The sequence below is a fragment of the Tenrec ecaudatus genome, chromosome 15 (assembly GCF_050624435.1).
Source record: "Tenrec ecaudatus isolate mTenEca1 chromosome 15, mTenEca1.hap1, whole genome shotgun sequence".
Taxonomy (NCBI): Eukaryota; Metazoa; Chordata; class Mammalia; order Afrosoricida; family Tenrecidae; genus Tenrec; species Tenrec ecaudatus.
The window spans coordinates 13,461,509-13,532,906 of record NC_134544.1 but is presented as its reverse complement, the minus strand read 5'-3'; the positions used below and the strand labels follow the sequence as shown (position 1 = coordinate 13,532,906).

Genomic DNA, 71,398 nt, shown 5'->3' with positions numbered 1-71,398 from the left:
CATACTCAGTTTGATTGCTAGCAATAAAAGGAGACAATTGTTCCCTGATTAAGATCCTTCAGGAAGTACCTGTTTTCTGGAAGCTGTTTGTTTACACACACACTCCCATTATTAATACTGTTTGTATTTATTTATTTAGAACATTTTCTAGTTAATTAGGTAAATGTTTTCAGAGCAGAGAAGCAGTTTTACATTCAACAACTCATCAAGACTCTCCATTTCCTGCGTTATTGTGATCCGTTTTTTACCATCTTCCTCTTGTACGTTACCTTCCCCTTTATCTGAGTTAACAGCTATCTGCCACCTAAGTCTGTGACTTCTCTGCCTCTTCCTTTGCTCCCACCCTTGTTAGCTATCAAAGTCTGCTTCTTTTGGCTTGAACCCCTTTCCTTGATTCTTTGTAAGAGTGGTTTCATGCCATCTGTGTTCTTTGGGGCTTGGCTAATTTCCTGCAGCATGATGCTCTCCAGTCGCATCCATGTGACGAGGTGGTGCGCAGATTCACTATTCTTCTTCAGCACTGCGTAATATTCCATGAGTGTTTGCGCCAAAGTTTATTTATCCATTTTTGCTGGAAGATATTTTAACCAGGAAACCCACAAATTTACATCATAGAAATCACACTTGGCCTTGCTTATAGCAATTGTTACTTACTGATCTCATGTGAGTTACACTATCTAAAGTTAATTCGTATTAAGGATCTTGATTATTAAGTCAGTGCTTCAGTGAATCTGACTGAAAGTCATTCTGAGATAAGATTATTGCATTGTATTTTTATATCAGCATGGGACTTCTCTTTTAGTCCATGTGTCATTCAGTGATGACATTATTCTGATGCAGAGATGATGCAATTTTCTGATTTTGAACTCGTCTGCCAATGAATCACACGATGTGGGGACTTAGGGAACTACAAGGGGGACCTCATAGCGAGGGGAGCATCGAGATGCTTTGCAATATGCTGAATGTGAGCAGGTCCGTTAGCAAACTGATAGGCATCTGATATGAGCCAAACACCTGTACTAGTCATTGGGGGAAGCCATCGTGGTCCCTGATCTCACAGCGCTGACCACCCAGCAGGGGAGAGAGACTCGTCAGTCACAATTGACCTGGGGATTCAACAACAATGCCAAAGCCCACCATATGCCAATCACTTCTCTTCTCAGTCTGTTGCTCCTCTGTAAGATGATTTCCTCTTTCCATGCCTTCGCTCCCCTGCTGACTCAGAAGCAAGCAACATGCTTTGTGCTTCCCATGCCTGACCTTTCTGTGTTTTCCTGTTTCAATCCCCCACCCCCCCAGCCCCACTTAAGTACTGCAATGCTTCCCTTGAGACCCTGGCACACACTCATCCGGTCCTTCCCTTCCTTCCTGTGACACTTAGCATTGGCACCACTCAATTTGGCTGGGGGTTATAGCTTGGCTTTTATAACTTTCTCTAATTGTTTGAAGTGTGAAAACACTGCAGTCTTCTTATACCAAGTTTATAAAATTTCTCTGCTCTAGGGAGGAGGGTAAACCCCAAGCCTGGATGCCAGCAGTCACTCTGGTCTGTACTGCAGGACACACACCGTTCCGCAAATGTGCTACCTGCAAATGTGCTACCTGCTCAACAGCCTTTAGCATATTTGTTCTTCACACAAGTCTGTGCCACTTAGGAATGCTTTGGGTTGCAAACAACAGAAGGATTCATGCTATCTAGCAAGAGCTTAAACAACATTTACTTATTATTACCTCATAGAACACCACCACCAAGAATTGAAATTGGCTGTAGGTGGTTGCTGGTGTTGGCGGGGTCAGGACTCTGGCTTGGAGTCTATGACTCTCTTGGCTGAGCTCCACCAGGGAAGCACGACTGCGTCATCTCCTGGCATCAGATGGTCACACACCAAATGGCCGGAGAGGAGGACAGGAGAAAGTGTGCCCTGGAAAATGTGCTCTGGTTCATTATCAGCACCCTTAGAGAAGGAGATGACTTTCAATTGGGACTCGCAAGTTTTGAAGAAATTGGGCAGGCATGAATACGTATTGCCAAATTCCCCAGTTTCTGAGTGACATCATTCTCTCCAATAGATTTCTCAAATCCTGCCTTTACACCAGGCATGTCTATTTTTAGTGAGAGCTGAGAAAATGTTGAATCACTCAAAGGATTGGAGAGTCAAGAACAGCTCTGTGGGAGGGGCAGGGCTTTATAAAACCAGGCTTCGCCGTGGCTAACCCATGACAACTCCCCGAGGAGCGGCTCCAGCCAGACAACACCTCTGAGAAAAGCCAGGTATTCCAACAATTTCCATGGCCCTGCCTATGGGGAAAATAGATTCATTTTCTTCTCTTCTCTATACTGGGATTGTTAATACATTTAAAATCAAAGGATGGTATGGTTTACAGGGTGAGTAAAACTTTAGTGGTGTCTTTTTGCTTGGTTTGCTTGTTTTACTGAAAATATTTTAGCTCAAGGTTTCCATGATACACACAGGAAGGCTTACATTTGGATTTCAAATGTCAGCAAGTGCTGCCACATGGTTCTAATGTACCTAAACTGCACATTCCAGGTGCAATCTCCACGTTAGGAAACAAGTTAGAGTGTGCTTGTTACTGGCTACTGTTTTGACACTTAATTTGGGGACAATGTCTAGATAAATGTGAATTAAAATATTTCCATTTAGGCCATAGAAAAGAACCTATAAATTGTTTATAAACCAAAGGCAAAGATGTCCATGTTTTCATCTAAGATGAACCACAAAAACCTGGAGAAATTCAACAGCCCTTTAAGTAGGGCCGACCGAGTTCTGGAATCTGTTCAAGGAATTGAGTTCAATTCAGTGAAGCTAATTCCGTGAAAGAGACAAATCAGTTGTTGTGTTGACTTAAGTGAGGATACCATTTGAGAAAAGGTCTAATAATACATAAGCAGGCAATTGTTCAGGATGGAAGTCATGGAGTCAAAAAACTAGTTTAGTTACACATTTGTGGGAGGAACCTGGTGATTTGGGGTGAGACATTTTCATAAATGGATTGTTTCTTTGCAGTTCTCATCGTTTGTTGTGGTCAGTTTCCAAGTGTTTGCACTGCGTGGTTACAAAAAGATTTTTCATTCTTAATTACTAGATCCAACTGACAGCTAACATCCAGATCCACAGAGAAAGTGACAAGGGCCACTGGCAGGGCCCCGTTTCAGGAGCACTCCTGCTCCCTTGTGTTGTGGGAGCCAGCAAAAACCTTGGGAAGCCTAGCCCTAAGATGTGTTTTCTTCCCACCCTTCCCAAAGATAATATGAAATGTTCATGGGAACTTCATATTTGGAATTCAATGAAGTCGGGCAACTTATGACTCTGTGAAGAAATTTCCAACAGGTCCTACCTGTTGTGGGAGATGCTGGCCTATGGCATCACTCCATGGCTTCCTTTTTTTATGTTGTCTTACACAGGTTCCCATGGTGGCTACAGAATCCCCAAATGCAGCCGTTTGGTCTGAGAATCAGGACACATGACATACCTGTGACTTCATAGATTTCTAGGACTATGACTTCCTGGAACCTCAGAAGAGTTTGTAGGAAAAGCACTAGTCTTGGTATCCCAGGGCTGAGATCTAGTCTAGACTCTGAAACCTACCAGCTATGCAACTTACATTTTTATTGTTTTGTTGGTCCAACAGGAACGACTAGGCTTTCTTGGGAAAACAAGTATGCCAATGAAAAATTGTAACTGAAAAAATTGATAACTGCAGTATAAACTGTCAGATATTATTTTTTAAATGTCAAATCAAGTTGTAGCACCTTGTATTGCTATATACAATTTAAGCTTTTTTATTTTTTATGCTTGAAATGAACTTGGAAGTCATTAAATACTCCAAGTCCACCCCAGTTTTAATTTTCCTCCTTTAGTAGCCACTCAGACTGATAGATAGATCTGCAGGGTAAGGAATCTGGGTTAAGCTCTTTTCTGAAAGAACTAACTGCATCTGAGATCATTTTGCTCTGTCTGATTACTTTTGTTCTCAATAAGCCACCTGAAACCTAACTTGACTATGAGCTCTTTGAAATTATCTCTTGACACTTCCGTTTCATCTGTGGCAAAGTAAACGTTGAATTCTGCAGCTTGATGAACTCTGCTATATCTGATTTATTTTATACATGTCTACGTAGAAATACAAAAATCTCATTTGTGCTATTAATACTCTAAAGTTTCTAAGGACAGTATTGTGACAATTGATCAATAAAGACCTATGCAATCAGGCCGATTGGTTAGAAAGGAGGCTGATTGATTAGAAAGACAGTTCTTGATTAGGAAAAGAAAGAAGAAACAAATACCTGAGCTGCCCAAGTTAATTCACCTTTTATGATGAAGCAAGGGAAACACAATAGTGATTTTGGGGGGTTTGTTTACTTATTTACTTAACAAACCTTTAGGAAGATGGCAGGCTCACCACTTTCCTCTTTTGATTTCCTCTTTTGAGCATTTCTCAAGCTGATGTAACTTGCTGAAATTCTTACACTTCACTCTTACACTCTTACACTTCAGCAGGAAGTGAGGGCTTTGGAAAGGGTTGGTTTCCTTAGAGCTGGGGGTGAAGCTGTGTGATCTTGTGCGTGTGACCTAGCATCTTTGAAAATCCTGGGAAGATTATGGAGACAGGAGACACGTTTTACTCGATTGACTATTTTTCCTCGATAAAATACCAATTTGGATGAGACCTTTTGATACCCATTGCAATTACCTTCTGAAAAAGTCAGAATTTACTCACCAGGTGGTCACAGGAGACATCCTGGGATTAGGGCGTAGGTCCCAGCTGTAGATAGCCTTGTCCTGGAGACTCCCAGCACCCTCCCCAACTCTGGGAAGCCACTGTCATAAGAGATTTCCCAGGGAATGATGAGTGTCACCTTTGTTCGGTATATGTATACATTTTGATAATTATAGGGCTTGCTTCAAGCCACTATGAAAGAGTAACACACAGGCGAAAGCATGGTCATTAGTCACGCCAACAGATAACCCACCGCCCACGGGTGTATCCAACTATCCAGCTGCACCCGGAGCCGTAGGTCGCAAGCACAGCATGCCTGTCTATGTCCAGATGACTGATAAGTCGAGGGTACATGTTTCTTATCCTTAGATGGTCCTTACAGTGCTGTGTGGCAGTGACACTCCCTAAGGGGTGAGTAGCTGTGTGGAATGCAAGGCTATCCCTGAGCTCACATCAGTGAACATCAAAGCCCCCAAATTCCCAGCATAAGAAGTCATTCTATAGCAAGTGTGTGAGATCTGGGTGAGGGTACGAACCTTCCCACAATGGGCTTAAATCACTTCTAGAATTAGGGGAATTGAAAAAAGATTGTGGCCAACGAGGACCTACATGCATGTGACATACATTTGGCCATGAGGGTATTTGTCTGTGAGGAAAGGTGTGTCGTGGTACATGGTCTGTGGTGGGTGCAGCACAGAGATTGAAAATGATCCTAGAACTGACTACTTAGCATCAGTCCTTAGCTCTGCCAAGTACAGTTGAGTGACACAGGTAAATGTTCTAAACTTATCTCTAGCAGTTTCTTTCCCTGTGAAGCAGGTACAGCAGCGCCTTCCTCATAAGGTTCCGGTGAGGATTCAATGGCTCGTCCAGGCAAAATGTGTTGAACAGTGCCTCCTTATCAGGAAGAGTGCAATAATTGCTGTCCTTGTCACCATGGTTACATGGAGTGCCCTCAAGTGTCACTACACATCATATCACTTTTCCCCAGCTCCCCAGTTACATAATGTCCAGGGCCTCATGGTTAATGATTATTATTATGATAGCAGAGCATTCAACCAAGTGTGGGAACCTGGAGACCCACACTGGTCACATGACCAGAAAGCCAGCTCTGCTTTTCCTCATTCCAGGCCAGGGAGGAAGAACAGAGGGAACCCTCCTAGACAGGGTGCACCCTCGACTCTTCTGCTGACCTCACCCAAACTATTGAGTTGCCTTTGAAAGCTGAGACCCCTTCCTCATTTTTCTTCTAGATTGAAAGAATGGAGGACCTTTATGTGGCAAACACCATCTTTGCCCTCAATTTCTTCAAGCATCTGATGGAAACGACCCCCACCCAGAATCTCTTCTTCTCCCCATGGAGCATCTCATCCACCATGGCCATGGTCTACTTGGGTGCCAGGGGAAACACGGCCAACCAAATGGCTCAGGTGAGTTCGTGTTGAAGGTTGGCGTTAGGGCCAAGTGAGTCCTGAATTGGTGGGATTGCGCGTACTTTATATTCAGGACACCATGATCATAACAAGTTGGTGACCATAACGTGCAAGTAATGCAGCCACTGTGGCGACATGAAGGAGCCCTGAGGGAATCGTAAGATCAGCAGTTTGAATCCCTCATTTGCTCCATGGGAGAAAGATGAGTCTGTTTCTGTGAAGATTTAAAGTATTAGAAGCCCAAAGGGGAAGTTCTACTAGGTTCTATAGGGATGCTATGACTTGGAGTCCACTCAAGTTCATTCACATTCATAGACGTGTAGAGAAACATGAGAATCAAAGGCTTTCAAGCCCAGATCCTGATGTCCCCCAAGCACTGTGTTTTGGGACACACCAAACTGCCTCTGGTTACTTTCCATTTTCCCATGAGGTTGTACCTGGATAAAGATACCTCTTTCCAGAGACACAGCGACCCGTTTACATTAGGTCTTATTTGAGCCAAAGGCATTTCACAGAGAGGATGTTGGCCAATCATGGCATGGGAGGAGCCCCGATGGTGCCTCACTCCCGTGCTCATGGCAGTTGGCACAGAGGCTCAATTGCTCAACACTTTGCAGATCTCCTTCCCCTTTGGTTTCTCTGCTGCAGAAAGAACAGAGAGTGAATTATTGACAGCATTTTAAGAAAATGGGGCGCTGGCTTTTCCAATGTGAAGAAGACGTTTATTTCGTTCATGATCAACACAATTTTCACGTGAACATGTTGATCATTTGGAGCACAATACAGCTTTTCTGTAGACTGTGCTTGGAGCCCTGGAGCATAGTCAAGAAGTTTATTAAGGCTCCTTACGAATCTTCTTCAGTCAAAAGCTAATGTATTACCCCCCCAAAAAAAAGTGAGGAGAAGAGCTATTCACTCATGGAGGAGGCAGGGCCTGTGGGCACAGACATTTCTGTCTTACAGCCCTGGCTTTCCCACTGACCAGACTTGAACAAGAGCATGGAAACCCTGAGCCTTAGCTGCTTCATCGATAAAAGGAAATGAAAATACATCCTCTACAAGACAGTTCTGAAGAACAGAGATGATATGTAATACAATTGTGAGTCATAGTGGCAAGAGTCGCCAATACTTATGAATGTCTCTGCCAGTAGATTTGGAGCTTTTTATGAATCTGCTGTCATAATAGTCACAAAATCCTGTGAGATAGGTGATATTCCAGATCAACTTATACATGAAGGAATTAGGGCAGGAGAGACCACGCAGTTGGGACGTGGCACTGCTGGTGCAGGTGGTTGGTACTTGGGCGTGGTGGAGGTAGTAGAGTTGGTGTAAGCAGAGAAGCGTACATAGAAGGTATAGACTCTGAGATCAGTGGGTCAGTAAGAATCTTTTCCCAAGTTCCTATGCTTAGGTCAAGGCCATAGTCACGCCCTGTAGAAATGGATATGTGTTCTGCATCTTCAGCATGACTGGGACCATCTCAAATGCCCACCCGGAAGAGACATTACCCTGGCCTTTGCAGGGGTTCAGGGAAGCATCTTGGCAGTCAGGCACCCTCCTGATAAGCAGCAGCATTTCCTTAGAAAGGAGTCTTGGTGAGTCAATGGTTAAATGTTTGACTACCAATCAAAAGGTGGCTTTGAACCCACCAGCGACTCCCTGGGAGAAAATATCTAAAGGTTTTCTCCTATAAAGATTACAGCCTTGGAAAGCCTCTGGGCAGTCTCCTCTGAGTCACGATCAATTCCACAGCACACAACAACAGCCACAACACCAGAGGATAACCAGAGACGCAGTTACAGGAACTATCAACTCTACATGTGGGGGGCAGAAGGAGACACACAAAAGCTTTTATGAACCCAAACATCTCTACTGTCAAGCCTGGGGCTTCCCTGCACACTGACTGGACACCTTTGTACTTAGTGGATTAGCACAACCCCAACCATTGATCTACTTAGGAGATCAGAAATTTCTCAACGTGGACTCTATGGGGATATGCTGCGGGACTAATATGTCCCAAAGGACATTGCGGCGAGTCCAGAGAGGCAGGGTCAAGCTGCAGTACTGAGACTAACTGATTCTTGCTGGGAGAAGGGGTTGAGAATCAGCATGATAGGGTTGTCTTAGTTTTCTAGTGCTGCTGTAACAAACACCACAGCTGAGGAGCTTTAATAAACAAAATACTTCTTTCACAATTTAGGAGGCCAGACAATTGGATTTAGGGTGTTAGCTATAGAGGATTCTGTTCTCTCTGTGCTGGCTCTGGAGGAAGATCCTTGTCTCTGTGCGCCGGCTCCTGAACCATCCTATTGTGATTTGGCATCTCTCTTTCCCCATCTCTACTATGAAGCTTGGCCTAATCTCCCCTTTGCACATGTTGTAAGATATTGACTCACCTCATACCCTGCACTAATCCTGCCTCATTAACGTTGCAAAGACAAGCCAGTCCCAAATGGGATCATAACCGTAAGCACAAGGTTAGTTTACAACACCAACTCTGATTTTGTGGGGACATAATTCAATTCATAACAGGGGCCAGAGTTCTGACTGTCACAAGCTAAAGAGGCTCATATGCTCCTGTAACATCCCACCCCGTCCCCAATGGGCATTAGTTTCTCTGTGCCTGAGCACAGTGATAATGTAGGTGATTTTGCGATCCTCGTTACCACTGCCCGACCCTTTGTCAAGCTTAAAGGGACTTTGACTTGAGAGATTTTGACAGGTAGAAATGTATGCATATGTACAACTATTGAATATAAAGTTTTAAGATTTCAAGTTATCCTTATTATTGCGTTTAAAACCTTAGCATTTTATTCAAGAAATGTATGGGTTAAATGGTGATTTATGAAAGAAGTGATAAATTGTCACATCTCACTGCCATCGAGTCGATGACAACTCACAGTGACCACCCTGAGGGTTTCTGAAACTGTAATTGTTTACTGGAGTAGAAAGTCCCGCCTTTCTCCCGAGGAGCTGGTTTCTCCTACGAGGTGGTTTCCAATTGCTGACCATGTGGGTCTCCATCCAACTTGTAACCCTACACCACCAGGACTCCTAATTAGCCATTGACCAAATGGGCCAGAAGCAGATGAGTACAAAACACATGATGATATTTCCTCTTGGGGCACTTTGAGTTAGTTGGCACATGTCATAGATGTAGAGCTTATCAAAAAATCCCACCAGTATCAATTTTGTCTTGGGGTCAGTTAACAGTTTAACAATTGATTTTAAATGGAATGGTTGTGCTTACACCCCACAAATAAAGGAAAGAAATTAGACCCCCAAACAAAATGAAATAAACACAGAAGTAAATAAGCAAACACCTCCCCAAAACACAGAGGTACCTGGTGGTCACCAACCAGACTATTTAAAAGTAATCACAAATGACAACAACAAAAACAACACCTTCCTCCCTAGAAACACAAAGAGGTGCCTGATGGTCTATTTAAAAGTATTAAGTGTAACCAGTCTCTGTGATTCCAATTGTAGGTCCTGCAGTTTAGCAATGTTGGAAAGCGTGTGATTGCTCCCGTGAGCCCAAAGAATTTCACCGGCTGTGAGATCAGACAGCAGATCCAAAACACAACTTATCCTGATGCCATTTTGCAGGTATCTAACCCATACATCCATATTTCTCTGATATTTTCATTCTAAACTCTTGTTGTCTTAAGACCACAGTGTTTGGTTGGGAAGGAACCCGTGCCATGTCTCCCATTTCTAGAAAGAAACTCAATACTTGGAGTCAGGAAAATGAATTTCCTAGGGTCACAAAGCTAATTAATGGCAGAAACAGGGAAGATGCCAGACTTCCTGACCGTTCAACCAAGGCATTTTCTAAGTTTATCCCCTTCACTGGGTGTGCACTTTATTCTGAAGTCCCGGTGGAGACTTTGAGATTATACCTGTAGTAAGGCCAACTTCCAGATGGAACAAGGTAAGGTATGGCACGTAGTTGAGGACCATCTCTGCTAACTTCAGGGGGCCTACTGACCTGTTTCTCTCTAATCAGTGATGCCTGATTTCAGCACAGTTATTCAATCAGATGGCAGGAACTGGATATATCCCTGCTCCTGTTGATGACCAACTTCCAAAATCGCTGTCAAGAGTTAGGTTATTTGGTATTATTGCCCTTGATTCCTTCCTGGGAGTCCTGAGGCTCCATTTACCCCCAAGAAATTATGAGTTAGGTGAACAGAGAGGGCTCCTGCACTATGATGAACCATCCATATCTTTATGGCCCCTTGGCAGTCCAGCTGGATGGCTCCACCCTCAGCTCCACTCCCAGGTGATGCTGTGACCCCTGGTCTGGTGAGTGCTTACACACCTGAGACTGGAGATCCCTTTCCCCATTCACTTCAAAAGCTTTCTAAAACCCAGGTTTTTCACCGGACAGTCAACTCCTTAATGGTAAACTGGGACCTACAGACACTATGTCAACCTTTTAAAACCATTACCAAGGTGGAATTCTCAGAAACCCATCTTTATGGAAGATCTCCGGGGAGTCTTTTTCCCAGGGAGCATCTAGGTGGGTTTGAACCTCCATGACATTTGTTAGCAGCTGAGCACGTGATCGGAAGACTACTAGGCCTGCAGAGGCACAGCACAATGGGAAACAAATAGGGAAAATATATTAGTTTTACTGCACAATATCCTTATCAAAACTTTCTCAAAGGTTCCTCTGAAGCACCAGAAAAGAAGTGTACATTTGAAATAGCACCTAATTTTCACATTGAAAATAAAATGATTGCTTTAGAAATTTCTTGGTCAGTAGGCATGTGGTATATAAAGGGAATCATTTCTTTCTGTTTAAGGAACAAGCTGGAAATGCAATCCATTCATCTTTCCAGTCTCTCATCTCTGCATTCAATTCATCCACTGGAGATTATGTACTGGAGACCATAAACCAGCTATTTGGCGATGAGTCAACAAAATTCAAGGAAGTAAGTGAAACCTGTCATTGGAACATGTACCCACTTTAGACCAGTACAATCCACACAGGCTCCCCAGGACTGGCTGCAAAGATAGCCCACGTGCAAAGTAGAACCTTAGTGCATTAAGATTGATTGCAAGACCCCCATCCTCCAGGCACAGCAAGGGAGAAGGAGACATGGCGAGGTGGACTGGCCCAAGGGCCCTAGTGATGGGCTCATACTCTCATGAGTGTGAGGATGATTCTGGATGGGACACAATTTCTTTCTGCAGTTACAGAGGGTGGCTGGGAGTTAGCGTGGACTCCAGGGCTGTTGCCTGTCAGCTATGGACAGAGCAAGAGAACATTGGAGAGGGGCCATGCAGGCAGATAGAGCGCAGACAGCGGCGGCGTGATGAACAAGCGTCAGTCCTGTATCTGGAAGTCATTGGGTTGACTTTGTAGATGAGTTAGAAACGGTGCACGTGGTTGTATTTAACCTGACATATTACAATAAAGGGTTTGACGCTCATTGTTTCTGTTTTTAAAAGTTGAATTTGTTGCGAGTAGGGATTGGTTCAATCACTTGAAAGTGACGACACATTTATCAGGTTTTCTCCGCCTGTAAAGAGTGAGTCCCGGAAGCTCACAAGGGCAGTTCTACCCTGTTCTGTAGGCTCCCTATGAGTCAGAAATGACTTGATGGCAGCGGGCCAGGAGAAGAGGAAGATAGGTGTTGCACGTTGGTCAGAAAGTCCCAATCCTGTGTCTGCCTGCTAGCAAAGGGATCACGTCCTTCCATGAAATTCCATCTATTTCCTCTGTAATTCTGTATAACCTTGCCATTTTCTTGCTTTACAGGAATACATGAAACTATCTAAGAAATATTACTCTACACAACCTCAGGCAGTGAACTTCCTGCAATGTGCAGAGGAAGCCAGAGAAAAGATCAATGCCTGGGTCAAGACTCAAACTAAAGGTAAATCCAAGGAGCCTGGTCAGTTCCTCCCTTTCATTCCATTCTGAATTAAGTACCTGAGATACAGCTGTAAAATCCAACCATGGGAAATGAAAATATCCATTCAAAATGTGGTACCAAATCTAAGTTTTAAATCTAATACATATTTTTGCGTTTTCGTTTGGATTTTGTACCTCTGAAAAACTTGAGAAGTCTGTGCTTCAAATGAAGCTAAAAGGGTGGGGGAGGAAGCTTGCAAGTCATAGATCTCTGAGGAGTTGTGCTTGAAAGACTCAAGAACTCATAGTAGCTTCCCAGGTCTTGATTAAATAGATGTCATGGTTTCTGTAGGTAAAATCCCAAACCTGCTACCAGAAGGTTCCGTGGATGAAGAGACCAGGATGGTCCTACTGAATGCCATCTACTTCAAAGGAAAATGGAAAACTCCATTTCAGAAGAAACTAGATGGGCTTTATCCTTTCCGTGTGAATGCGGTAAGAGGAAACTTGAAGCATCTTCTTCACACACACATTCATTCCTTGAGTACCAAGATGGCTGGGTTCCCAAGACCAGGTCATTATGTGAAGTGGGTGCTAGGAGACAGTTGGGGCCATTCAGCATGCTGGGCCCTGGGGCCATCCCTGCTTCCTCATGGTCCACCTGGCACCAAGCACAGAAATGCAGCAGGTCCCCCTTCACCACCATGGGTTGGAGTGGCATTTCCTTATTATGATTCCTATCCATCATAACAATAGGTTTAAGCTTGACAACCCAGGTAAAATCAAAGCGCCCACTAGATTAATTACATACCTAATCTGTGTGTTTTAAAATCCGTTTGAAAAGAAAATCCGGAACCCACAGCTGTTTTCATGCTTCACTGTAAATCCCTTGCTCTCGGCGTTCATATTCACTTTTTAAAAACTTCAGAATGAGCGCAAACCTGTGCAGATGATGATGCTGCACGCAAAGTTGAACATCGGGTACCTGGAGGACCTCAAGACTCAGATTCTGGAGCTCCCCTATGCCGGAGGCATCAGCATGTTCCTGCTGCTTCCCGATGAAATCGCTAATGAGTCCACGGGCTTGGAGTTGGTAAGGCATTCCAAGTTGATTGTTTTCCACTTCTGGGGTGAAACCTCCCTGTTTGGGGATGAATATGTCTACAATGTAGGCAAGAGCATGCAGCTTCTCACAGAAGTTGGGATGAAATATTCCATGTCTGCAACCTCCGATCCAAGTGTCTGGTTCAGACTAAAATGTTTTTATGCATGCCCCCTGCTTGCACACGTTTTGCCATGCTGTCACATGTTTAGCTCACCTACAGTGTACGAAGGTCAATCCAAGAAAGAGTATTGCTCATAGGGTCCCAGTTCAGGCCCCCCCGGCTTTATTCCAAACCACACATGCTTCAGCCAGCCTCTGTGCTCAGGGCAGGGGTGGGGGGTGGGCTACATGGAAGTTCTCTCAGCATCACATTTGTCTTTGTCTCATTAGAATGTCTTTCCCAAAAAGTGTCTAACCAAAACGTGGCTTTGGAAGAGATCTGCTGGGCTAGTTGAAATGAAAGCAGAGAGATTAGCTCTGAAGACGATGCTGACTCTCTTTTTTATATATGTCAAAGGGATAAGTCTTGATAGATTTGCTTGAATGGCATAGGTCAGTCATAGGAGCTTATTCTTAAGAGATGGTAAGGAGACCCAACACTTCACTGGCAGAAAAAGTAGTGCAGACAGAGGAATTCTTTTCCAACCCAATTCCATACCAGCTCATTTTCCAAGATGAACAAGAGCTTCCTGCTGACAGTTCATTGGGGAAACCTCCCCTATTCCACCTAAACCTTTGATCTTGTGCCTTCAGCACTCTTTTTGTTCTCCTTACTAACAGGAAGTTTAAAAGAGACACGATGTAAGCCCCTTGAGGGTCAAAACTGCATTTTGACATGGTATAAATTAGAGCGAAGAAATCTCCAGAGAAAAGTCAGAGAGATGGAAACACTACCTTCCAGGGAATATATCTAGATGAAGGACATGCTGAGAAATAAGAACTTATTATTGAAATAATTTTCTTTAATGATGCTTTCTATCATCTTGTAGCAATACTTTTGGACTTAACCTTGAAGCAAAGCCAATGTTTTCCATATTAAAGTTAAGTAGAGTTGTTTACCCTTTTAAAACAAACCAACGAACACTCACTGGTAATTTTTGGAATTGCAGCTGGAAGAGGCGCTAACCTACGAGAACCTCAGCAAGTGGACCAGCAAAGACACAATGGGAGAAGATGACGTTGAAGTGTACATGCCCAAGTTCAAGTTGGAAGAGCGTTACAAACTCAAGTCCATTCTGAAAAGCATGGGCATGCGTGATGCCTTTAGCAAAGGCCAGGCCAATTTCTTAGGGATGACAGAGGGAAAGGACCTGTTCCTGTCTGAGGTATACCACCAAGCCACGGTGGATGTTAATGAAGAGGGTACCGAAGCGGCTGCTGGCACTGGGGGCGTTATGACTGGCAGAACTGGCCACGGAGGCCCACAGTTTGTGGCAGACCACCCTTTCCTCTTCTTAATCACTGATCCAAATACCCAAAGCATCCTCTTTCTGGGTAGATATGCCTCACCCTAAAATGGAAATGTTCTGTGTTTGCATCAGAGGTTGTGGCATGAGTTGTCCGCTTCAGGATGGTGAACTCCAGGGACAACATTTTGGAGATTTTTTTCTATGTATTTTTGTGTCTCTGAACAACCTTCTCTATTTAAAATTGACTAGTGATGTCAGTCACACTAATGACAAATATATGAGCAACCAGACACACTCTCCATTCCAAACATGGCAACCCCTTCCTCCTCTGGGTCTCTTTGGTTCCTTCTCTCGACTGCTTTACTCCGTCAGTAATACCTTTCACTGTGTTATTTATTCTTTTATATGATGCGTAATGGTGAGATTTTTAAAATAATTGTTCACTGATTATTTAATGTAACTGATAGAGCCACAGAAGCAAATGATCGATCGTGTTCGATGTATGACAATGTGTTAACTTGTTCTTTTTATAACATGTGCGTTTCCAGCTCCTTCTGTTGGAAATCCCTGGAAGAAACCTTTGAACAGAGGAGGCGAATAAATACTCTATGCAATTCCAGAAACATGTAGCCTGCAGATGTGCCTGTAACTTATGGAAACTTAACTAAACAATAAATAAATGTTTTTACCTAAAGCCCCTTTGTGTCTTGCCCTTCATTGAGTCTACAGGTCTGAAGACCTGTGGCTCAGGATTGCCAGAAGTGAAGCTCATTGATGGACACCTAGGACAGATAGGACAGAGGAGCAGAGGGCCTAATGGCCCTTCTCGAAGGGACACTCCAAGTTGGGAGTGTCTTGGCATAGATTTGCCGTTTGACAGCAGCAAATTACAGAGCAATTCAGATGAATAATGTAGGACATTGTCTTCAGAGGAAAGAAGTTGGCACTGCAGGACCTGAAGGGCAAACATCAAACCCACTGGTCGGGACATAGAATCAAGGTCATAGCCGTTCAGCTGAGAGTGCAGAGGAAAGGAGATGCTCTGGGCATGAGGGGAAACAAGGGAAGGCTCCTTGAAATGCAGTGATTTGTGCCTCCCTCAAAGAAAGGTCCAAGTCCTGACCTCTGAGCTGTCAATGGGGCCCTTGTGGGAAGTAGTGATTGCAGATGTCAATAGTTAAAATGAGGTGACCCTGGGGTGGTGTGGGCTTTAATCCAATATGGCAGGCACACTTAGATGAAGAGAAGAAAACAAGTCACAAAAGGACGTTGCATGTTGTAACAGAGGCAGAGAGTGGAAGGATACATCCACAATCCCAGGGATTTCATAAAGCGGGCAACAGCAGACGGTGGAAAGGGGCAAGCACGATCCTAGAGGCTTCAGAGAGGGCAAGAGTCCTGCTGAAAGCTCGGTGTTCCATAACCCAGCCTTCAGAACAACGGGAAAACAAATGGCTGTTGTTTTAAGCCTCCCAGTTTGTGGCACTTGGTTGTGGCAGCCCAAGGGAGCCCTGGCAGTTCCTTGTAAGGGTGTGTGTTTTGCATACCAGCGATGACACTTACGGGGTGAGGCTGAGCTCGGTGGTCAGGGGCTGGGCAGAACTTACTTTAAGCCCTGAGAACTGAAAGCTCAGAGCTTAACTGAGAACTACAGCATATTGTGCACATGAATTAGCTGCAGAGCCTGGCGTAGAGTGGGCCTGGAAACTGGAAATGTTCTCCAGGCACCCACTGCACATCTTGAAAGGGCTGGAAATATTGACCCACTATGGCATCCTGTGTAGAGATGTGACCTCAAAACAAGTATCAATTCTAACCCGCACACATGGTCCATCTAAGAACCAGGAATCTCATTTTTTTTATGCTAAGTGGGAAATAGTACTTTCCCTTTAGGACTCAGTGGCACAACGATTAAGCATCCACTTGGCTCCTAACCAAACAAGCAACAAGCAACCAGCCACTCCAGAGTGAACAGACTTGGCAGTCTGCTGCAATGAGAGTTGTGAGATGCTGTCGTGTTGTCTCTAACTCACAATTACCTACTTACAACCGGAGAAAGCTCCTCCGGCATCTTTACCTGGATGGTCGGGTGAGAGCCCATTGCTGTGGCCTGGTGACAGTCCATTCTGTTGAGGAACATCCTCTTTTTTACTGACCCTCTGTTTTTCCAAGCACGATGTCCTACTCCAGGGACCCATCCAACGTAGATGTGATGCCGTCTCAGCAGCCCCATTCCTAAGGCTGTATTTTCTCGAAGGCAGATCTGCTCATTCTTCTGGAAGTCTGGTCTGCTGACTGTTCCTCCCCGGCATCATCCCTCAGTCCTGCGCAGAACAAATCTCCTGGCGCCATTCCTCCCACAGTATGTGCTCACTGGGCCTCTGTTGCACTTTGGTAATTCTCACAACATGACAATGTATTTTCATAATGCTATTGCACATTTGAATAGACTATACAGTAAAGTGTAAATGTAACTTATTTGCACTGGGAAATGAAAAATATCCACGTGACAAGCATAATTTTGATATTCATTTAACTGTGGTGCTCAGGCACTTGTGTTCAAGGCATGCCTGTAATGCTCAAGCATGATCTTACTAATTAGGTAGCACATCTGTATTTGCAAATTTTAATAAAATGACTGGGAATATAGAGAAGATTTTGGAGACAAAGTAAATAAAACCTACTTCGAGACTCTAAAGAGATCAAAGAATTTCTTGGCTGATTCAATAGAAGCCACATGCATGCCTGGAATTCAGCATAACCAACCCGCCCCATGCCCACAGTGAGCCGACACAAGCAGATGTGTCAGTCCTGTTTGACTGCTGTTGGTCAAGAAGATGAGCAGTCCCTCTCTGTGAGACCCCAAAGGACACTTTTAGCCAACAATCATCCTGCAGCAGTGTGGGCAGCTTATCTACTCAGCACAAGCCAAGAAGGCACAGTGAGATTTCCTGCCACGTGTCTGGTTCCCTAGAGAATTCCAAAATAGCGCTTTTCACTGGGTTTCGTTTCAACATTTAAATATTCAACCAGTTAGCAGAAGGTCAGAGGCCTGCACGAAGTGACAATTCATGGAAGTGGTGAAGAAAAATACACCAAGTGTGACATAAATAGAAATGGTCTTCTTATCCTGGATCCCGCCTGCAATTTTCCTTCATTTCTATCCCTTGTCTCCCTTCCTTTCCCCAGTCTTCCATGCAGCAAAAAGACACCAAACTGACAAAAAGGGTGTTCCATGGAGTCGACTTGATTCTGACTTCGGGCAATCCCATATGACAGAGGAGAACGTCACTTCAGAGGCTTTCTTTCTCTCATTTTTTATTAAATACTTTTCTTGGGGGCTCTTACATCTCTTATCACAATTCATACATTCATCCATTGTGTCAAGCACATTTGTATATATGCTGCCAACATCATTTTTAAAGCATTTTCTTTCTACTTGAGCCCTTGATATCAGCTCCTCATCCCCCCTCCTCTTCCCGCCCTCCCTCATGAACCCTTAAAATAAGTTATAGATTATTGTTCTCATATCTTGCATTGTCCTCTGTCACCCTTCACTCACTTTTCTGTTGTTCGTTCCCCTGGGAGGGGGTTGTATATTGATCCTTGTGGTCCATTTTCCCTTTCTCCCCCCACCCTCCCTTTATCCTCCTGGTATCTCTATTGTCTTTGTTGACCCTGTGGGGGGTTTATCTATCCTGGAGTCCCTGTGCTGGGGTCTTAAAGGCTTGAAAACAAGCAAGCAGCCATCTAGCTGAGAAACAAAAGCCCACATGGAAAAAGTACACCAGCCTGTGTGATTGTGAGGTGTCGATGGGATTGGGTATCAGGCATCTAAGACCCAGAACAAAATCATACCCAATGTGAAAGGGGTAGGGGAAAATGGAGTGGAGACCCAAAGCCCATCTGTCGACAACTGGACATTCCCTCACAGAGGAGTCACACGGAAGAGATGAGCTAGTCAGAGTGCAGTAAAGCACCGATGAAACAACTTTCCTCGGGTTCTTTAATGCTCCCTTCCCCCCACTATCATGACCTCAATTCTACCTTACAAATCGGATTAGACCAGAACATGCACACTGGTACAGATAAGAGTCTGCAACACAGGGAATCCAGGACAGATACCCCCGCCCCCAGGCTTTTCAATGGCTGTGACTTTTCAGAAGCAGATCAGTAGGCTGGTCTTCCTCGGGGTGTACTTGAACCACCAACCTTTCAGTTAGTAACTGAGTGCTTCACTGTTGTACAACCCAAGCATGTCATACCACGATAGACAATGAAGCCTTGGACATACATTTTCCCCTTTGTAATAAATAAGGAAAATTGCGGAAACATTAGTAGGGAGAAACAAAGTCACATAGGGTGATTCACCTGCCAGTGCAGTCATTGCGCTGAGAAAGTTGGTCCCTCAGAGCAGGTTGGAATGTCATTCCATGAGGAGATTCTGCTCTGCATTCCACATCAGCATTCAAAGGAGAGGGGCAGGGGGACTTCTCCCTGTATTTTTTTAAACCTTTTATTAGGGACTCATACAACTCTTATCACAATCCATACATGTACATACATCAATTGTATAAAGCACATCTGTACATTCTTTGCCCTAATCATTTTCAAAGCATTTGCTCTCCACTTAAGCCCTGTATTTTAAGGGCAACTTTAACTGTTAAATGGCAACTACTTCGCACATTTTGTTTCATTATTCCATGACTTTTAAGTTTTCTTCTTCTTTTTGTTTAAAAATAAAACAAAACAAAAAACCTCTGCTGGGGGAATTCACTCTCCTTGCTCTCTAGCTGGAAAGGGGATTAAGTAAGAAGGATGTGAATGACAGGTTTCTACCTGTGGACAGACATGGAAAAGGTGAGTAATTCAATAACTCAGGAAATAACCTTCCGTGTCTCATTCTCCCCGCCTTCGGTCTTTTAACTCAGCTCTGGGCAAGAGACTTGTGAAAGGAATCCATCCGCCAGGGTACAGACTTGTGTAAGGAACCGAAGGGTGGGGCCAGGGAAAGGGAGGTGCTAGAATTCTTTTCCTCTGTTATAAATGTCTTAACTCTTCAGCCACAATCCCTTACTCAAGGGTCAAACTGTCAATTTCCCTCCAGTGGAAGAAAACAAGGTATTGTAAAAACTTTCTTTGGTTAAAAGTGTGACTTTCTTCTTTGTTGAGGTGCCTAATTAAATAACAAATGCTCAAGGGTTGCCAAGATCATAGAAATAACTGGCTTTAGAAGTATTATTTTTAGAAGGTTTCCTCCTTGAAAACTGTAATGCAAACTGGGGAGACTCAGCCCTGAGCTGGTTCAGTGTGTGCTGGAGAGAAGGCTAAAGGGGAGAAAGGATTCTTTTATGAAAGATTAGGAACTTCATTAACACCAATTAAGGAATTTTGAAACAATATAACTGCAACCTGTCACATTTCTGGATTTGCAACCTCTGGAAGAGCAGCATAGGCAAAGTGACATTGACCTGTCTCAATAAACCAACAAAATCTTCCCATCTCTTCAGAGTGATAGACTTGGTGATATGAATTTAGATACTTATCATTAGAATGGGGAGAGCTGATAGTTTGAACCCACCCTCACAGGACCCCACCCGTCTGTCCTGGCCCCTCGTTCCATTGGCCATGAGCTTTCTCTTTTTTTCATGGAATTATCTAAACTCTTGCTCCCTCCGTCTTTGATCAATGTTTATCATTAAAAAATCCCAAACTTCTAGCGCCCTCAGGAACAGCTACTAGTGGCTTAAGGTTCATAACCCTGAGGCTGGCAACAGAATCTGGAAGTCAAGATGCGAGGGATCCACTCTGACGGAAAGGAGAGACAGGTTCTTTCCACTCTTGTATCTTCCTCGTCCCTCTCCCCACTCCTCTTGTTTCTCGTGGACCGCCCACCTTTTCTCTGGGAACTGACTAATTGTAGAGATAGAAAGATACGGATACTCAGAGCAGCTGTCTTGAGAGTCAAGCGAAAGCACTGCAGTCTTGACTCTGCTACTAACGGTGCATCCTTCATTAGCTCGTCCGACCTTCCTGGGCTTCAGCTGCCTCACAGGTTAAAGGACGGTGTTAGATTAGGCGACGTGGGAGCTTCTTTTCACTAGGAGTGGGTATCTAGGATGTTCACTAGGAGTGGGTATCTAGGATGAGCCATTTTGATGAATGTGACATGTGTCGCTTTTGTACGTTCACAGTTCTCTTTGGCGTCTCTCCTAAGCTCCTTTATAGATTACCTAATGATATAGTTAAAAGCAAACCCTCCCAAAACAGTTTATAGCTCCTAAAAATGGCCAAAAGCAGTAGGCTCCTGAGCTTGACATCTTTAACCTTCTCTAAAAAGATCATTGGTCAGCCACGTCAGGGTGAAATGCTTTCTTTGAGATCTCATCCAAAAGCCCATTTTACTTTGGATAAAATATTACTAGTGGCTAGTTTCACACTTAAGAAAAAATATTTTAAAAATCAAGAATTCATCTCCTTGGATGGGTGGGGGGTTCATCTTAATTTAAACCAATATTGATAGTAATGGGAAAGAGTAATGAAGCTGAAGATAACTAGATCTTATTTATTAGAAGTGTAATTCTCAGGAATTTGTGACAAGCAACTCAATTCTAGGGAAACCATAAACCACAGGTAGAAAGATAAAAATTCCAAGCTCTTAGGCATTACTTTCCCCATGAAGTCAAGCATTTTCCATCCGAATGTAAGTCCGGATTCTTGAAAAGATAAAGTTTAGTACAGTAGTAGTAAAAGAAGTATCATTTGGGGGAAGTCCAGGAGGGAGTTATTTCGAAGATGGCATTGAATCTTTAGAGAGGAAATAGTTGCCAGTAGGTTTGTATGTTTTATTAAGGGGTGGAGCTACTTCAAAACTTCAGTACTGGCTTCCCTGTTCCTTTTCTCAGTGAAACAGTATCAGCGCAGGATTATCGTTGGTTTCTGGAGTTGGTGGGAGCCACACCTAGCACATGATTTAGAAGCTGCGAGCTGCTTGGTGAAGCGTAAACCCATGGTTAGGGAGGATTTCAGCAGTATCGGTACCAACAATGTATGCTGAAACCCAAACTTTGTCTGCACACGCCTCTCGCTTGCCTCAACGATTTGACAGCACCGAGTGCCGACCTTTCTAAAGGTCTCCTTCTAGTTTCTCAAAATGTAAGCCATAAGAGTGTGCGGCTACATTGACACTAATGGGAGTCTTTGAGCCTGGGGATTTAATTTATTTGCAATCCTGTAACCACTGAGAGAAACCGGCAAGGGATGCAACAGCAATAGAGTACAGCAGGTATGTCTTTGATACAGACCCAGTTTTAAAGGGTCCTTGAAGGAAAAGATTGTGACAAGTGGGGGTAAAATTTAGAAGGCGAAGTCAAGAAAGCTAGAGATACTGAATCTTGTGGCTGAAGGAAACCGTTTCAGTGGCTTTCTGTTGCCTGAGGGATGTCTGGGGAGTCAACATTGATGACAGAACATTAAAAGGTATTTTGAGAGCATCAAACAGACTCCATGAAGAGACTTTTCAAAAACGAAACAAATGGAAAGAATTATTAACATCTCTCCTTTCTTTTTCTTAGGTTTTCCCAATGGACTCTCTAGCAACGTCAGTCAACCAGTTTGCCCTGGCATTTAGCAAAAAGCTCTCAGAATCTGCAGAGGGCAAAAATATTTTCTTTTCCCCCTGGGGCATCTCAACTGCCTTGGCCATGGTGTACTTGGGCACCAAAGGTCCCACTGCTGCCCAAATGGCCCAGGTGAGTGGGGACAGTCAGCTCTCCTATGCTGCCTGCCTTCAAAGTAGATGCTTTCTTTGCCTTTCACCTCTGAAAAGCTCCCGGAACCCCAGTCGTCCCTGTTTCCCAGTCATGGCCTCCAAACATTCTTGACTATGAAAAGAAGCCAGGCAATGAGGATTTGGTTAAAAACTCTTGTTTACAACCTATGTGCTCCAGCCACTAAAATGGAGAAAGAATGAACTCGTTTGTCCATTCTGATTAAACACGAAGAACACTGCAGTATTAATTATTACCGCTTTTAAAACCATGGGGACAATTTAAACCCCTACTCATGAGCCTTCAGACACGGCATGAGGCACAGACTTCACTTGAGTCTTCTTCTTTGGGGCTTTAAGAAAATATTTGTAAGATTAGCTTGGTGCTAACACTATTAAAGGACCCACACCTTGATAGCATTTAAACAGTAAAATAATCATATTGTATAAAGGAATTTTTTGCTGTAAGCATTGAAGCATACTACGAGAAGTGTTTTACATATAGACTAAGATAGTAAAAGACATAGCAAAGTATCCATAGATCTAGGGGATTCTAGGTGCATGAACATATCTGTGTACCTTGGTGGTGCAGTGGTACCACACTTGACTGCTAGCCAAAAGGTCATGGTCTGGAGCCACTTGGTACTCCGCAGTCGATGGACGCAGCCAGCTGCTGTCGTAATGATTAGGACACCCTTTGGGGCAGTTTTCTTCTGTCGCCAAGTGTGTCTATGAGTTCAAATCAGCTTGAGGCCAACAACTTTGGCTTGGGGTTTGGCATGTGGAAATATGGTAGCTACCCTCAAGTCCATGCTGAAACATGGTCACCCCATGTGTGCAGAGTAGAACTCCTCCATGGGGATTCAAGTCAGGATCCTTCTGAAGTGGGTCCCCACCCTCTCTCTCGGGGTACCTCCAGGTAGGTTTGAACTTCCAACCTTTTAGCTGAAAGTTGAGCACTAAACTGTCAGTGCAGCTCAGAGACTCTTATAGTTATGTGAGTATATATGAGGGGGCTTCAAAATACTTCATAGGACACTTGAGTTAAAGGATACTGGAATTTTTATATGAACTGTTTGAAAGCTCCTGTATACATACATACACACATGTACATATATAAATGTGAGTACCTGTGTAGTCATGTGATATATATGTATATATAACTATATATGCATATATATTTATACCAGAAATTGCTATCAGAATGTAGTAGATGCTCTTGTGAACACTACAGCTTCCCATAGCAATGTTCCTTTCTCATGTCTCTTGTATATAAAGCGATTGTGTTGTCAGGTGATTGATGGTACATTGTGTATATCATTTATAATACATATATTTTGATAAAATAGTAAATAATTATGTTACTGGTGTATAGGCGTGTATACTCTATAATTATTTTAATATGAACTTTCCCAATTTAAAAATCAAAAGTTTACCATATATATAACAATATGTGCTCTGGTTTGTGGGCAGAAACATCCAATTTCATAAGTCCTGCATCTCTCAAGTGTTGTAACTCTCTCTCCCTCTGTTCATTTTGGGGGGATGTGGGGGGATGTTACTGTGAAGTGTATCGTGGTTTACAAATGCAGCAGCAAGAGGCAAAGGAGAGGATGGATTTGCAAGCGAAACAAAAGGTCGTGAAACAACACAGAATGGAAGATCAGTGGATGCTATTGCACGTGTTTCAGGCAGGTTCAAGCAATGTCCAAATCACGTAGCAATCAAAAATCCAAGAGTCACAATATTCTTAATATTCTACATGGGAGCCTGTGGCCCTGTGACAAACGAGGGAAGGGGCAGGGCTAGCAGTTCTGAGTGACACAGACAATATCTACTCTGTGAGTTTAAGAGTAGAATTTCATCCTTACTCCTGTAAGTCACTCGTGCTATTAAAATAACAGCAGGAACATTCTGCCTGACCTCTAGGCAATCCTGATCAGCTAAGTGGAAGGCTTCACCATTAATGTGAGCCACTTTCCCTTGGCTAGATTGCAAGGTGAGTGCATTTCATGCAAAGTAATGCAGGTGTTGCTTGCCTGTGTTTTATTTCAATAGTAAGAGCTTTAGTTTAAAAAACGTACCCTGTGAGTTGGCACCCCTTCCCCCAGGGCAGATGCTTCCGTCTGTTACCATGAGATCAGCATAACTGTTAGTAAGACAGACTTTACTCCTTATTGTGAACTGGGCGCAGGAAGTGATGTGCGAAATGGAATGTTTGCCTCTGATATACTTTTGTACAATTCAGGGCTGATAAGGAGTGCCCACATCCTTCCTAATAGCTTTCCAATGAAATGCTGGAGCGGAGACAATGACTGTGTCAACCTAATGGAGCCCAGGTGGCATAGTGTGTTGTGCATTGGGCTGCTACCCACAAGGTCAACAGTTTGAACCCACCCATCCCTCCATGGGAGAAACATGAGGCTTTCTACTCCTGTAAAGATTTACAGCCTTGGGAACCCACAGGGGCCCTTCTACTCTCTCCTAGAGGTTGGCTTGAGTTGGAATGGACTCAATGGCAATAATTTGGTTTGGGTTTTCAAACTATATGGCAGCCAGCTGCCCCACTTTTATTTTTATTTTTCACAAGACAACTGGTGGCTTAGAACTGCTGTTCTTGCAGCTGGCAGCGAGCCCTTAGGCACCATGCTACCTGGACTCCTTAGACAGGGAGTATCAACCTAATTAAATGTATTTAGTTAAGAGCAGCTCATGACTTACCCTATTATTTCAGTCAACACACTGTTCAATTCTAAGCAGAGCCTGGGTGGTTAATGCATTGTAGGTTCGGTAGCTACCGCGATGACAGGCTTGTGTTTGCCGGTGCATAGTTCAGAGGACTCCTCCCTGGCAAAGGGAGCTCACGTGTTGGCTTTTTGCTGAAATTACAGGTACTTCGACTGACCCAAGACCACGGCTCCAAATCTTGTCCTGAAAGCGAAAAGAAAAGGAAAATGGTACATCTTATCTTTTACTAGCCGAGTAACGAAGTCATCCAGTGGTGACGGAGGGAGCATCAGCAGACGTATTTCAGTGGCTAATTTAAGTAATGTTTCCTGGGTAACTTTTCTTAGGAGGAGGCGTGTTAAAATGACAGAAACACTTGGCAGAGTACAAGATGTGTAGCTGTTTCGAGAGGTCACCATTCCCCTTTCGCATCTTCTCTAGCCCTTCTCCCTCCTGCCCCTTTGAAATTTCTCCCCCTTTGAACATACTCTTGTTTGTATTACAAACAAAATATGAAGAATGCAGTGTCCTGATAATAACATTGAGGTTTTTTGTCATGTTATTAGAACAACAACTTGTTTCCTTCTACCTTTACATCGTGTTTCAGCTTTAGCTAGCAATATACCCAAATCCTTTTCATTTACCTAGAGGTTGTTGATATCTGGATAGCGCTTGTTCCACAGTTTAATTTCACTGATCCCTTTTCTCTTAAAGGAATTCAACTTGGGCAAAGTTGAAGGAATATGCTCTGGTTTCCAGGCCCTTATCTCAGAAATCAACAAGCCCAGCAATGCTTATACCCTTAAGACAGCCAACGGACTATATGGGGAGAAGACGTATCCTTTTCACAATGTAAGTGCAAGAACCTCATTTGAAGGGGTGAGAAATAAAGAACCGCATGGTACTGATGTGCACATGTCTTGCACGTTTCCCCCCGGCATTCAGACACAGTCTTAAAGTGCTGCTATTCCTGTAAGTAATCATTTAGCACACAGGCTCCCAAACTTATTTTGGGTAAAAAATTACTCAGCAGCCTCCTGGTGATGAGCCTCTTTTGTATTCTAGCCCATAAGCCACAGGATAACGTGATTTTTGCAGGCCTTCTGGATTCTTCTGGTGCCCCCGGAGGGGCAGGATCACCCACTTTGGGAGCAAACAGGAAGCATCCAGTTGATAAATGAGTTTGAAATTTTATGTAGTGATCAGATCGTCATGCCCACAATAAAAGAGTAGACTCCGGGCATGTCATGTAAATGCATGGAATTGAGTCTGTATGCGATCTGGACCAACGATTACTTCACAAACATACCTGGAGCAAAAAATACAGAATAAATGACAACGACACAAACAGTTGGTGTTTCATTACACCCGCCCTGTGTTTTGAGTAGAACTAGGTTTCATGGAGTTTTCAGTTGTGCATTTTTGGAAGCAGATCACCAGGCTTTGCTTCCAAAGTTCCTCAGAGTGCCTCAGAGGAACTTAAGTGCCTAATGGCTTACACCACCCAAGAGCAACTCAGAGTAACTGTTGTTGTCCTGTGCTGTGGAGTCCATCTCCAGCCACAGGGACCTGCCAGGAGAGAGTCCAACCTTACCCACGGTTTCTCAGGCTGTGCTCTTGACAGAAGCAGGCTCCCTCATCTGTAAACCTTCATGCAATCCACTACCAAAGAGTTTTAAAAGACAGACTTGATTTCTCGATTTTGGATAAACGCTATAAAAAATAAATTCAACCTGTGTCTTTCAGAAATATCTAGAAGACATCAAAAAATACTTTGGTGCTGAGCCCAGGTCTGTTAATTTTGTGGAGACCCCTGACCAGATCAGAAAGGAGATCAACTCCTGGGTTGAAAACAAGACTGAAGGTAAGCGTTCATCCTGCTGCTCACAGCGCCTCCTCCAAGAATCCTTTTCACAAGCCTTGGTGTGGTGTCTCAGCCTACGCTCATCTGAAACAGACTGGGGGACATACTCTTAATACACTCTTAAAAACACTTCTTTCTATTTAGGGCAGGGATTTTAGAGTCACAGTTCTCCTACTATATATTGTCCCAAACATGTTCGTCCATTTAGTTATCAAATAAGAAAGCAGCTTCTTATACCCTACTGAATCCAAAGGAAATCCCGGCAAAAGACCTTTTATTTTAAAGCACTGCTGCCTCTGTGGCATTTAAAAACCAAAATGCTCTGACAAATGAATTATATCCTAACTAAAAAAGACTATGTATTAGTTTTGTCACTGCCATCGAGTTGATTCTGCTCCACAGATATTCTGTGCTACGGAGAAGAACTGCCCCCTAGGGCTTTGGAGACAGCAGATCTTGAGGGAAAGGCTGGTTCATGTTTCTCCCTTGGAGCAGCTGGTGGGTTTGAACTGCTGACTTTGGGAAGAGCAACCCCATGCTTAATCCAGAGATCCTGGCTTTCTGTTTTTTAAACGAGAGCATCTTAAAATACAGCTACTTAAGGAAGCAAGGGTCACTGTGAGTCAGAACTGACCCCATGGCAGTGGCAGTGAGTGCTATGCAGAGAGGAGCCTTGGGGTGCTGTCGGGTGGGCGCTGAACTGCGACATGACTCAACCGCTCCAAGGGGTAATGATGAGGCTGTCTGCCCCCAGCAAGCTGTACAGCCTCTGAAACCATAAGTAAGGTCAGGATAGTAGTCCGTGGGGGGTTATTTTTAAGTAAGATGGATTTTATCTTCTTCTCACATAATAGACTTGTCTGTAACCTGCTTCAAAGCCCAAACCTGTAGCATGAATGTAATCCCAAATTTGTGACATTTTTGACCTGCCCACCAGGATCCACTCTAAATATGTCCAATGAGAATGGCCGTTCTCTGACCGACAAGATGTGCAGTGAGCAATCCAGTAGGTGGCACTGTTAGGGTATAGTAAAATTGCGTGTTACTTTTTTACTCTTACTTTTGTACATTCCTTGCAAAACACATTCTATTTCTAATGCCCTCATATGGCTGTGGTTTCAAGAAGTTTGGTGGCTCGAAAGCATCTGAATCCAGGGTAGCACGCGCTCAAACTCAGATTCACTTCCGTTCTCCCAACCAGGCGTCCTTCTGTCTAAGCCCCATTCCTGATGGGCTCTCCAAATTAATAATTGCCGCTCAGTAGAATGAGAAAACAATGAATTCAGAATAATGGTTAACAGTGTGTTCCGAACGAACAGTTTTGGGGACTTTGATTTGTCCTGATGGCTTTCTGTATCAGGGTCTGTGCTGTCCCTGATCTTCCTCGTGGATTCATTTTTATTTGCTGGAATGAACGAATTCTCATACTATTGGTTCAACCAAGTTCAGTGTATCTACAGACAATAGCGTTTCTGAGAAATCCAGTATCTAAAATTGTCCACTATAAGAATGGAGGAGCTGAACAACTGCATAGAAGTCAAGTTCATTTTTCTCCTGCGGTTAATTAATAACCAGTGCTGTTGATGAAAATAATATATCTCTGCCTAACCAGATGATGAGTCTAGAATTTCCTCTTTGTCTTTGAAGGCCAATGGTATGTTCTATGTATAGATTTTTATTTTCTTTTAAAATTCTGCCTGACACACATTTCAAATGTAAATTCAAAGAGTTAATAGTGTATATTACTTATCTAATCATTTGCTCCCCTTCATAGTCTCTACAATGAAGCGACTCTAAATCAGCAAATGCTGAAATCCCTGGATTGAGCTCACCTCCTGCAATTTTCCTTTGAGACGTTACTTTGCGTGTCTTTGTCTTTCTGCTCCACTCTTCCAGCTCATGCAGTTGCTCCTCAGCCGTGTTCATTCTGCTCTTCAGTCCATAGAATTAAGAGATTTATATCAACCATAAGGCTCTTTCTGCTCTGTGACCTGGAGCTATCTGTGGGTTTTCATTGGGAAGAGCTAGTATCAATTGTCTCTGAAATGTGGCCTTTTGGAGGTTTATTTTTTTAAGTCTCTTTATTAATTCCTTCCCTTCCTGTATTCTCTTGGTTTGACACTTCTCTCGTATGGAGTAACCTTCACTCATTGCGGACTCCTCTTTTCTGGTCATCTTTTTGTTTGAGACTCCTAGGTGATTTGCCTTCAGTAGATTTCTGACTATCAGAACTTGTCTCGTGGTGACTGTAGACAAGATGCTGATGGACTGCCCCTGGAACATGTCCTCCGAGTGAGCAAGACTCCCAGTTTTTTCTTGGAAATCCCTTAGCGATTTGTGGTCCCTGTCTTTTCCCATCAGCGCACTGGTGCAGTCACATCTTTATCTGTTCTGTACATTGGCATACTTGCTGCTTACTACTGACACAGAGGGGGTTGTAAATAATCAGTTGACCCAGTACTTACCCACTACCAATGATTCTCAATCCTGCCTATAATTAAGTTCAACTCACTGATCTCTAACCCACCTCCAGAGGCATTAATTTAGATCCCAGGGGTGGGGTCAAGCATCAATGGATTTGAAGTCCTAGGTGATTCTAAGACACAACGTTAAGGGCCACTGCCATGAGTGGATTTATTTAATTAACAAGACTCCTTCCATCGGCTTCCCCCAACAAGCTCTGCTTTGGACTCTCCTGGAGGCGGCCTTCCCTCCGGCCTTATAGTACCAGAGTTTCTGCCCTCAGTCTGATCCTTCTGCATCTCCTCTATAGAATTCCTCAAATTGCCCAAACGCCTGGTTGCTCCCGTTTACAGTACTGCTCTTTACAGTACCGTTCTAGATGTATTATTCTAACAGATATTTATTTTGGGGGGGGGGGAAATTAAGTAGTTTTGCACACTAGTTAGTAAATTTTTTTATGGGAGAATTGGAACTGTATATGCTTTAGAAATGAGCAAACTGTGTTGTGAATAATAACACCTAGGTTCTTCATTGGCAGGGAAAGAAATTACAAATGAAGGCTAAAATGAGCCCTGCTGGATTGGAATCGAAGGGTTCAATATGAAATCCCAATTCTAGTCTGTGATATATAAGGGAGCTTCAAAAAGTTTGTGGAAAAATTATGTTCTCTTCGGATTCTATTTTTCCATGAACTCTTTAAAGTCCCCTTTGAATATGATGTAGAGCACTGAGGTACACTTGTCTATAAATCTACACAGATGTCTTCATATTCATGATTGTCTTCTTGACCGTCTCTGCTGAGAGGTCCAACAAGTGATTGCACCCAGGAACAGTTAGTGTGGTTAGCCTCTAGATTTTAATTCTAGATTTTTCACTGTCATCAAGGCAATTCTGACTCACAGCACCCCCATGAGGTAGAGCAGAATTTCGTCTTTGGCTTTATGAGGCTGTAAATCCTTTGGAAGCAGAAAGCCTCCTACATCCCACATGGAGCCGCTGGTGAGTTTGAATCACTGGCTTTGAGTTTGCCAGACCAACACATTAGCCACGACACCACCAGGGCCCCTTGCTTTCTGTGTTATGCCTCTACAATAAGAGCAATAAGAGAAGCAGCCCTGGGTAAGCAATGCAGCCATGGGAAGCCACCGCTGCTCCCCGGTGAGAAGGATGCGGCCCATCTGCTTCTGGGAGGGGTGCAGTTTTGGAAACACTCTGGGGCAGTGCTGCTCTGTCATGTTGTGGGGCCACGAGTCAGCATGGACTCTGAAGGGAGCATGTCCTAGAAGAACTGGTGGTCTCAGGGCAGGGGCAGGGAAAGTTCAGCTAAACCCAGACGATGTGAGAAGAGAAAGAACGCTGCAACAAAGTGGGCAGCATTTTAAAAGGATTCAACTTGAGGGGGATACCCAGGACCAACTCTGGGCCATGCAGGATGATAGTCAGGAATCATAACCCATGGAACCAAACAACATCTCGGACTCCCTGTGGCTATAAAGAACTACCCGAATAATTCAAGAGGAAGGAAAATCTCTTCCTCGCAATAGGATTGGAATTAATGAATGTAAAAGAAATGGATTTTTTAAATTGTCATTTCATGAACATCACAATAGTTATCATTGGCAAGAATCAATAATGAGTGCTGTTTGAGAAGAAATAAGACACTTGCATAATCTCAAAGTGTCTCCTGACCAGAGACATGCATGATATAAAGATAGCCTCTCGCTATCAGTTCTGCTCTTACTCTATCAAGGCAACACTATCTTCTACCAAAGTCTTCCATTTCCTAAGTAAATGGTCAGGTTTTCCTAACCGCAAAGGTTGAAAATAGCAACGTGGAAAGACAGACAACTGGCAGAGATGGCTAGTCATGCCATGCAATTAACACCACCAGGAATACGATTTAGGAAAATCCTGTGATTGGTAGTCTGACTCAATGAGAAGGACCCCAAGCAGTGTGTGGTGTCCTCACCAACCCTGCACTGCACAGCGAAGGCACAGCCTTCAAATGAACTGCTCAGCTTTCTTAGAAGTGCCAAGGATCTGAAAGACAGGAAGGGAGTATCTATGCTTAGAGGACATTAAGGATCCTTGTGACAATGGCTTGTATCAGAATAAGACCTGTCAGTCATACTCTATTAGTGCTCACCTTTGGGCTTGGATCCTGCCGCTGTGGATACATGGTGCCGGTGTTTGGCAGTCTTTCCCTCACCTTCTTTGTAAGTGGGGCATTTCTTTGGGATTTAATAATAGCGTTTTCTAATCATTTACGAGTAGAATAACAAGATCTACATTTAGTGGAATGAGGTTACTCAACACCTGAAACAACTTCTTTATGAATTTTCATTGCTTTTCAGTCGATTCTCCTGACTTTGCGATTTAGCTACACATGTTCTCGTTGTTAGTCTTGATTAATAGTGATCCTGTAGAACAGACTAAAACATCGCTTCATCCTGCACAGGATGCATCCTAACAGTGGCTCTATGTGTGAGCCCATTGTTGGATACAAGTCCATTGTGTCAATCCAAGTCCTTGAAGAATTTCTTTTGTTCAGTGAATCTACAATTGGCCAAGCATGATGTGCTTCTCCAGGGATGGGTCCTTCCTAATAATATGTCCCCAGTCCATGAGATGCAATTTCACCATCCCTGTTTCAGCGCAGGTTGGCTGTACTTCTTCCTACACATATTTGTCTATCTATGGTATAGACAATAGACATCACTCACGCCATAATTCAAATGCATCCATTCTTCTTTGGTCATATCTATTCATTTTCTAGCTTCAATGGGCATAAGAGGTAATTGAAAATCCCATGATTTGTATCTTTGCTCTTTGACATTAAAAAAACAGTCTTTGCAGAAGATTATCCCAATGCCATATATGGTTTGTCAATTCCCAGAGTCGTGTGTGTGTGTGTGTGTGTGTGTGTGTGTTTGCCAGTGCTTCTAGGGCAGTTTGGGCATTTTCTTTCAGTACCATGGTTGTTGATCAGATGTTCTCTCTTGAGATGTTTGAACATCAACCAATTCTTTTTGCTACCATAATTCTCTGTGTTCCTTTTATGCTTCTAGAATTGTTTATTTATCCCATAGAATCCTTCAATATTGACACTAGAGGCTTGAATTTTACCATTCTTTCAGCTTGAGATATATCGAGTGTCTTTTTACTTTTCGATTTCCTAACTAGTCTTTGTACATATCATTATGGTACTGTACTTTGCCTCCTCTAGCCGCCCTTTGAAGTAATCTATTAAAGCTCTTTTACATCATCACCTCTTTCAATTGTTGCAGCTTCTCTACATTTTGAAGCAAGTTTCAGAATCTCTTTTAATATTCATTTTCATCTTTTCTTTCTTTCTTTCTTTCTTATTTTTTCAGTGACATTTTCCTGCCCTCTGGTGTAATGTCCTTACACAACTCACCCTTGCTTATTAGAATTCAATGCATCAAATCGGCTTCATGTAGGCTGTACTAAGGCTTGTATTGTGGCTTTTATAGACTTGTTTTAATTTTTCTGAGGTTTAACTTGAACATGAATGTGAGTACTTGATGGACTGGCTGCAATCAGACCCTCACCTTGTTATGACTGATGGTAAGGAGTGTGACCACTGCCTGTTTTAACACATGCAGTCAATTTGATTCTAGTGTATTATAAAAATTGGACAATAGTGATTATACTGCTTATGTTGTTGAAAAAAGGGTATTTATGACGAATAAGTCATTGGTCTTACAAACGCTTGTAGTGCGACTTCCAGCATTATTTCTGGCATATATTCACACTGCCAGCTCTTTGTTTCCAAGTTTCTTGTTACTGTCGCAAGTAATTATCAATGTCCCTTGATCGCATGTTTTATCAATTTCAGACTGAGAAGCTGGTGGGCCTTTCCAATGTCTTCATCTTTGGCGTCAGGGCTTGTTGAGCTATCCTATCAATAGTAGCATCCACTGGCTTCCCTCTAGGCATAAGACCATGTTCTTAGCATGCATCGTCAGATGCTCTCTTTTGGAGGTGAATGGAATAGCACTCCTCTTTGGCTTGTCACTTCTGGCATGACAGACTGCATGATTTTCTCATGCCACGTGGCCAATACAGCCCATTTACACTTATGAATTCCTAGGGTCTAGTTCCTAGGATATTGATCTCTTTGTATTTTGTTTTATTTTTGCGGACTTCTAATTTTCCTAGATTCACCTGGTGTGGTTTCGCATTCAGGCTGTGTGTGGATGTTTGCAGCGATGTCTTTCCATTTGGAGTCATGCCTCGTCAGTGAGCAACGGTTCTGAGAGCCTAACTCCATCTGTGTCCTCAGGGTTGACGCCACTTCAAGGAGGTGTTCTTCCAGCCATGGAAGATACAAATCCCATGATTTGTATCTTTGCTCTTTGACATTTAAAAAAAAAAAGGCTTTGCAGAAGATTTTCCCAATGCCATATATGGTTTGTCAATTCCCAGAGTAAAATCAGTGGATATTACTATTGATAAGCTAGCTGAGTGTCTGTCAACCTACAGGGCTCTTCTAACATGATAGTATGTCATTTTCTGCTGCTATTTAAAAAGTTTTCATTGGTCAACATCTTCAGAAGTAGTCCACAACATCCTTCTTAGCTCTGCAGAAACCTGTCCACCATGTGACTCTGCCAATATTTGAAATAGCAGTAGCAGTATTAAAATGTCCAGTACTAAAAGCAACAAACAAGATAACAACCACTTTATGATAAACTGGTAGAATAGTAGTAGTATTTCTTAATAATAATACTTTTGTCCCTTCCTTGTATGCAATTATATTCCACTTATTTTTTGGTGAATACACTACATAATAGGTTGAAAAACATGTGAAATAATCATGATGACAACAGATAGCTGCATTTTCCGTGAATTCCACTGATGTCTCGTGTTGGCCTGATTATGGCAGTTTGTTTGGGAAAAAATCATCTTTTTATAATTGTGAAGAAACCTTTTATTTTAATTTAGGAAAGCTAACTTTGTAAAATATATCCAGAATATACTTTACATGGCAAAATAGATCAAAGTATTCTTGCTCCTCTGACTTATTAAAACAATGAATTGTCTGATCAACTCCTGAGCAAACCTACTGCTGTGGAGCCGATTCAGTAGAACCATTCCTTGGGGGTTTCTGGGAAGTAATCTTTTGGGGCTCAAAGCTACCTACTACTGTGAGGATGGGCAACATTCCCTTGTGTTGGGAATGGGATTTCTATGAGTTAGAACAGCAATTCTTAGTCTGGGGGTCGTGACGCCTTTGGGGGTCGAGTGACCCCTTGACAGGGGTTTCCCAATTCATAACAGTAGCAAAATTACAGTTATGGAGTAGCAACAAAAATAATTTGATGGTTGGGGTTCACACAACATGAGGAACTGTGTGAAATGGTCGTGGAATTAGGAAGGTTGAGAACTGCTGAGTTATAAGCAACTCAGTGATAACAGCCACAACCTTTATCAAAGAATTTAATCAGATCTTCCTGGCCCAGCCCCTCTGTGTGGTTGGAACTGCTAACCCTTCATGACATTTATTTTGTGATTGTTGTTAGGTGTCATCGAGTCAATTTTCAACTCATAGTAACTCCATGTGCTGAGCAGCACTTTCTCATCAGATTTCCTAGGGGACCATCTGTCCAGTTCCTTCTCCTGTGGTGTAGCTGCGTGGCTTTGTGCCACCAACCTGTCCGTGAGCCACTGAGCACTGTACCACGGCACCAGCAGGGCCAGAATTCCTCCGGTTTACAGCAAACTCTACTACGTGGATTAAAATATTATAGAAATACATTTACAAATCGATCAAGGTGGTTTCATGGGGGTGGGGGTAGGAGGTAGACAGGATGTATTCTGGGCCAGTAGCAGGTCCCACAGGAACCAGGGCACTTGGATCTGTGCAGTTGCCTTGCCCACAGTGGAAGTCTGGGCAACCACAGACGTGGAGACACTTCTCAGAAGCTCACCAGAGCCACTTCCCGCTTATGGCTACAAGCAGAAGTCGACGACAGAGAGCATTTCAGTTCCTGCAAAAAGAGGTCCAAAGCGACCCACACTAGTAGGAAGCCTGTACAGTTAAGACACACACTTATGGTTAATGTGGAATAATAGTTTTCAACCAATTTACATCTTACATCTCTAATCTCTATTTTTCTTTACTCATACCTATTCTGGACTAGAATATTATGGTTCCTTAAATTATTCCATCCTTAGGAAATCTGAGCCCAGAAAACCTTTATGGTTCAAAAAGAGGAAGTCAAAAAAAGTTTTTTCCATTAAATTAGGCAGTTTGCTATCCAGCCACTTGAAATCTGTGCTTTTCCCCTTGTAGGTAAAATCCCGAATCTCCTGCCTGAGGATTCTGTGGATCCTGCAACCAGGATGGTTCTAGTGAATGCCCTATACTTTAAAGGCGTGTGGGAACATCAGTTCCCGGTCGAAAACACCACAGAAAAGCCTTTCAGAATAAACAAGGTAGGTGTCTCTTAATGACCAGTCTACATTTTTTACTTGGCATTGTGAAGGGGATGCTATTTTAAGCCTACTTCTGAATTCAGTTAGTTTAAACTGTAGTGTGACCTAGAAAAGGGATGGCTGAGCAGAAACCGTAGCAACTGAAAGCTACCCTTACGTGGCTTTCCCCAGCATCTAGACTGACCACAGATGTTATCCCTCAGCCCAGCTCCAACCAAAGCAGCTGGCTAGCAAAGTCATGCTGTTGGTTTCCTAGGGGACAGCTACAGGGGTCTCTCTAGATCTGGAAGCATGCATGATGTAGAGATAGCCTCTCGCTATCAGTTCTGCTCTCACTCTATCAAGGCAACACTATCTTCCACCAAAGTCTTCCATTTCCTAAGTAAAAGATATGAAAAGTATTTTCAACCGTTTCATCATTCTTCTCTCAGGCTATGGTCAAAGTCTCTCTGGTACTAGCCCACAGCACCTCCTGCCAAGTCTCCTTAAGTTGAAAAATCTGATTGGTTCGGAATTGTTTGTTTACTGTTGCTTAGTCTCAAATGGGTCATATTGTATAAGCAGAGGAAGCGATGCTGTCATCCTTTGATTGCACACCACAGTCAGTTTTCAAATGTCCGAAAGCACACCAGGCTAGCTAGAAATGAGCTGGATATGTATCTGGCTTAGTATTTTCATCAGAAGTTTTAAGTTCTAAAGGATAGAAAAACAAACTAGTTCCAGCAAAACGAGGAACTGTATTAGCATGTGCAACGAAGAGGAACAGGGGAGTCCTGTCTCAGAGTGCTTAACCACTGCACCACTAAGGCTTCTTAGGTAATGTGTATGCAACATCTGTAATGCAGCTTTCATTTGCATGTGGACTTTGCATGTGAATTACAGCTTACTCAGTTTCTGAATCTCTGACCTTTCCATAGTTTACATTAAGGCTAAATGTTCTTTTCAGTGATTGGTCATATCCACCTTGCTGTGATTTATAGAGATGGCCTCCAGAGTGGTAAGACAGGAGTTCAGAAGTCTGTTGTTAGTGAAGTTGCTCAGCAGACTATATTTTTCCAGAAGGCACCATCTAGGTAGCTACATTCAGAATTTAGCATAGGCTTCCTGATTTCCCCAGTGCCCTAGAATATGAGAGTCAATGATGACAAAGAGTTGAGAATTGAATGGAACAATGCTCCAATGACATGTCTACCTATTTCTTTATAGACAACAAGCAAACCAGTGCAGATGATGTCAATGAAAAGAAAGCTTCCGGTATTTCACATTGAACAACCACAGGCCATGGGTCTTCAGCTTGACTATGAGAGCCGGGACCTAAGCCTTCTCATACTGCTGCCAGAAGACGTCAGTGGACTGAACCAGGTACAGATATCAGTCTGTCTGATGTGAGGATGGGGTGAGTGTTCACCCTATTGGGAAGGGTCTCCTTGCTCTTTAATTCTCACAGGTTAAGACAATCAGAGCGTGAAGCCTATATTACCCTGACAATATCAGTTCAGCTTGACAAGCCTGTCAGGTGGGCCCTATTATTCCTCAGAGAGGTTAGATGATCTATTCACACCTCAAGTACTGGACGGTCACACAGACAGCAGCTGTGGGTGCTTTCTGCCACAAACAAGGCTGTGTGGATGGACCACAGGGTGACCATAGCAACACTTTTACCAGTCCAGTTCTGTGCCCTCTGGAGGTCCAATTTTATCGAAGACTAGTTCTTTAAACACTGGCAACAATATATATGTTTATGTGGGTGGATAGATAGATAGAGCGTATTAATGGCTTTCCAAAGCTATGTTCATATTAACAAAGAAACAACCACAAAAGTAAACCTTTTTCAGGTCCCTGGATGGCACAAACAGTTTACACTTGACTATTAACCTAACAGTTGGCAGGTTACACCCATCCGGTTCCCACCACAAAAGCACAGCGGCTTCCATGAACAGCATAGCCCAGCAATCTCTATGGAGCAGTGCTTTACCGTAACCCATGCAGGGGCCATGAAGCCACCATTTTGTTTGTTTAATCTCCTCCATGAGGAGTGGTGTGTATCAGTACTATTCTCAAGGGTTTCTGCTAAGCCTGACAGAACTGTGGTTAGAACATGTTTTTGAACCATTTGTATGCCTAGCCTAGACACTAGATGACCTCTCATACCAGAGGTGACCTTGTCATTCTTCACGCAGTGTCTACTTTTCATATGTGCTAGACACCACCACCCCCGACTTAACACTTGTGTTCACGGCCCCAGTAGTGTGTACAAAAGATTTCCAAACCATCCCAGCACTTGTGAAACTGGAGAAGATCACTAAACTAAGGCACACGTGCACACGAAACCTTCAGATTCAGTGTCTTTGTAAGATATGACCACCTTCCTGGGAGTGTAGATTCCTGGGCTGAGCTATTATTACAGTAGTGATTGACGAGAACATTGCCTTCATCATGTCATTGGCAGCCAACACGTGGGACTGGAAAAGTCTCAAAATGGCAGCACCATGTGCTCTGAAACTAACGTATCATTAAATAAAGCTTCTTTATATATACGTGTGTGTATATATAGTTAGTTAGTTAGGCCAGGTTGACTAGAGAAACAAATCCAGTGACACTCATCTACGTGAATGGAAGAGCTTTATATCAAGAAGTAATTATATACATCATGAAAGTATCTCACCCCAGCAAAACTCAAGTCCATGAGTCCCTTTTCAGCCTCCCACAGCCACATGCAATGATGCCGAATGCGGGAAGAGCACAGGCTGGTGGTGCAAAGTCATGTGGCTCTGAGGTTGGTGGAAAACATGGCAGGGATCCCCCAGCGCTCTGGGTGACCAGAAAGCAGGAAAGTGAAGGCAGAGGGAGAGAGAGACAAGGCACCTCCAAGGGAAGTCATCAGGCTGCGACCTGGTTGACAGAATCAACTCCACCCCTACACTTTTATATCTTCAAGTTGATCTGACATTAGGGAACTACTATAGGTATGTGCCCGAATAAAACTGGCTGCCAACAGGTCAGTTCTGACTCATAGCAACCAAGTATCGGGCTTTCTGGGCTTGAAGCTGCACGGGAGGAGAAAGCTCATCTTTCCCTGGACGAGTGGCCGGCTGGTGAGTTGCGCCGCTGACCTTTGGGTTGGTAACCGAGGAGCAATCACTGCGCTACCAAGGCTCCTCCTTATGTATGTGAACGTGCATCTGTTACTTTAAAACTTTCTAATCTAAAGGGGAAAACCACTCTCAAGTCCCAAATAAAAATTTCTCCTTCCTAAGATTTGTACATTTCTCCTTGTTAATTTTCATGTAGCTGTTTACACGGGGCAATGCATTTTGTTTTCACGGAACTGTCTCCCAAGAGAATCAACACTAGGTTTGTGTTCTGGCCAATGAGTTGCCCAAGGGCATATGCTGGTGTGAAGGCAACATCTAAATAGAAATTTCTATTGATATATTTCGCCATATACTTGTTGTATTCCAGTGCTGTCATCGAAGTACTTTTATTTCTGATCAAGATCTAATTCTCTTAGAGCCTGACAAATATATCCACAAAATAAAGATTCTGAAAATCCACAGTGCTAATGATCTTATTACACAACCAGATCATTTCTGAATGTTCTCCTGAAAAGAAACCACCTCACACCCCAAACCAGGAGCTGCTGAGTTGAGTCCAAGTCATAGGGCCCACAGGTCAGAACAGAATGGGGCAGGCCTGTCTACGGACGCCCCTCGGTGTGGCTTCGTGTAGCCAGCCTTTCAGTTGTTGTTGTTCGGCACTGTCAAGCTGGTTTGGACTCAAAGCAAATGTTCATACCAGAGAATTGTGAGGTTGATGTGGCAAAAGCCTCACAGTCATTGTTAGGCTAATCCCATTGCTGTAGCCCCCAGGAACTCACTCCTGGGTCACAGGGGTGGGCCTAAGTCAAGCATATCAGAAGCAGGCTATCTGCAGTTCTAGTTCTAGCAGGTCTCATGAAACCAACCTTTCTTGTCCCACTTTGGAGTCACTGAACCGTCTCCCTTGCCTCCAAACCCACAGCTGGAGGAGGCCATCACCAGTGAGAGGATGGAGGCGTGGACCAGTGAGGACAGGAAGGAGTTGTACGATGTGCAGCTGCATCTCCCCAAATTCAAGCTGGAAGAGAGTTACGACCTCAAGTCAGTCCTGAGCAGTATGGGCATGAGCGACGCCTTTAGTCAGAGCAAGGCTGATTTCTCAGCGATGTCACTGGAGAGAAACCTGTTTCTGTCCAATGTTTTTCATAAGTCCTTTGTGGAGATCAATGAAAAAGGAACCGAGGCTGCAGCTGCCTCTGGAAGTGAGGTGAGTGTCCGGATTCGACTCCCCTCCTTGGAAGTCAACGTAGACCGCCCGTTCCTCTTCATGATCATACACAACAAAACCAACAGCATCCTCTTCTATGGGAGATTTGCCTCCCCCTAAACCCTGCAACTCTCTCAGTAAGCAAACCCACCTAAGAGTGTCTCAAAATGCGTCCTACGATGGAAATCACAATGATAGTGTTTTGTCAGCTGGACCTTTCTTAGGATCAAACATTAGTATGCAAGTCTTGAGATAATGGATTCCAGAGATTTCACTGTATTTAGTTAGAGAGAACAGGTTTTCTATTTACCATTTAAACAACATTTGTCCCTTTTATTTACAAGGGGGGGTGTCTTCAAAAAGTTCATGGGAAAATGTAATTTAAAGATTATTGAGGGAAATGGGGAGCTAATATGGGGAGCTAGTACAAGAAGGAAGAAATATTCTACAACTCTTTGTGGTGATGATTGCACAATTCTTTTAAGAATGACTGAACTATTGAAATGTATGAAATGTAAATTATATGTCAAACAAACAAACTATTTTTAAAAATGGAGTTTTTCCCACCAGCTCTTTGAAGCCCCCAAGTGCATTTGCATTTTAACATTTACGCTGTTAAATCCATTAAATGCGTTTTCTTCTTTGAGCTCCTGGTCCTTGTCTTATCATTTGTTATTTGTCATGGTTCACACGCACATAATTAAGTGGAGAAGATCCTTTCCTGAGATCTTATTCCTCAAGTGTATCGAGAAAGCGTATGTTTAAAGGCTATCATATATATATATATATCAGCTATTAATAGAAGAAGAATTTCTCAAGGATGTCAGTTAAGGATGCCAGTTGGTTGCTCATAAAACACTGTGATAAATCAAACTGCCATTTGCTGGTCGCTGGGTTACAAAAACTGGACTCATTAGTGGAGAAACTAGTGAGACCAAAGGAAGTTCCGAAGTGAGTTAAAATAATCCATCCATGCTGCCACTGGGTTTTCACAATTGTGTCTTGACCATTGTGCTTACAAAATGTGGGGGTGGGGTGGCAGGGGGGAGCTATGAAGGGTCTGCTGAGGATCATCCTCTGTCCCTATTATATTTACAAGTCTCTGTGAATCTAAAATTATTGCCTAATAAATATTTTATTAACAGTATTTATGAGAAACCAGGAAGAGAGTGTATGTGGACAATTTCTCTATTCTCAAGATTTAGAAGCCTGGGAGGTCCATGCTCTGGTGGAAGGAGGCCTACACCTTTCTGAATTGGAGTAGAATCCCAGTCACATTCGCCTAATTAGAAATAATCCCCACAATATTCTCCCATAATAGTGCTACCTTAACGTTCCATCTCAGAAGCAGATAGCTGATCTATGCGGCTCTATGGGGCAAGACGCCCTTATCTATAGGAGCAGATATGTTGCTATTTTTCTCCCCCATCAGCAGTCAGTCATCTCCCTTCTATCTGTCCCAGAGCTGGTGTTGGGGTACTCCCCAATGAACTCAAGGACATCTCAGGACACTGCCCACCTTGCTTGTTACGTGTGTGGTTGTCTGTAGCTAGTGGGGCTTGCATATCATGAGACTATATTCAGTTGCAGAAAGACTACATTATCTATCTATCTATCTATCTATCTATCTATCTATCTATCTATCTATCTCAATCCTGACTGCATGAAGGAGATGATCACACTATATTCTTTGTCTCTTTTATTTCTTCTTAAATTTACAACTGTTCCTTAGAACTGAATCGGCTGTGGGAGACTGGCTTCTTCTCCCAGGTAATGATAATCATGTGTAAATTCTTAGAGATATGAGTACCCTTGTCTCTCAAAAACTTTAAAGTTTTGAGTAATATTTAAATGTCTATAAGTTTGTGTGCTGTTATAAGAAGATGGGATGCTTCAGTGACTTCTGGGACCACAAGTTTTGTCTTCTTTAAGCTTCCACAAAGTGTGTGTGTGAAGTGTGTGTGTGTGTGTGTGTGTGTGTGTTTGTGTGTGTAGCAGCAAGCATTTACAAAGGGGGCTTTAAAAAAAGATTTTTGCCTGCTTTACATGTAATGCTTCAGTAAAAGGCAAATGCGGACATTTCCAACTTGCTGTAGAATCTGGGAGTGACCTGGGTTCCAGCAGAGGGAGCTGAGAAGCTGACCTGAGTGGTTTCACTAACCCTGCAGTCAGGTACTGGGGGCAAAGGTGGAGGAAGTGCTGGCAGAGGTGAAAGGGCTGTACTAGAACTTGGTTTTCAGAAAGGCTAAAGTTTAGAGTTGGAAACCCTGAATCGATTTTGGTTCTACACATAGATTCAGCCTTGAGGTCTTTCTGATCATTGACCAGCAATATAGAAAGCTTTGGCCAGCTCACGGAGAGGCAGTCACTTTCTCAGACACTTGTCTGGCTATATCTTTGATGGACATTGGGAACGAGGCCCACATGGTCATGAGACATGTCCTGATCAAAGTGTTCAGAGAATACTGACTCTTTTTCTTAAGCTTTTACAATCTTCAAGAGTGTTCTTAATTCAATCACAATCCTTTTCCAACATCAGTAGTTCCACCTATACCTGGGAAAAATTGATCTACCATTCATTTTCTGACTAATACCCAGTGTTTTCCATGGTTTGTAGTTTAGGCTGGTGAATCCTTAGACACCAATATGGGTTTAGGCTGATGGTCCCCCCCCCTCATCTGGATAATTACTCTATGTCTTTGTTCTGTTAAGACTTAAAAAAGGAGTTACCTACAAAAAAGAAAAGAAATGGAAATGAACAAGAAGACCCTCAACAAGACGAAATGACACAGTGGGAGCAACAATGGTCTCAAACATCACAATGGTGGTTGACACTATTGATCTCTATGTTGTAGCTGATTCATCGTGCCAAACAACATAAAGAAAACAAATTTGATGTAGTGCCTCTTCTTTTGCCGATAAAACGATATGCCCTCGGGAGTGGGCAGTGGTGCTGGGACCAGAGATACTTCCCATCTCTCATAGACCTCAGGGAAAACTAAGTTCCAGAATGAGTCCCAGATTCAAGGGAATGGGCCCTGATGTCTCCTGACCCTTGGCCAAGTGATGGCAGAGACTCTCTACCAGGTAATTCACTTCTGGACAGATTTAGGGAGTCACTATCGGAGGAAGGAAGAGCGCAGTAGGGAAAAGCACAGAGCTCTGAGTACTGGCTGTTACAAGGGGAAATATCCTACATCTAAACATAGATCCTCTTGTTAAATCTCCCGTGAGAGACTTGGCTTTCTACTCCGGTAAGTTACAGTCATGGAAACCCACATGAGTCAGTATGATTCAGCATGGAATTGATGACAGTGAGTTTAGTTGGGTTTGGTTTATTAAATCTTAGGACAAAGACAGGGCACACACGCAAAAAGGATCATCCAGGTAAAGCCCATCACCAGTCCCAGCATAACGGTGCTCAAGGCTTTCACAGAGCCATGGCTACTTGACTCAGACATGTGAACAAAGGGAATTGACTACACAGCCACCGTGGTCAAAACAGCATGGTACTGGAATAATGACAGATGGATACTCCGACCAATGGAAAATAACAGAAAACTCAGGAATAATACCATCAGCAGAGAGACAACTGATCTTTGACAAGGGTCCCCAAAGCATCAAGTGGAAGGTGGGTGCCCTCTTTAACAAGTGGTGCTGGAAACAGTGGCCATCCATGTGTAGAGAAATGAAAAAGCTAGACTCTACCTCCCCCATGCACAAGAACAAACGCAAGGTGGATCACACTCTTATAAGTAAACCCCTAACAATCAGGACCATCAATGAAGGAATCAGGACAAACCTAAGAATCTTGGCACAGGTTAGGGTTAGGGTTAGGGTAGCAAAAAGAAAAAAAAAGAATCTTGGCACAGGGACTCCATAGAGTAGGGTTCACACACAGATGAAGTGGAATTGACAGGTGAACTAAAGTAAGGATAAATCACCTGTGCACGTTAAAAGCAATGACACAACAGATAACCGGCTGAATACTAAAATCTACAATGCCCTCTTAGGCTGAAAAAAGAAAACAGTTAATCCCCTGAGGAAGTGGGCAAAAGAACTGAACAGAAGTTTCACTAGGGAAGAGACTCAAACGGCCAATAAACATATGAGCCAAAGCTCCCAATCATTAGCCATCAGGGAAAAAAATTAAAACAACCATGAGATACCATTAACACCCGTGAGGAGAGCCCAAATCAGAAAATCAGAGTAGGGTCCCAAGGAAGGGATGAGTCACACAGGGTGCAGTGTAGCACTGATGAGACACACAATATGCCTATGATTCTTGGAGGCTTCCTCACTCCCCCACTGTCATGACCCCAGTCCTGCCTTCAGTTCTGGCTAGACTGCAGCATGTGCACTAGTGCAGATAGGAGCTCACAACACATGGAATCCAGGGCAGATAAACACCTCAGGAGCAGAAATGGGAGTAGCGATACCAGGAGGGTAGGTGGAAGGTGGAGGGAAGAGGGGAGGAAGGGGGAACCGATTGCAATTATTGATGCATAACCCTCACCCCCCCAACAACAACAGATACGTGGGTGAAGGGAGATCACAGTCGGTATAAGATATAAAAAATAATTTATAATTCATCAAGGGGCCATAAGGATGGGGAATGGGAGGGAGGGAAAAATTGGAGCTGATACCAGGTCAAATAGAAAGTAAATGTTTAGAAATTGATGATGGCAACACACCTAAAAATACGCTTGTATGGATTGTGTAGATTGATATGTTTATTGTTATAAGAGCTGTAAGAGTCCCCCCAAATTATCTTTAAAATAAATGAATAAGGACATTAGAGATGCCATGTCATCACTGGAAGACAAACCCGGTGAGCCCAAAGATCTGGAGAAAGCCTTGCTAACTATGAGTCCAAACATACGTGCAATAAAGGAAAATAACATGAAACTTGAGAACATAAGAAAAAGCCTGCCAACATCAACATAAAATGCATTAGACTAAACATCTGAGGCACAGCCGATGCCCCATCAGGCTGGGGACCCTGCTCTGTCCTTCCATCTACCCACAGGGACAGCACAGGCTCTGCGCACCCCAGTCCCTCTTCCTGCCCAGGTTTCCCACCTGCATGGTCACTCCTGCACCCCTACCCTCGTTTTCAGGGGTTTCTCCCTTTTCTAACTCTGGGCACTCCTGCCTCCTTCCTGTAGCTGCCAAGACTTTGGGGTACCCGTGGCTCTGTCACCACTTAAGGGATGGGAGGAGAGAGGTATCCATCCAAGGGTCCCCTCACCCCAGTTTGAAGTTTTCTGATGGCTTCAACCTCCAATTGCTCCTACTTCTTGGTCATAAAGTTGGCTTTGCAGGTCCTGAAACAACAATTACTGAAAAGAAAGCCTGCAGGCAAGCAGAAAATAAAATTCAATTTCATATTAATTATTATTTAAATATTGATTAATTAGTTCTTGTATGGATTGTTCAATTTACTTAAACAAAGCTACATAAATATTCTGATAAATTATACCTGTCATGTGCTGATATATACCCCCTGCTGTTTTCATGGGAAAAACAATTTAAAAAAAAATACACTCATTGCTGCAAACAGAAACTTACTTTCCACTATAAATATATATTGAACTTTGTGTCTACTTAATAAGTCAAATACCTCAGCTATTGGCATATTTAGAGTTATACAAAGCTCGGTGTCCTGCACAACAATAAAGTTAAAACTCACTTGATGCATAAATTAAAACTTTTTCTGTTAAGAAAGCACAAATATTTTAAAGGTTTTTTTGGACATTTGCTACTTAAGTATTACATTAAATTATTATGCATGTTAGTATTATATTAACTGTATGATATATTGAATCCAATATATGACAAACATATTTTAAAGTTCATGTTTTATTTATTTTATTTTATTTTTTAAAACATTTTATTAGGGGCTCATAAAACTCTTATCACAATCCATACATATACATACATCAATTGTATAAAGTACATCCGTACATTCTTTGCCCTAATCACTCTCAAAGCATTTGCTCTCCACTTAAGCCCTCTGTATCAGGTCCTCTTTTTTTTTTCCCCTCCCACCCCCCTCCACCCTCCCTCATGAGCCCTTGATAATCCACAGATGGTTATTTAGTCCTATCTTGCCCTATCCAGAGTCTTAAAGTTCATGTTTTAAATACTATTGTTAAATTAGGACATAACAATATAAAAATGTTATATAGTTTTTTGAAAAAGTAACTTGATTGAACTCATTGCAACACTTGACGTGAATTCCCACTGGCAGTGAACGGGACATGAGCAAGAACATCCCTTTGTGCTTGGACCATGGCAAAGAGCCCTGCTGGCCTTCCTGGCCATAGTTGAGCAATCGGCCCATGGGGATATATAAGATGGTCCTCTCAAAGTGGGTCAGAGGTTTGTTATTTATTAACCACTCATGTTGGATCCAGGTGCATACTGTGTGACCGCAGTAAGAGGTGTATTTACAGCCCACTCACCACTTGTTTATCAGACTATCTTGGAGGGGACCAATGAAGGTGTACAGGTCGCCCAGCTTGATGTTCCTCCTGACTGTGAGGGAGTTGTACACTCAAATCGTTCTCCTGCACTGGAGCCGGCAAGTTTGAGGCACTTCTGACTAAAGACATTGGTAGGATTCTTCAATTTCTTCAAAACTGGCTTTGGTGGTGAGTGCATGAACTTCAATAGCCCTAGTGTTGGCTGGATTTCCTTCAAAGAAGATAGATAGAATCCTCTCACAGATAGCAATGAGCTTCAACATAGATCTTGAAATGTCCTTTTTGGAGATGAATTCAATGTCATTTCTCTTGGTTGTGTCATTGTAGCAGAGTAACCTAAGATTTTTTTTTAATTCAAAATGGCTGACACCAGTCCATTTCAGCCCACTAATGGCTAGGAGACCAATCTTGATGCATTCCATTTATTTCTTTTGATAGTTTCTATTTTTCCTAGATCCATATTTTGAGCATTCCAAGTGTCAATTACTTGCAAACTTTGCCAGCTGTTTCTTCTCATTTTAAGTTGTGCCCGATCAATAAACGAAAATTGTTACATCCTTTACTCCCATAGCCTTTCCTCTATGGAATCTCCATCGTCAAGTCTACTTTGAGAAAGCAGATCCCCCTTAGTCACATTGTAGGTGCCTTCTGACCCAGGGGACCCTCCCCAGCACCATCTCCATTCATGTTCTTCTTCCATGCACGAGGCTGTCCGTATCGGAGAGAGGGCTGAGGCTACACATTTCCAGCAGCTACTTCCTCCGATGTGGGCAGCTGGTAGTTGGGTTGTGGTCTGTTTTTTAGTCTGGAAGCTCTGCTGAAAACTGCTCACCATGGGTGACGCTGGCTGGCATTTCAAAAACCAGTGACTTAGGGAGACACCAGCCACCTCAGTATGACAAACTGATAGGCAATTCTAGGCATTCCAGAGATGAAATGGACTGGTATTGGCATTTGAAATCAGAAAATCATCTGGTTTACTCTGACAAATTCAAGAGGAATGGTGTACATTCATCATCAAAGGAGACATGTCAAGATGGATGTTGAAGGACAATGCTGACTGTGAATGCATAGTATCTGTCACTCAAGGAAATCACTACACTGTCATCCACATGTATGCACCAGCCACATGACACAGATTGTGTCACTGTCCACAGCGATGACAAACCCAAACAGGACTTCTTATGGAGCAAATCCAGCAGACACGCAGGGGGTTGTCCTGAGACCGAATGGACTCCTGGCTTCTGCTGGTGGACTGTGGTGTCCTTTGAAAAGCAGACAGCTTCACACCCTTGCTCAGAAGATGGCCTTTTAAAGGGGCAGAGCAGGGACCATGGAGAAGCATGCAGGGAAGAAGCTAAAATGGAATCTAAATTTCTCACACACTAGGATAAACTTCAAATAGGACAGGAATCTTTAAGAAAAAAAAGAAATAGAGTCATGCTCAAATTGGAGGAATGTACCACAGCAGTGACTGCTTAGTTCAGGGGGTTTCTCTAACCCAGACTCAACATGCACAACCAGTAACGGGAACTGCTGTCAAATCTGAGTTCCTAAGCAAAGCTCTGGTCAACCTTGCCTCCAGGAGCCTCTAAGAGTCTGTCTGCACCACCACCCAGCCCCCCCCTTCATTCCACTGGACTTTCCATTCACGAAAGGTCCCGCCCACTTCCCCATTTAGCCTGGCAGCTGACTTGAGGGATCTAATCTCTCCTTCAGCTCTCTGTACTTCAGCTTCTGACTCCAGCCTTTCCTGCCTGGATCCCGCAGCTACATTAAGACTTTGGGGTATGTAATTGGTTGAGGACTTTATTCTCTAGTGGGATCTGGTTTTCCCCTGTCATTGAGATAGAGGAAGGAACCTGGTCACCCTCAGAGGGCACCCCATTTTCCAGATCATACCCCACCGCTCCAGGTCCATGTCTAGACCAGGGTCCCTGAAGGAGGCCACAGGGACATTGATGGGGGATGAAGGTGGGCTTGCAGAGGATGGGCCTTCCTGAAGCACAGCCTTGGAACTGATCCTTGTGTTTGTGTGAATGACTCATCTGGAGAACAGTTGGGGAGGGATGGCTAAGATTACAGGGAGCTGAAGACCTGAGGGAGAATGACAATAGGAACATCAGGGTTCAATCCCACCCTTGGTGTGGGCCCAGAGAAGTCCTGGTGGCCCGCACTCACCAGGCAGTCGGTAGGTGCCAGGCACACCAGGGTGGTGTGCATTTGGGCTTTGGAACTGTGAAGAGATGCCAGAGAGAGGGGGCAGAGTGCCTCGGGAATGGTGGTTTCTGGGAGCTGTGAGGGCTTCTGTTTGTAGAAGCGATGCTTGTGGAAAGAGAGAGGAAATCAGAGGAATAAAAAGCAGAATAATTAACATTGTCTAGAAACAATTAGTGACCCATTTTTCCTTCTAGGCTATTAATTATGCATCCTTTTATCATTGTTCCCAATTTACATAATTAAGTGAACAGTCTCTTTCAGTTTTATATCTTCCTTTATTTAACTCAGTATAAATGGTGCTTTAGGATTTCTTATCATTAAGTGCGCTCTTGTTCCACCATGGACGTGACAGGATCTGCTAGTATGGACTTCAGCGATGGCTTTGACACACATGGGGAGCTCAAGAAAGAACCTTGAAGGTGTTTATTGTGTTTAAGCTTCCACACACCTGTGTATGTGGTTGGATTTAGCATCTTTGTATTAAGATTTTATGTTAACCGTTTTTCAATGGTGTGTTATTCTGAAGATGTTATCCTTTCTTCAATCCTATGCAACTATCCAAACATCTTTTTTTATTTTGTGTCTTTTTGATCATACTGAAATATTTTTGTATTCACAATAATTGATACAAGCTTCATTAAATTTAGGGAAAATGGAATTAAAAGACGCTGGACTTTTGTCACGTAAACTTTTGAAGGCATTTAAAAATATAAACAAGGAAAACAATGGTTTAATCTATGTATATTTCCCCTTTGCTTTTTATTTTAAGTGAAACTTTAACGTGGGTGAAAAACAAGGATCGAACAATGAGGTATTTCATTTTAACCTAACTGCGATGCTCGCTGAGTAAACAGCAAGCCTAGTCTGAGGAACCCCCCAACCACAGAGGAGGGATCTGAAATGGCCTCACTAGCTCAGAGAGTGCATTGGAGAGTGGATCAAGGCAGTGCAGTTAGGCTGAAATGAAAACTGTATCATTTGATCGCTCCTTTCACTCATTTTAAATCTGTTCTAGTTTTTTTCTAGTTCCTGCTTTCTTTTGAAATTTTTCTCTGCTTTAATGCATTAGCATTGTTGGCTTTTTGGCTTGTTTGTTTGTTTTTGAAATGGTTTCTGCCTTTGAAATCCGGGATAACTAAATCTATAGGGGCAGTAACTGAAATAATGGTATTGGGAGCTACGTCAGGGGAAAATGGGGAGACAATGACAATGAGTAGAAGAAAGAAGAAAAGATTCTGGAATCGATCCTAGTTACAGTTCTTTCACATAAGATTGAACTATTGAAGTATAAGGAGCCCGAGTGAAGCAGTAGTGAGGTACAAGTTGGGTGGGGATCCAAAAGGTCGGCTATTCAAAAATACCAGCCACCCCTGATTGTGACAGCCTGGGCTTGTATTTGTGTAACAGTTGTAGTCTTGAAACGCAGAGCAGTTCTATCCTGTCCGATGGACTTGCTGTGCGTCAGTGTTGACCCAGTGGCAATGATGTGTATATTTTATATTGAATTGTATGAAATGTGAATTATATGTTAATACAACTATTCATTAAAAAGAAAGCACGAGAGTGATGTAAAAAGGAGGAATATTCTGGTTCCTGATCTGTCCACAAGATGTAAGTTATGGGGATAGTTTCCTTCCTCATTTGCTCCTGTGCACACAAAAATGTAGCAAGTTATTGCCCTCACATTTTTCCTTTTCCGAAAAAAGGAGGGGCCTTTTTGGAAAAATCCCAATCTAATATTTTGACTTACTGTTAGAAACACACACACACACACACACACACACACACACACACACACACACACACACACACATGAGATTCCAAGAAAAAAACTACTCAAAATGTTTTGAGTGTGCACACTGGCCCTCTTGAGCCAACTGGATAAAGCTCTTGGCTGATAACCCAAAGATTGGAGACTCAAGTGCACCCACCACTGAAAACCCTACTATGGGGCCCCAGCTTGCTATGAAATGCAGGCATTACCAAAGGTCGGAATCAAGTGATGGAACCCGGGGGGGGGGGTGTTGTTCTTTGACTAAAGGGGGTGGTTAAGGAGGTGGGAGAGGCCAACGGATAACAAGGAGCATGAAGATGCAGCCAGCCTGGCAGCCTGTCCTTAGGTAACATGGTTTTTAATGTCTTCATTTCAGACTCACCATCATGGAGACCCTGTCAGAAGCCAATGGCACCTTTGCCTTAAACCTTTTGAAAAAGCTGTGTGAAAACCACTCAAAGAACATCTTCTTTTCGCCCTTCAGCATCTCCTCGGCCCTGAGCATGGTCTTCCTGGGGGCAAAGGGGAACACTGCTGCCCAGATGTCCCAGGTACTGAAAGCCATTTCAAGGCAACAGTAAACACTCTGCATTTGAGGATCGACCGGGTCTTTCCAGATTTACTACCAAAGACGTTGTTCTTAGAGAACACTGCTTGTCTGGCAGGGAACAGCAGAGGGGGTTGTCAGAGAACCTCTTACCCCTCCATCCCCTTCCCCCCTCCATGGGGATCTCAGGGAGTTTTTCTGAAGGTTCTATTGATCTGTTGGAGAGAGTGTGGACACGATACAAAAGATTGATTTAGCCACCACTTTGGAATAATTCATGTGTTTTTGAATAGACACTAAAGACCTATGTCAAGGTTGCATCATGTGATATGGTGAGGCTTAAGTATTAAAAAGAAATCTGCCCTGCTGTATGCACCACCATGAAGGCATCCCACACACAGTGATGAGTTTGGTTTGGCAAGAGCACTGGCATAGACAGAGACAGCATGCAACAGTGTCAGGTGTGTGGGAGACATGGAACAGTCTGCACACCACTGCAGTTCTGAAGCTCAGCCAGGTGTATGTTGACTTTGCTTTGAGAACCTAGAACATTCCTGGTGCTGTCTTAACTTTTCCTTCCTGGGAATCATTCAATTCCTTATCTTCTTTGGTCCCATCCCCTGTGTCAGTGATTTAGAGCTCAGCTTTTTTCCTTTCATTTTCCATAAGAAGTGGCCCCTGTTTATTGCTAAACAGCTCTGAGCCTATTTCCTGCCCACATGAATTGGGGGCCTAGAGATCTCTCCCACATGGAACTCTCTCACTTTCAATCCAAGTTCGGGCAGGTCCTTCCACACCTTAGTGGGTTTTCTGCCAGCTAACAATCCACTTCATTAGACAGAAGGAACAGGCACCAGTCTGTCTGCGATAGGACTTTGTGGGCTTTGAGAGGACAGTCAGGGGACTGTGGGATGCTGACTCAACGTGTGGTCTCTGAGGTACTGCCTTCATCCTTGTGACTTTGTAGTAAAGCAGAGTTTTTTAAAAATGTTTTTTATTGTTAATTAAATGAAAGCGCACAAAGATGATCATAGTTTTATATCCAACCGTTTGTATATTTTCTGATTACTTAGCCAATTTCAATCCCCTCAATGTATCATCACTTATCTCAATTCCTCTCTGTGTTACTTGTTTCCTTTAAAAAATCATTTTATTTGGGGCTCATACAGCTCTTATCACAATCCATCAATCCAGTGTGTCAACTGCATTTGTACGTTTTTTGCCATCTTCATTTTCAAACCATTTTCTTTCTACTTGAGCCCTTGATATCAGCTTCTCTTCTTTTCTCCTCCATCCCCCACTTCCCTCCCTAATGAATCCATGATTATTTATAAATTATTATTATTTTTTCATGTTTTACACGAACTGATGTTTCTATAGGTTTTACTTTTAAGGAAAGTTGTTTTAATCATTGTATTGGGGACTCATACAATTCTTATCACCATGCATACATACATCAATTATGTCAAGCACATCTGTACATTCATTGCCCTCAATATTCTCAAATCATTTGCTCTTCACTTAAACCCTTGGCATCAACTTCTCATTTGCCCCCTCCCCCCATCTTTGTCAACCCTTGATAGTTTATAAATTATAATTTTGTCATATCTTACACTGTCTGACATCTCCATTGACCCACTTTTCTGTTGTCCATACCCCAGGGAGGAGGTTATGTGTAGATCCCTGTAATCGGTTCCTCCGTTCTACCTCACTGTCCCACAACCCTCCCATTATCACTACTCTCGGCACTGGTGAGTAAGCAGGTTTTATGGTCACAGCCTTGGTGGCTTCTGGACCCTAGGGTGAATACCTTGGATTTTATCCTTGTCCTGAAATCATTCCTTATGATTAAAGAGGTTTGCCAGCTGGAGAGTTTGGGGTGAGCACCAGGTCTTCGTTCCACCATGCTCATCTTGAGTTGAAACCATTCTTTGAGATTTAGCTTGACAACTGGTTATTCCCTGTCAATCTCACCTTTGACCTCCCATGCTTTCTCTTGAGGCTGCTGTGCTGCTAGATGCCATGACACTGGTTCAGATTCCTGTCCACCCCCATCCAATGGAACAAGCTGTCTGCCAGGCTCCGTGTCACTCTCACAGAATCTCTGCTGGTTAAGCACGTCTCTGCTAACTCACAGGTCATACGTTAAAACCTACTAACCATTCCATGTTGTGATCTGCTTTCATGCAAATTCCCTCCTGGGAAACCTGGGGAGACCGCTCTACTTCATCATCCAGTAAAATAGCCATGAGTCAAAATTGACTCAACAGCAATAGAGTTATAGTGGTTTTTCATACCTAGTTTTTTTAATGTTATTTCTAATAAGCAATCTGGTTGTACGTCTTTTTTTTAAAACAATTTATTAGGGGCTCATACAACTCTTTTTTTGTTTAGTTTTGGTTTTTTTTATTTTTTTATTTTTCTACTTAATATTTTTTTTATTTTTTAATTTTAATAATTTATTGGGGCTGATACAATTCTTTTCACAGTTCATACATATACATATATCAATTGTATAAAGCACATCAATTGTATAAAGTACATTCTTTGCCCTAATCATTTTTTTCTCTTTTCTTCTTTTACATTTTATTAGGAACTCAAACAACTCTTACCACAATCCATACATATACATACATCAATTGTATAAAGCACATCCATACATTCCCTGCCCCAATCATTCTCAAAGCATTTGCTCTCCACTTAAGCCCTTTGCATCAGGTCCTCTTTTTTTCCCCCTCCCTCCTCTACCCCCACTCCCTCATGTGCCCTTGGTAGTTTATACATTGTTATTATGTCATATCTTGCCCTATCCGGAGTCTCCCTTCGCCCCCTTCTCTGCCGTCCCTCTCCCAGGGAAGAGGTCACATGTGGATCCTTGTAATCAGTTCCCCCTTTCCAACCCACTCACCCTCCACTCTCCCAGCATTGCCCCTCATACCCCTGGTCCTGAAGGCATCATCCACCCTGGATTCCCTGTGCCTCCAGCCCTCACACGCACCAGTGTACAGCCTCCGCCCTATCCAGCCCTGCAAGGTAGAATTCGGATCATGGTAGTTGGGGGTAGGAAGCATCCAGAAACTGGGGGAAAGCTGTGTTCTTCATCGGTACTACCTCGCACCCTAATTAAGCCATCTCCTCTCCTAAACCCCTCTATGAGGGGATCTCCATTGGCCGACATTTGAGCCTTGGGTCTCCACTCTGCACTTCCCCCTTCATTTAATATGATATATATATATATACACATACATATATACACACACACACACATATATATATACATATACACACACACATATATATACATACACACACATATATCTTTTTTTTTTTTTGCATGATGCCTTATACCTGGTCCCTTGGAACCTCGTGATCGCACTGGCCAGTGTGCTTCTTCCATGTGGGCTTTTTTGCTTCTGAGCTAGATGGTCGCTTGTTCACCTTCAAGCCTTTAAGACCCCAGACACTATCTCTTTTGATAGCCGGGCACCATCAGCTTTCTTCACCACATTTCATACCTAGTTTTTTAAAAAAAAGTCATGTGACAATCTTTCTGGAAATCTTATCCTGACTTATCAGTCTACGGAGAGGATTGTCCACCTTCTCTGCTCCTTTCAGGGATAGGCTCTTTAGTTCTTGTGTCAATGCTTGTGTGTGCCCATTATCCAGATCCTAGTAAGTCTTCCCTGTAGGTCTACCTCTGTCAGCAATCGCCACACTGATTTTAGCATCCAACCTCTGTCGTCACTTTTTTCCTCAGTCCATGCCACATGTTTTGTGTTTGTTATGTTAGAACTTCACTTCTATGTAGTATCGCTTAAGTATTGCTAAGTATTATACCTTGATGCGATAAAATCATTACAAGACTGTGTCCTCCATGGATAAAGATGGATTATTTTTAGAATCTGTGTGCGAACTGAGGAGCTTCTGCTCTTTGTGTGGCCAGCCAGGTGCAGTCATGTGGCTCATTCACAGGGGAATTGGACAGGACCATTTCAAAAGTAGGGCTTTGTGGCTCACTTTGGGTTGCGACTTGATTGCCCATGTGGTGTCACTCCTCTGGAGCCTTTACGTGGCCTCTTCAGGAGGAAAACTTGATCTTCCACACCTCATTATGGCCTGACTACAAGGGTGTGAGAGTAGAATCCAGCAGACCGTTGAAGGACGAGGCCTGTCATAGCCTCCCCTCTGCTGCATTTTCAGTTAAAAGCAGGTCTGAGAGCTGGACTAGATCCAACAGTTGGATACAGAGACTCCACCGTGTTATGGCAGCACTCAATCCCTGAGCACAGCCATGTTTGCAGACAAAATACCCCAACTGGTGAAAACAAATATCCTAGGCATTCAGTCAAGGATTGGGAAGGCTATTTTTATTGCAACCAATACATAGAATATTCTGCTTTCTTCTTTTTATGAGACTGGGGGAACCTTAGATGAGGTACAAGCAGAGGGCTGTCATCATCAAGCTCGAGAATGGGTCTGGAGACTTGGAAGCATTGAGTGTAGGGTGGGACCGTTTCTTGAACCCGGGGACACTGAAGATGTGTACTGTTATCCTGTTTTCATTGCAGGCACTTTCACTGGATAAAGTTGGAGGTGGAGGTGCAGATGCGCACCAAAGCTTCCAGTGGCTTCTCTCGGAAGTCAACAAACCGGACACTCAGTACTTGCTGAGAACTGCCAACAGGCTCTTTGGAGAAAAGACTTATGACTTCCTCTCAGTAAGTCTTGCCTGTGGATTTTCACTAAGGGACTGGAAGCAGCATAGCAGAGGGAAGGAGGGTCAATGTGGTAGAGACTGAGAGGAGAGCGGGCTGTGACTTCAGGTCTCCAGTCACAGACCACACCCAGCTCTTCCAACTGCTGAGGTGCTTTGCCATCTGGGAAATGGGCCTCCTAATGAACATCATGCTGCATGTGTGAAGCTGAAATGAACCAATAGTCTGCAATAAGACTGGAATAAGAAGAATTAAAGGGAATAAGAGGGAATAAAAGGGAGATGGAATGAGAGGGAGCTGAGCCCGCACTAAGATGAATTGTCTAAAGTGAAGAAGCAAGCATGGGGCATATTTCTAATCCTTTGTAGGAACACAAAGAAATTTATGGTGTTTTATGAAAATTCTGCAACTTTTGATATGTTTAAGTGTTTTGATTTTTACTTCAGAGCCCAAGTCTTATTTCAGGTTTTTTTTGCCAATAATTACACCAGCTGTTTTTGTGTGAGATTGTTTGTTTGATTGTTTTTCATTTTTAAAAGGAGACTTAAATAATCTCTGGATATATTTGTATTTGGTATAAATGCTCATGAAAATGACACAGCAAGAGTCCTCGCCATCCTCTCTTTTCGACCCCTGCCTCCTGCCCTCTCCTACCTTTGTGATGACAGCTGGTATCTCTTCAGCACATGGAGAAATTTTTAACCCTTACTGTTTGTCACATTAGATCATATTATACATTTTTTATTAGGACATATGGTATTACACTATGTTTTCAATTTGGAATTTTTTTGGTGAGGTAGGATTGTGTCAGATTCTAAATGAATACTTTAAAAATTGGTATGAAGTGAACATAGTTGCCTATAAGATGAAACCCAATTAAGATTTACATACTATAACATATATTGACTATTTTACTTTAAAAAATCTTTCTTAGCTATGTGGTGTACTACAATCTGTTGATAAGCTTGCAATATATCTTCCTCCCATTGAGTGGTTTCTGATTCACAGGGATCCCGTAAGACACGTAGAACTGACTCTGGGTTTCTCCGACTGAAACTCTTTAGGGGCTAAATGTTTCATCCTTCTCAATGCAGAGTCGATGGTGGTTTGAAACTGCTGTACCTGCATTTGGAAGCCCACATGCATAAGCACTATGCTACCAGGGCTGCTCAAATCCTGCATCATTTGTCTTAGAATATAAAACTTCTGACTGGCATGAAGAATGGGTGGTGTTTTTTTCAGTTTAAATTTCTTCATGTTGAGTGGCCAATTTAGGAATAAAATTGATACATAAAATATCATTTAATTTTACAGCACAAGAGATAGAGGCAAGAAATGTTGGTGAATGACTTCTCACTCCTTTAATGTTCTAAGAGAGTGAAGTAGTGATAACAGTATCTGATTAACTGTCACTTCCATTTCTATAGGGACGGTGTGAAATAATACTTTAAACAGAGGACCACTGTTTTCCAACTGGCTTAAACACTGTAAGGGTTTGATAAGCTCCCATGATGTCAGTGATCAGTGTGCTTCCAGATGGTTTTCTGAGACTGAGAGATTTGAATAAATGTAGACCAACCACAGAAAACCAGAGCCAGGAAAACTGACAAGGCATGTATGATGAAAATAGGAAATGAACTGATGCAGTGCCTCTCTCAGGTTAGTGCCTGACATCTAGTTCAAAGATGTCACTTCAAATCCCAGTGATAATTCTCTGGGTCCCCACAGTAACCCTGTGAGGTCTATCCACTGCTACAGCCTCATTTACTGGGAAAAACTGGATGCTAGCAATTTTTGTAGTTGCTCACAGGGATTATATTGCAGAACTTCTTTGTATAACTATAAGGAAATCATAATCTTCTTCACCAGTGAACCAAAGGAGAATCATATTGCTTTGCTTATTGTTGCTAGATGCCTACCTACTCACAGTATTCCTATAAAAGAGAGATTCATGCAAAGACAAACACCTGTAAAATAAAATAAAATAACGTTCTAAGTGCAGGAACTAAACACTTAGACACTGTGGAAAAGGAATATTGGTTACTCACTCAAAATTCATTTTCAAAAAACTGGTTCGTTCAACATACTGGCATGACATGTTCTTCTTCTAGAGGATGTGTCATGATGTGAGGATGTACCATGATTGTTTCGTGATGCCATGATCATACTAAGAAACATAGTGTGAACTTTGGAGGGTTAAAGAATCTACAGACACACAGAATGATACTACAGCCATGTGTGGCTCTTTAAATATCAATGTGATTAATTAACATTTAGTAAAGTGATATATTCTCATTCTTACTTTCTCTAGCTAGATCTCATGTGCCAAAAGCCCCAGGAAGCACTGAACTGGACAGTCCATTGTCACAGAACATGGTGGGCATGATACTGGGTCTAGAATTATACACCTCTTCTTGCTGGACAGGGAGCCACATGCCCAGGTTTACTGGCCGCTGTTGACAAATGAGAGAGCTGGAGTCCTCTGTGAGGTACTTCTTGCAATGAACACAGAGGCTTTTAAAAGGAGCAGAAGAGCCCATGTGTACAGCATCTCAGTATCTGTGTCCTGATCTCCTGGATGCTCAGCTCCAAGCACTCATCAGTTCACCAACAACACTGCATATCCACAGCACTGCTTCCGTCAGCTGGGTCCAAACATCGCAGTGATTATGATGATGGGGCAGTACTGGCCTAGGTTTGGTTCTGTAGCACAAGGTGTCAGTATGTGTTGGAACCAATACAAAGACACCTAGCCCCTCAACCATCAACCACAAATTTCACTTAGTGGCTTAAGCGAAGATTAAACAAAGCCAAAATCAAGAAATGTGGATGTCAAGTTAATGCCTCACATCTATTTGGAAATTACATATGTAAATCATATCATGATTGGTGTTCTCATGAATCAGAGTGAAGAACTCATTTGTTGTTAATTATATCTGTCACTGTGGACTGAAGTCATTCTGTCCACCCCAGTCTTTCAGAGATTCCTGCCGCACCTTCTACCAGGCAGACCTGGAAGAGCTGGACTTTGCTAACGCTGCACAGAAGTCCAGAAATCACATCAACTCCTGGGTAGCCAAGAAGACCGAAGGTGATACAGACGTTCCTTCTATTGCAATAGATTCTAAGCAGCCTCATTGCCAGTTACTTCACCAACTCCCAAATGTACACAGGGCTACATACCTTGCTTCAATCACTTTGAACATTAAAAAGTATTTGGAACATATGCCCGACATGTGGCATATTCTCCAGCATTTTCACTACACTCATATCTATTTCATCGATGACTCAATATACATTGAACCTCTTCTGGGACATTGCATGCTCTGTGATGACTCTGTGGCCTCTAATCTTTCTGTCTCACAGCTAGAAGAATGAAAATGACTGACTGAAGGGTTGGGCTTGTGGAGATCCTGGGCTTCTCGAGGCAAAACTCCAAACGTGTCTGCATTCTTCTTTCCATGGCCCCTTCCTTCCTTCCATCTGTCAGTCTGTGTCTGTTCTTCTTTAGGCCACACGTACTGCAGTATGACTGAAAGGCACCTCATCACATCTGCAAAGTCCCTACTTACAAGCAGACCATACTCAGGGGTATTGGACTCCAGACCTGAGGGCTTGAGCATGTCTTAGTGAAGGACACAAGTAAAGCCACAACAACTCCTAAAGGTCCTGCATATCACTCCTGTGTGTGAATCAGAAAGCTACCTGTGCTCATGTTCTTTACTTCTTCACAGGTAAAATTCCCGAGTCGCTCTCCTCGGATTCAGTGGATTCCTGCACGAAGCTGATTCTCCTCAATGCCATCTACTTCAAAGGGAAGTGGGACAAGGCATTTTCCAAAGCGCGCACCTGTAAAAGTACCTTTAAAATCAACCAGGTGAATGTTTGTTCACAGCACAAGGGATTTGGGGGAAGTCAGAGTTTAGCTCCATCCTGCTTCCAAGATCTTGTTTGTTGCTAGTCTTTTCCCTTCCTCACAAATCTATGTGACGTTTCTGATTTGCTTACTTTGCTTACAGAGGGTTCTGTACCTGTGAGAAGTGGTAGCTCACCACTGTGGGTGGTAGCTCACCGTGAGCCTGAACCTGTATTTTTTCCAGAGGGATAGTTTCATTCCAGCATATGGACAATTGTGAGAGCAGTGAAAGACCACATAGGGTTTCCTTCTGTCTACAGAGAGTTGCTATGTGTGTGAACTGACTCCATGCCACCAACTATCACAAAAACAGCATGCGCTCCAAATTTTATTCTAAACTGAAATTTTTTTAACCAGATGTGAATTCGAATTGCCTTCAGTAGCAGGGAAAGAAATGGCAGCTTGTGTTAGTCCAGGTAGTCTAGGGAAACAAATTCATAGATGCGTATATGTGTGTAAGAATGAGCTTTGTACACAAGAGCAGTTGAATATTGAGAAAACATCCTGTCCCAGTCCAGATCAAGTCCATAAGTCCGATATTAGCCCATATGTCCAATACAAATCTATGAACTCCTTTTCAGACTACTGAACCACATGCAATGGTGCCCGATGCAGGAAGATCACAGGCCACTGGGTGGAGAGACACAAGCCTCTCCCCCTGGGTCTTCTCCACAGGGATATCTTGTTGGGACTAGCATGTGCCCTGCCTCCAGTGAGCTATTTAACTCCTTTGTGCCTCAAAATAGAGGACACCCAGCTATAACCTGATTGACAGGCTATATTGCACCCCTTCACCCTGAATCCTCAAATTCATACCAGATCATGTAACTACCATAGAGTTCCTGCAACCTGATAGGAGTTTATCTCTCCTACCATGAGGTGACCGCACAGCAGCCTGGTGTCAACCTGGAGAGTCTCTCTCAGGGAATCAGACTGGTTCTCCTCCTGTGCTGTCACACTGACAGCATGGTGCCCTTCCTGCTGCTGACAAGGTTGTGGTGACACCACATCTACAATCCAGTTGGAGGGAAAAGCAAGTATAAAGGGAAAGACAAACTCGAACTTCTGAGATTCAGAGTGGGAACCTTTGCTGCTGTATCGCATCCCTCAGTGTTTTGCCTTGTCCTTGAGCTACAAGGAGAGGAGAAATTCTCTCTTGCCTCTTAGAGTCTGCAGTAGAGAGAGACAAGCTACGAAGGTGTCCTCATGAGTGTTTAGGGTACCACGTACCAGGTGTACTTGCCACCAAGAGTATAGAATTTTGGGTTTATGGGAATTTTCGTGTGAATGCCTTTCTTTATAAATAAAATGAAACATAAGCCCACCAATGATTTTGAGTGGGTCATTCAGTTACGACAAATCATATATTTGAACAAAGATATGTTGATGGTTTACTTATTGCCATTGATATCTTGGCTACAAAGATAACAAATCAAATAGTTGCAACATAAAGGGAATGGCATTGAGACATGAGGAAGATATCAGGTAGGTGGAAATTAAGTAAAAAAATAGTAAGGAGTCAGTGATGCGTGTTGTATGGGAGATGTGTGACTTTGTCCAGTTTCAAAGTCCTATGGGGAGTGAAATATGTGAGCCAGGAGTGCATAGAGGGACAGCTTTGTGGAAATCAAGCAATTCCATTCCATGTGTCAACGCTCATGTTTCATCATCTTGTTTTTGTTTTCAATTTTGTAGAAGGAGGAGAAACCCATCCAGATGATGTTCCAGGAAGCTATGGTGAAAGTGACTTATGTACAAGAAACATTCACTCGGATTCTTGTGCTTCCTTATATTGGAAGGGAGCTGAATATGATCATCATGCTTCCGGATGAAAACGTTGATTTAAAAACGGTAAGGAGAGGGACTGTGTGATCAATGGTGACGCACTCCTTTCCCAACCCTCTAGCATTCTGTAGGAGAACGATGTGGCAGTGTGTTTCTTTAAGAATTACAGTCTTCCGAACTCTATGAGACAGTTCTACTCTGTCTCATGCACTTACTATGAGCATGAGTTCGCTGCATGACAACCAGTTTGAAAGGCATGTTTGGAGACACTCAATCTGAGTACTGCTTCTCCCCAGTTTTCAATAGTCAAGGACAGTTGGACTCTTCTCTTTTTACTTTCTCTTTTCTGAAACAGAAGAAACCCAAAGTTAATGTCTGAAGTATAAAAACCCTTGATTTCAAGTATGTGAATTTTAATTTTCTTTTTGTTATTTAATTTTTAAAAAATTTAATCCTTTTACTTAGGGCTATCACAGCTCTTATATCATTGCACACATCAATTGTTCCAAGCATATTTGTACATATGTTGCCATCATCATTTTCTAAACATTTACTTTCTTTTTGAGACCTTGGTACCAGTTCCTCTTTTAAAAATATTTTTAAACTAAGAATTCATCTCACACTCTTTGGACATGTTATCAGGAGAGGTAGCATATGATCAAAAACAGTGGCACTGAAGGAAAAAGTCCCCGCTGCACTGAAGACATTGACCAGAAACAAGTCTCCTGGAATGGGCAGAGTAGCAACTGAAAAGTTTCAAAAACTTAATGAAGCACTGGAATCATTCACACACCTGTTCCAAGTAAATTGGAAGCCAGATACGTGGCCCACGGACAGGAATAGATCCATATTGTACCCACTGTAAGAAAAGGCGACCCAACAGAATGTGGAAATTATAAAAAATATCATTTATAATACATGCCAGGGAAATTTTGATGAATATTACTCAATAATGGTATAGCAGCATATTGACAGGGCACTTCCAGGAATTTAGTATAGATTCAGAACATGGCATAGAAGGAGGGATGTCATTGCTGATGTCATATCGCTCTTGGCTGAAAAGAAAGAATAGCAGAAAATTGTATACTTGGGTTCCATTGACTACTCAAAGGCATTCGACTGTGCGGATCTTAACAAGCAATGAATAACTTTGAGAAGAACTTGTGCATTCCTTCACAGGGAAGTTATGTGAACAGAACAAGGCAATACTGCGTGGTTTAAAATCAGGAACATTGTGCAGTGTCAGGGTTGTATCCTCTCATCGTTCTTCGACAATCAGTATGCTGAGCAAATCATCAGACCAGCTTGATTCGTTGAAGAAGCGTGTGGCATCAGGATGGAGGGAGGTTTATCAACAACCTGTGTTTACTTGACTCCACCCTCCTTGCTGAAAAGGCGGTGGACTTACAGATCTTGTTGATGCAGCTCAAGGATTGTTGCCTTCAGTGTAGATTCAGATTTAATGTACAGAAAACAAAATCCTCTCACTAGGACCAGTAGGTAACATCATAGTAAATGGGGGAAAGGTTGAAGTTGTCATTGATTTTTGTCTTGCTTGGATCCACTATCAATACTCGTGGGATCAACCGTCAAGAGATCAAACGAAACATTCATTGAGTCAATCTTTTTTATAGGAAAATGGGTTGAAACATGGGTGCCAAGTAACTGGCCTAATTGGGAAATGAAATCCGCTGAGCTCCTCCCAATGGCAAGTAGCACCCACAGAAAGCAGAAAAGATGGCTGAACACTTGGGGGTGGAGAAAGGGGATTGCAATGGTGGTGAGAGAGCACTGTGTGACCTCTTGATTGGTAAGGTTGCATAGGCCTGGAGAGACGGGGATATTGGCTATTGGTGTATGCAGCAAGTTGTGGGGGTGGACAGATTCTAGGCTTAGGGCATGACCTGGAAGCATGGGAGTGAGCTGCTTGAATTGGCCAGGCGATGTCTTAAATCCAGTCAGATATGTTATCCCTACCTTATGGGACAGGGTTAGCGAAAGACTTCTAGCTCTTCTGTCTCAGCAGGGTAAGATGAGCACATTTGATAGACCCCAGCCACATACAGCTCTGTGTAGATTTTACTGGTGAATGCACACATGCGTTCCTGCACACCCACAAAGAAAGTACAAAAGAAAGACAAGGCCCAAAGCACAGAATTATACATAGTAAACAGAGAGGTGTCAGTAGTGGCAGGAAACATGGAGCCTAAGATTTCCAAGAGCCAAAGGTATTTTCCCATGTGTGAAAGATCTTACGCCTCCTTACTCCTTTAGTCTGTGTTGGATTCATTCCATCAGTTCTTATACCTTTTGTGTAAATGTGCCTGATTGATAAACAAAGTAACAAAATTACTCTCCTAGAAAAAGCCAGCTTCCCCTTTTTCTGCAGTGAGGAAATCCAGGGCTGTTTTGTAGTGCCACATCCGCTAGGAAATAAATTTGGATTTGTAGCCTTAGAAGAGTGTCTATATTTTTCCCTATCAACGCTAAGGTCTCTTGATCATCTGTGGCGAAAATGAGGAGCAGTTCCAATGCCTCTCACCCCTCTTTCCAGAGTGTCCACGAAGCTCGGTCCAATGAGCATGGGGTGACATCTGCTCTTTGTGTCTGTGTCAGTCTGGGTTGACTAGAGAAACAGATCCAAAGAAACTTCTATATGTATAAGAGAGAACTTTGTATCAAGAAGTAATTATGAGTCAATAAAGCACCCAGCCCAGTCCAGATCAAGTCCATAGTTTTGATCTTAGCCTATAAGTTTGATATTAGCCCATGAAATCCTCTAGAGACTCATGCAGCACATGCAATGATGACCAATGCTGGCAGAGCATGGGCAAGTGTGTTGGAACAAACTGTGGATCCAATGTCAGTGGATGCATCTACATGGGTCTGGCTGCCATTACCGTGGCTCCATGTGGCTTGTCCACAGGAAGGTGAAGCACAGAGAGTGTGTCCCACTTCCAGGGAGGAAGACAGGAAACTGACAGAATTCTGATGAGAAGGCCTCACTCACAAGGAGGCATCAATCAGGCTGAGACCTGATCGATAGGCTAGATTCCACCCCTATAACCTATTTATCAAGTTGACATTAAATTATGTAACTACCACAGCATCTGTAGGAATTATGGGGAGGCGATTCAGATTTGTATTTTTATATGGTGTTTTCCATGTCTTGTTCATCTAGGAAAGTGATTTCTAGCATGAGAAAGACTGGGATGCATGGTTCTACCTAATTAGCCTGTAGCCATGTAGTAAGACTCTTCCAGGCAAGGCACATTGACCCTCAATATTTGGTCAAAGAGGGTCTGACAACAACAGCTGGTAGAGACATTGCCTCTGGGGTGTAGCACTTTAGAGACCAAGGGCCAGGAAGAGTCTTGACTGGAAAAGAGAAGTATTTTGGCGGCCACTGCTCTGATGTGAGGGGAAGCTTTCATTGTCCTGGCTCTGTTGGGTTTTACCCATGAAGATGGCCTGGAAGATGCTCAGTATTTTCTTTGTCAGAGGGAGCGGCACAACAAACCCTGTGGTGAGCATTGCTTGGTGAAGTAGCTGTGGGGTGGTGTGAAGGAGAGAAGAAATTGATGCCTGGGAATCATCTTGTTGTGCTATGTGTGTGAGCTTGGCTAGGCCGATTGGTTTGTTGGGAGCTGGGGTTTGAGATAGCTCCTAGAGCCTTTTGATGGCGGTTTGGGCTGTTTATTTAATGGCTTATTTGCTGGTCATACCTTCCCCTAAGTTTTTTAGGTTCCATATTTGATCCTGTAAGGAGATTTTATCCCATACGGGGGTGTCAGGATAGGAGAGATATGTTGGGGGGAGATGGAGGCAAGGAGAGTATCCAGTGAGGCTTATAAAAGAAACAAGTTTGGAGCCCAGGACCCCCAATAATGAAAAGTTACTATTGTTTTGAATTTAAGAAGAATAACTTTGTCCACTAGGGGGATGGAGCATTGTGGATGACTGGAAACTGGTGTGAGTATTGTACATTATAGGGGCTACATAAGAGTGACCATGTAACAAGGGGTTGTGAGACTACCCCTTAATAGTGTGGGGGCTCAAGAAGTCCATCCTGAAGGTTCAGAGTGTTGGGTAAGTGACCCCTGTGTCCAATAGGAAGGACATAGGCTTTCCTGAGACGAGGATCATTACCCTGGACTCATGATGGGTCATCTCTGTGAAGGCCGTTGATCCTGGGCACCAAAAATCATCTAAGGTCAAGCCTAGAAATGCTGACAAGGAGGCATCTTGAAGTGGTTTTTCTTGTGGTGTTATGAAAGAGCCTATCCTTCCCACTTTGTAGTGGAAAGGGCAATCAATACACCAGTGTCCTTGTTTTTAAGGTGGGCATGACTTCAGTGGAGGATGAAGATTGGGGCATTCACATGCCCAATGTCTTATCTGGGAACATTTGAAGCAAGGTCTGGGTGGCTTACTCATTTATTGCTCCCTGTATTTTGTTTCGGACCAACCCATTTTGTCCTGAAGGGTGTTAGCCAGCATCTTATATTTAATTTTGTCCCTTTCTTATTTATTTATTTATTTATTTATTTATTTATTTATTTATTTATTGTTCCTAATGTTTCTTGGGCACCTTCAAGGCAGCATTAAGAAGTTGTCCTTGTGGAGTATGATGACCTTCTTCAAGTTTGCTAAGCTTCTTCTTGTCAGGAGCTGACTGAGATAAAGTGTGAATGAAGTAATGTGGTGCCAGCTGGTTTTGAGGGTCAGCCCTGGTGAACTTTTGGAAAGCCTCTGAGAATCAAGAAAAACACTGAGCAGGATTTTCTTTTGGGGTTTGAAGGATTCCACTAATCTTTGTCATAATTGACTGCTTTATTTGCCATTTATTGTCAGTCCTCGAAGAGTGCTTAGCATGTGATCTCGGAGAGTTTGGTCTGCATGATCGAGTTGATCATTCCAGTTAGGGTTTCCTTGGGGACTTGCATTAGTGCAAACTGGTTTATCCTGGTCCTGGGCATGAACTTCTTCACCTTTTTGCTATGCCACGCCCATACACTCTCCGTCTTCAGGGAATAGAATAGTTGTAAGAATCATGTAAGTCATACCAGGTAAGATTGTAAGACTAGGTGAGATAACTGAACTCTCTTACATATTGGTCCAGGTCAGAACTAAAGGGTCCCAGACGTCTTTTGAGATCTGACAGGTCAAGAATCTAAAAAGGGATCTGAACTCTTAGAAATCCCTTAGCTCTTGTCCCCTCACAGAGAGGGAGAATGGGGTTCAGGCCGTGAAGGTGGAATTTTCAGATGTATAGAAGAGGTTTTTGAGCAGGGAAGGGATGAGCATGAGTGGGTGAGGGGTAAAGAAAGTGGTGGCAGAGGGGAGGAGAAAGATGGTGTAGATGACGGTGGCAGCAGGAGGGAAGATGGTGATGAAGAAGATGGAGGAGTGACAATGAAGACGATGACAGATCAGAAAATGACGGGTCGGTCATTGGCTGGTCAGAAGAGGCAGAAGTAGCTGGAAGGGCCAAAGAAGAGACTGGAGAAGGATTATAAGGAGGAGGAGGGAGAGAATTGGAGCTGGAAAAGGAGGAGGACAGGTGCAGGTGTAGGCAGAGGGGCATGATTGGACTGATCAAAGGAAGGTTAATTGTCTGGGAATGCTGGTCTTTGCTGATGTTGGGAAGTGGTGCAGTCTTGGCACAGAGAGGGCTGAGAACCAAGGTGGAATAGAGCCTGTATGCAGGGAACTTCTAGGCACTTGCAGTTATATTGACAAAAATTATCCAGGTCCTGGAAGATGTTAAAATCTAAATAGCCATTTTCTGGGCATTTTGTGATGTTTGGCTACTTTGTATTGAGCCAAGCCTGATTGAAGGGGGAAAAAAAGTTTTGCCATTTAGGCTTAATGTCTGGGTATAGATCCAGAGCGTTGAGATTAGCAAGTAGGGACTCCAGAGGCAAGTTAGGTCAATCTGGATTGCCTACTCCAGGGTGCGAGGGGGAGTGAAATTGGAGCTCTGAAGAGAAAGAAGTCTCAAGGAATGTCCTCCTTCTTCTTATTCTTCTTCTTCTTTTTTTTTAAAATCAATAACTTTCTGTGGGCAAAACAATACACAAACCAATAAAACAAGAACTCCATTGTATCGTCTAGCTATACCAGAATTTGTTTTACAATTGTCTGGGAATGGTATTAATTTGAGTCAAATCAATTGTTAGTGTCTTCTCTTGCACATCCATTTTTCAGACCTCATGGGGCACCTTTGGCTGGTGACTACCATCCTGTATAGTGCTTCAGCATATCATTAATATCAAAGCATGATGTTCTACTCAATATAGCACCTTTTGATTTGTCTAATCCCCCAATCTCTTCTAGGTGGAAAAGGAACTTACTTATGAGAGATTCCTGGAATGGACCAGGGCTGACAAAATGCAAACAAGAGAAGTGGATGTTTTTCTTCCTAGATTCAAACTGGAGGAAAGTTATGACCTGGAGAACACCCTCCCCACGATGGGCATGGTTGATGCCTTTGAGGAGACCAGGGCTGACTTTTCTGGAATGTCCCCCAGGAGGGGCTTGTTTGTGTCCAAGGTGGCACACAAGGCTTTTGTGGAGGTCAGCGAGGAGGGCACCGAGGCAGCAGCTGCCACTGCTTGTATGTTACGACCGTGCTGTGCAAGAATCACCCCGAGGTTCTGTGCCGACCACCCCTTCCTTTTCTTCATCCAGCACGCCAAGACCAACTGCATCCTCTTCTGTGGACGGTTCTCCTCTCCGTAGGAATCATCGTCAAGGGAGAGAAGTCTCTCCTGTCTTTCCTCTGTAGACTTACGTCTCCTTTATCCGACATTACATGGAGCCCAGAACCCAAATTGACCTAGTACAGAAAGAACCATTCAGAAATAAAAGTCTCAATTTTAAATATCCTGTTTAGCACTCTGTGTGTGTTTATAGGCTAATATTTTCCCTCAGATCTGTATTCTTAATTTTATCTTCATTAAAAGTTCTTGTGTCAGGGAAGAACATTGACTAAGTGCCTAGCATTCAGGAAGAAAGTACACAGGTGCTGACACCTTCCAGATGCATGACTTCTGCTGACTGTGTTCGCTTTTGCGTCTGTGGTGTCCAACGTGGTAGCTATGAGGCTCCGAAGAAGTTTCTTAAATGAAAAAATAAATCCATTTTCCGGTGATAATAATTTCCATACCAAACAATTACAATAGTGATTGGATGGTTAAAACAACATTCATGACATGTGAAATCATCATTCCCCCCTCGTGAAATTTAGACCATTTCATCATGTCGAGAAGAAGTGCTCCATGCTCCCTCTCTCACTGCCTGTTTTCCCATCGCTTTGCCTCATTCATATCCAGCAACCCCTAACCCACTCTGTATCTATTTCCCATAATCAGGCTTCCCTATGAATGGAATCCTGCAGTACGAGTTATTTTGAGATTGTTTTTTTATCAATTAGTACAATATCTTCATGGCTTATCAATGTGGTGATGTGTACTACCTAACCATGACTTTTATTGTAACACCCATACCGAAGCAAAAAGCCCAACTCCATTACAAAGTATGGATATACCATAGTTTGTTTTACAATTACTAACCCTGAAAACAATTTGAATCAATTTAACAGTTAAAGTTTCTCATATACCCTACTGATAAGTTTAGTCATCTTTTCCATGGAGAGCCAGAGAACAGGTCAAACCTTCTCAGTGACATCCAAAATTAGGATGCCATTCTTAATCTAGGATCCATCTATCTTGTCACAGGTGTACCTCTAATCCCTCCCCTTCATATTGCATTAATGTATTACCTATAGTATAACCCTTTCCTGTGATGTATGTCTTTACCTGTAATTAGGGGGCTTAAATACCCCCAAATATATATATAAACTATGGTTAGAAATAAATAGCTCTCGCTCTCCCCTGCCACCTCTTCCTTGGTCTACTCTCTCCCTGGTCTGTGGTTCCTCTCCTGAGTCCCATCTTCCCTTGTCCTTCTTCCTTGTCCTCTCCCCCATGGCATTCCCACATTGCAAATCCCCACGTAGAACACAAAGAGAAACTGAGATGAGCATGCTACCATGAAATGTTTCTGTCTCCTTTATTTCACTCTCTCTTCCATCTCTCTTATTCTCTATGACTTTACTATAATCTTTACTTATTATCACTGTACAATTGTGCCTGCCAGGCCTGTGATAATTTATTAGGGTCTGGATTCCCTGACAACCTAACACAGATACATGACTTACCCTGGAAGACAGGGCTTTGGCGTGTTTCCCTAAGACAGAAAGTGGGGCATGCTTCCATGCAACCGTAACACACCACCTGGGACTGGAATTCAACTTCAGGGAATGAAGGCAGATTGAAGCTAGTGAGGGCTATTCTATTCATACCTGTCCTCTTTACTTTGTGATTATTATAAACACCTTCGGCCGACTCATCAGAATGCTATCTGCTTTGTGCTCAGATACAAATGGTCTTCACTAAGAACCTGTCCATAGGGCACATTGCTGGGAAACTGACCTTTAGACATCTGCCTAGACCTCGCTATCATAAAACTACTTCTCCCCACCTCACCCCACCCCCTTTTGGAATTATTATTTAGAAAAAAAAACATTAGGCATGTCTTGTTAGGTAGGAAGCCATAACATCACTGGAAGAAAATACCTGCTAGCCCTTAGGTCTAGGGAAAGCCTTTCTAACTATGAGTCTAAGCCCACATGCAATGAAGGAAAATAACATTAAATTTGAGGGCATAAAAACAGGTATACAAATCCATCACAAGTGTAAGCCTATAGGCCCCTGAAAAGGGGACAAGCAACAGAAAAGTGTGTGAGGGGTGATGGAGCACAATGTAGGCGATTAAAATAATAATCTATAACTTATCAAGTGTTCGTGAGGGAGGGCAAGTGGGGGAGGGAGGGAAAAGAAATGAGCTGATATCAGGGGCTCAAGTGGGAAGAGAATGTTCTGAACATGATGACGGTAGCAGATGTGCAAATGTGCTTGACACACTGAATGAATGTATGGATTGTGATAAGAGATGTAAAAGCCCCCAATAAAAATATTTTTAAAGTTAAAATTTTAAAAAATACATAAATAAAATATACCAACAACATAAGCAATGTTAGGAAAAACATCTGACTCACAGCCAATGCCTGGTCATGCTGGGGCCCTGCTCTGTCCCTCCCTGTGCCCACAGGGACAGCACAGGCTCTGCTCCCCTGCCCTCCATCTCCCTGGACGGGCTTTCTCCCTGCATGGCCCCTCTTACATCCCTCCCCTAGATTTGAAGCTTTTCTGTCCTTTCTACCTCGGGACACTCCTGCCTCCTGCCTGTAGCTGCCAAGACAGTAGGGTACCAATCGCTCTGTTGCCAATTAAGGGCTGGGAGGAGGGGCTGTCCACCCATGTCTTCCCCGCTGCCCACCACCCAACTTCTCCACATTTGAGGTTTTCGATTGGCTTCAACTTCCAATTGCTCCTACTTTCTGGTGATCAAGATTGTTTTGCAGGTTCCTACAACATCAGCCATTAGTTAAAACAAGTCTGAAGTCAAGAGGGAAAAAATACATGTTTCCATTTTTATTATCTAAGTATTTATTTTAGTTCTTTGATGAGTTGTTCAATTTCCTTAAACAAAGCTGTGTAAACACTTTGAAAAATTGTACATGTAATGTTCTGATTCAAGCCCTATCTTGTTTTCATGGAAAAATAAGTCTTTAAAAATGTTACATGTTGGCTAGGGTGGGGGTGGGGGGAGGGGATAAAGGGGGAACTCATCACAAGGTTGGATTAATAGCCCACTCCCTGAGTGGGACAAATCACAAAAATAT

At 43.0% G+C, this 71,398-nt stretch overlaps 3 protein-coding genes across 5 annotated transcripts; all 3 read left to right on the top strand.

The window, feature by feature from the left end:
* Window positions 1–2,149: 2,149 nt before the first annotated feature.
* Window positions 2,150–15,247, top strand: SERPINB2 (serpin family B member 2). Of its 2 annotated transcripts, none has more exons than XM_075532867.1 (8): window positions 2,150–2,272; window positions 5,994–6,170; window positions 9,663–9,782; window positions 10,985–11,113; window positions 11,944–12,061; window positions 12,392–12,534; window positions 12,968–13,132; window positions 14,254–15,247. In XM_075532867.1, the coding sequence occupies exons 2-8, from the start codon at window positions 6,003–6,005 to the stop codon at window positions 14,656–14,658; spliced, it is 1,248 nt and encodes a 415-aa protein (XP_075388982.1). In that variant the 5' UTR covers window positions 2,150–2,272; window positions 5,994–6,002; the 3' UTR covers window positions 14,659–15,247. The 2 variants fall into 2 exon arrangements, with proteins under 2 accessions (XP_075388982.1, XP_075388981.1); XM_075532866.1 differs by having other exon boundaries at window positions 2,267–2,386.
* Window positions 15,248–19,556: 4,309 nt separating this feature from the next.
* On the top strand, window positions 19,557–40,625 carry LOC142427391 (serpin B10-like). The gene is made up of 8 exons (XM_075532656.1): window positions 19,557–19,674; window positions 22,128–22,304; window positions 25,213–25,278; window positions 25,763–25,900; window positions 26,795–26,912; window positions 35,695–35,837; window positions 37,044–37,199; window positions 39,858–40,625. The coding sequence occupies exons 2-8, from the start codon at window positions 22,137–22,139 to the stop codon at window positions 40,260–40,262; spliced, it is 1,194 nt and encodes a 397-aa protein (XP_075388771.1). The 5' UTR covers window positions 19,557–19,674; window positions 22,128–22,136; the 3' UTR covers window positions 40,263–40,625.
* A 10,382-nt stretch (window positions 40,626–51,007) lies between these two features.
* LOC142427405 (serpin B6-like) lies at window positions 51,008–68,331 on the top strand. 2 transcript variants are annotated; one of them, XM_075532670.1, is made up of 6 exons: window positions 51,008–51,175; window positions 55,740–55,889; window positions 58,860–58,977; window positions 59,621–59,763; window positions 61,498–61,653; window positions 67,927–68,331. In XM_075532670.1, exons 1-6 carry the CDS (start codon window positions 51,011–51,013, stop codon window positions 68,329–68,331), a joined length of 1,137 nt encoding a protein of 378 aa, XP_075388785.1. In that variant the 5' UTR covers window positions 51,008–51,010. The 2 variants fall into 2 exon arrangements, with proteins under 2 accessions (XP_075388785.1, XP_075388784.1); XM_075532669.1 differs by having other exon boundaries at window positions 51,011–51,175; window positions 61,501–61,653.
* The last annotated feature ends 3,067 nt before the right edge of the window (window positions 68,332–71,398 follow it).

Excerpts from the sequence above, each read along its gene's own strand:
- SERPINB2 (XM_075532866.1), top strand. Across the intron at positions 9,783-10,984 it reads ATCCTGATGCCATTTTGCAG|GAACAAGCTGGAAATGCAAT; the intron begins GTATCTAACCCA and ends TTTCTGTTTAAG. Across the intron at positions 12,535-12,967 it reads ATCCTTTCCGTGTGAATGCG|AATGAGCGCAAACCTGTGCA; the intron begins GTAAGAGGAAAC and ends TAAAAACTTCAG.
- LOC142427391 (XM_075532656.1), top strand. The coding sequence starts at position 22,137 with ATGGACTCTCTAGCAACGTCAGTCAACCAGTTTGCCCTGGCATTTAGC. Across the intron at positions 22,305-25,212 it reads CTGCTGCCCAAATGGCCCAG|GTACTTCGACTGACCCAAGA; the intron begins GTGAGTGGGGAC and ends CTGAAATTACAG. Across the intron at positions 25,901-26,794 it reads AGACGTATCCTTTTCACAAT|AAATATCTAGAAGACATCAA; the intron begins GTAAGTGCAAGA and ends TGTGTCTTTCAG.
- LOC142427405 (XM_075532670.1), top strand. The coding sequence starts at position 51,011 with ATGGAGACCCTGTCAGAAGCCAATGGCACCTTTGCCTTAAACCTTTTG. Across the intron at positions 55,890-58,859 it reads AGACTTATGACTTCCTCTCA|TCTTTCAGAGATTCCTGCCG; the intron begins GTAAGTCTTGCC and ends TGTCCACCCCAG. Across the intron at positions 59,764-61,497 it reads GTACCTTTAAAATCAACCAG|AAGGAGGAGAAACCCATCCA; the intron begins GTGAATGTTTGT and ends TCAATTTTGTAG.